A 55,000-nucleotide genomic window follows, 5' to 3' on the forward strand; every position below is an offset into this window, starting at 1 on the left:
GGTCGCTGAGCTGGGCTGAGGACACGACCGCTGCAACCTAAATCCTTTATCCACACATCCTCCCCCATACTGAGAGAAATCAGAGGAGTAGTACTGTGACGGCTATTGTAGTCCTTCGCCTGTTTCAACTTCGCCGCAGTATCCTGTGCTTGAAATTCCTCGTGATTGGGTAAGGCCGGAAGAAGTCGTTCAGGCAGAACCGGAAGACGAGTTTGTAGTCTCCTTCCCATGAGTAACTGAGCTGGAGAGACGCCCGAAACTCCAGGTGTGTCTCGGTATGCGAGTAGAGCGAGGTACGGATCCGGGCTTTTCTTCAGCAAATCTTTCACGGTACGCACCATGCGCTCTACCTCTCCGTTACTCTGAGGGTATCGAGGGCTGCTGGTCTCGTGGCAGAATCGATACGCCGTTGCAAAGTCGGCGAACTCCTTGGACGAGAATTGAGGTCCATTGTCCGTCCGCACAACGTCTGGTATCCCAAAACGGGCAAAACAACTCTTGACCGCAGCAACAACCGCTTTTGCTGATGAAGTTCCCAGTGTGACTATTTCTGGAAATCGGGAGTAGTAGTCGACAATGAGGACGTAGTCGCGTCCTTCCAGGTGGAACAAGTCGATTCCCAGGCGTTGCCATGGTCGTTCCGGTGTTGGCGTTGGTGACAGTGGCTCAGAACGCAAGGTTCGCGTCTCAGCACACTTAGCACATTGAGCCACAAGGTCCTCAATATGCTGGCTGCAATGGGGCCACCAAACGCACTCGCGGGCGCGCACTTGACAGCGGCGGACACCTTGATGTCCTTCGTGCAGTAGTGCGAGAATGTCCTTGCGTTGGGCTGACGGGATGACAATGCGGCGATCCAGTAAGAGTAACCCATCGTACACACTCAGTCTTTCTCGCTCCTTCCAGTATGGTGCTAAATGGGTCGGAACTCTCTTCTTGGACGGCCAGCCTTTCTCACAATAAGTCATAATAGAAGAACACTCGCTATCTTGAGCTTGAAGACGACGGATCTCGTCTAGCTGATTTTCCAGTTGTAAAGGTAGCTCCTTGAGAACTTCCCCTATATAGACTTCCAAGCTGCTGACTGCTTTAGAAGTTGGCAAGTCGCAGGGTGCTCTTGATAGTGTGTCCGCTGTGGCTAGCAGTTTTCCAGGAACATACTTGACGGCGAACTGATAGCGCATCAGTTTTATTCGCATACGTTGAATTCGAGGTGGCAAGATGTCCAGATCTTTACTTGACAGGAGAGCTACAAGCGGAAGGTGATCGGATTCGACCTCAAAGCTTAGTCCACGTAGGTATTGATCGAACCTGGTGACAGCCCATGTGACAGCCAGAGACTCCTTTTCCGTTTGACTGTAGCGTCCTTCTGTAGTAGTGAGAGATCTGGAAGCATAGGCAACTGCTCGTCGAATTCCTGACGGTTGATCTTGGAGTAAAACGGCACCAAGGCCATGAGAGCTTGCGTCAGCCGATACTATAGTTGGGTAATGGGGATTGTACATAGCCATACATGTGTCGGAGCTGAGCAAAGACTTTATCTTCTTGAACGCTTCCTCTTGGTTGTAACTCCAGCTCCACGCGTTATTCTTGTTGAGGAGTGCACGAATAGGTGCGGAGATCTCAGACAGTTTTGGAATGAATCGAGCCACATGGTTTACCATTCCAAGTAATCGGCGAACACCACTAACATCGATTGGTGGTGGGAGATCCATGATAGCCTTGACTTTGTCCGGGTCTGGACTAATTCCTTGCTGGCTGACGACAACTCCTAAGAACTTGACAGAAGAGACCCTGAACTGACACTTCTTTTCATTAAGAGTGACACCCGCTTGAGTCAACCGTGCCAAGACGTCAGCTAGACGCTGGTCGTGCTCTTGATGGTTCCTACCAAAGACGAGTATGTCGTCTATCATGTTGACGACTCCGGTGATGCCTTCGAGCAGTCTCGACATGAAGCGTTGGAAATACTCGGGTGCTGTCGCAATGCCAAAGGGAAGACGCTTGTAGCAATATCGGCCAAAAGGTGTGATGAATGTCGTCAGTTCTTCACTCTCACGAGTTAGTTTTATTTGGTGGAAGCTGGATCTTGCATCGAGCTTGGAAAAAATTTGTGCCCCACCAAGCTGACCTAAGATGTCTTCAACTGTCGGCAGAATGTAGCGTTCCCGCTGGATAACCTTGTTAAGCTTCGTCAAGTCGACACAGAGCCTGTACCCGCCCGACGACTTCGGCACGACGACGAGGCCTGAACACCATGCGGTAGGCGTGTCAACCTTGCGAATGACTCCTTGGGTTTCCATTTCATCCAATTCCTTCTTCACATGCTCTAGCAGAGGCAGAGGTATTCGTCGAGGAACACTTAATGAAAAGGGACGAGCATCTTGAGCGACGCGGATGTGGTATTCTTCCTGTACTTCGCCAAGCCCACGAAAAATTTTTGATTGAGATGACGGAATACCATCCACAGAGTCCAAAAACTGAACGATGCCCAAGTCTTCAATTGCTGGTAATCCCAGGAGGTGTGTCGTCTGGTTCTTGATAACATACAGTCTTTGCACAGACACTTTGTTGCGCCACTGCAAGGTAGCAGTGAAAGATCCCAGAACGTGCAGCCTTTGATTTCCAGGACCGGATACCTCGGCGTCCACTTTATCCAAAACAGTAGGTAATGCCGGAAAAGAAGGTGAAACCACCGTTATTTCGGCCCCTGAGTCTATCTTGAAGTGTGCGAGGTGACCATTCACGTGAATGTCGGCATATCGTGCCCGACGCGTACTGAGCGCGTGAAGTTCCACTGAGCCTAACAGCTCTTTCCGATGCTTGGCCCGGCAAACAGCAATAAAATGACCTTGCTTCTTGCAGAAATTGCATGTGGCTTTGCGAGCTGGGCATTCTTTTCGAGAGTGGTGACCACGGCCGCAGTAATCGCAAGTAGACTGAGTTGGCTGCACAGATTTGCTGCGACGCGATGAAGCGTTCTTCGCGCGTTGCGCCGCGTCCACGTTTAAGCTGTCAAAGGCCCCGTTCTCGCTGGGAGTTTCACGGGATAGACGCTCTTTTTCGGCTTCTTCATGAACACGCGCTTGGCACAACGCTTCCTCAGCTGTAAGTTTCGTACATCGGCACAACTGATCCGATAGCTTCTCATTCCGCAATCCAACGACAAACTTGTCTCGCACAAGGCGGTCTTCGATCTCGGCGTTGTTGTACCCACAACGCTTGACAAGATTCCTGAGCGCGGTGAAAAATTCATCAACCGGCTCCCCAAGTTGTTGCACTCGGCGGTGAAATCGGCGGCTCTCGTAAATCTCATTGATAGGGTGGACAAAATGCGAAGTGAGCTTAGCCTTGACTTCCGCAAACGGGCGGTTTTCCGGAGCAGACAGTCCTAGCGACGACAAGACGCTACGTGCTTGGGAACCCATGCAATATAAAAGAGTTCGCACCTGCACCTCGTCGGTGGCTGTGTTGATACCGGCCGCGAAGGCGTAATCTTCGTACCTCGTTATCCATGTTGTCCATTCCCCAGGGCTGGTGAAGTTGAAAGGCGACGGAGGCTGAAGTCCCGGTGTACCGACGTGAATGAAGTTGAGCTGAGAAGGTCCGGCGTCTGTCTCCTCCATAACTCCGCGTTAGACGCCCACTTCTGACACCATGTTCAGAGACGCCGAGTAAGACACGAGCATGGCTCATAGCAACAACAAGAAGACCCCCTTTATTCCCAACTGCCCCCCTGCTATATACCCCACATGAGGTGGCGCGCGCATGCCGACAGCGCCATCCATTAGAGGATTAACATAGCACTCAGCGTCCACTACAGTGGATATTGTGGTGTTGTGGCGCCATCCTTGAGAAGGATGCGCAATGTTTGTCGTGTTGTTGTGTGCTTTACATGCAGATGTCATTGCAGACAGGTACACGTGATTGTCAGCAGCCAATTACGTGTGAACGCGTCGCTTCGTGGTGTGGTTTTGATGAACGGCTGCTGGTCAGTCGAGTCGTTGTTGGGCTTCCGTGGAGTATACGTTTGACTCACTCGTGTGGGTGGGTCGATTGCCGGCGCGCGCCAAGCTCCGCGTCCAATCGTCGGGCTCTTTGCCGTCTTTCGGACGCCGCCCGCCCGCCGACACAACAGATATGGTGCTCAACTGCTAAGGCCGTGGAATCAAATCCCGTTCAAGGCAGTCGCATTTCAATATAGAGGTGAAATGCTACAAGCTACTGCACTTGAACATACAGATGCACGTTAAAGAAGGGAACCCCAGCTGGTCGAAATTTCTGGAAACCATTACTACGGGGTCCTTCACAATAATTTTGTGGTTGTGGGGTGTAAAACCCACGAAGTTATAAATGCTCCGAGGAATCTGAGAGGTGTCGCGTAATGAGTTCATGTCGCGCACAATATATTTTAAATGCCACATGAAGCTGGCGATAATGAACTAGCAAAATGAGACCATTGGAGGGCACCTTAGGATATAATAAAGTGGGCGGTGCAGTATCTCGAGGGAATGAACGTTTCTGTACGCCATTCAGTCATGTAAATATGGGGAAGTGGCAAATTGATTTTCCAACTGGATTAATCCATTTCAAGAGATAGCAAGGGAGACAAGCGCAAGCGTTGATGACTCTCTTACAAGGCATCGATTTGCAGAACTTTACTTGACAAGACAAATCGTCATCCTTGCTATTACTTCCGCCGGTTTTCAAGCCGCATTCCGAAATCGTCCCTCAGGCCACCGTATCTTAAGCATCGCCTTGAAGCACGGTGGTAGCGTGATGACACCAACATTGCCACTATTCCCGTTGTTTTCGCGCCTACGCGGTGGATGATAAAAAGGTGATGACATAATAAGAATTGTTAGCGTTTAACGTCCCATAACTACAATATAATTATGAGAGACGCCATGTAGTGGAGGGCTCCGGAAATTTTGACCACATGGGGTCGCTTGCCGTGCGCCTAAATAAAAGCACGCGGGCATCAAGGATTTTCGCCTTTATCGCAAATACGGCCGCCACGGCTGGGATTCGATCCAGTGACATATGGGTGAACAGGCGAGGGCTTTAACCGTTGGACCACCATGGCGGGTAATAGGTGATGACATCCAAGACGAAAGCCTAAAATATCATGAGGGTCAGCGCAATGATAGGCACGAAAAACAAGAGTGTGCACGACGCAGACACTGCCTATCATCTGAAAATTTAATTAAAAACCGTAGCAAGACTCGTGCAATTTGTGTGTTTGCGAAAGCCGTGATGAGTACATTTCGGCTTGCCCAATTGGCGAAATGGCGTTAGATGCCTCATCATGACATCATATGTCACAAGCCTTCTGACGTTATCGTGACGTTTTTTAAACGACGTTCTTGCTCTGTCAAAAGTGGGCTGATCCTAGAGGTACTGCGATAACGTGTGAGGTGTAGTAAGCTTCCAACGCCTCATATCTCAGAGGCAGCGCTTTAACACCCTGGGTGCGCGAGGCTTTCAGCCGGGGAAGCGAAGCACGGGTCGATACAGTCGACCGGGAAAAAGAAGCTGAAGAAGAAGAAAAAAGAGATAGTTTTTACCTTCCCTTCGTCTTACGACAATGCGTAAGGGGCCGTTGATATTTGACTGGGAAAAGAATTAAAGTTTGGATACGCGGGTACAAGAGAAAAAAACATACAATGCAGAAGCCAGAACCAAACGTCGCAAAGCTGTTCCACCAAGTTTAGTTGTATTTCCTGCTTTCCAATGACAATACTCCAGTCCTTTTTGATTATTCTACAAAGCAAAACAATTTACTTTTATATACTGCAGGTCCCAAAATAACGTCGCTTCTGACATTCACGCATGGGTGGCACGTCCTCATTGACCTATTGACGAATGTTGCGAAATGATAACAAGATGTGCTCTATATAATTTCCGCGCTTCCCGGTCATGCTACACAAGTATTGCCATTGATTGGGAGAAATTGACCTACAACCTTTGTTCTGTTTCTCCTAACAGAACCTTTTGGAGTGTGGCGGCAACCAACATGCCAGAGGAAGAAGAGGAAGACGGCAAAAAGGGCGCGAAAGGTGGCAAGAAGGCCGACAAAGTAAAAAAGGGTGACAAGAAAGGCGGCAAAGACAAAGGGGGCAAAGGCAAAGGGGGCAAGGACAAAGGAGGCAAAGGCGGCAAAGATAAGGGAAGCAAAGGCAAAGGAGGCAAGGGCGAAAAGGGCAAAGGGGGCAAAGGCAAGAGTGGGAGCAAGAGTGGAAGCAAGGGTGGAAGCAAGGGCGGAAGCAAGAGCGGAAGCAAGCCAAGCAGCACCGAAGGGAGCGTCGGCAAGAACGACGAGAAAAAAGATGCAGACCTCAAGCCCAGCAAGGAGTCCATTGAGAGTCCTCTAATCGGTTCGGCAACGGAACATCAGCATGAAACCGAGGACAAGCACGAGGGAGGAGCCAAAGACCAGATGCACGAAGAAAAACCAGGCGAAGGGACGCCACATGGGCACGGGCCTCTCAAGCCGGAAGAAGCGAAGGAAGGCGGCGAGCACAAAAACGGGAAACACGATGCCGACCACAAAGAAGGCGGTGTTCTGTTGTCTTTGGGCTCAAAGGAGAAACACGACAAACACGATGGTCATCATAAAGTAGGTGAGATGTTTCCTCCTTCGGACTCCAAGGAGAAACATGACAAACATGATGCCCACCATAAGGAGGGTGGTGGGCTGTCTCCGTCGCACTCGAAGGAGAAACATGGCAAACACGACGCCCACCATAAGGAGGGCGGCAGCATGTCTCCGTCACACTCAAAGGAAAAACACGGCAAACGCAACGTCTCTGAGAAGTCGTCAGGAAGCGAGAAGTCTTCCACCAAGAGTGGTAGCTCCACAGAAAAGACCGATACTTCCAAGTCCGAGACCAGCGAAAAGTCGTCCGAACAGTCCGGCAGCAAGACTGAAAGTGGGCCCGGGCACAAGAAGCCGTCCATCTTGAGCCACCACAAGAGAGGCGAACACTCGAAGGGCGCGCCTCGGTCGCTGACGGCCCATGGTCCGGTGTACGCCGAGCATTACTTCGGCGACGAATCGGACGATGACGGCCAGAGCTACATCGAGATTCAGATGTTCGGCCGCCGGCACTCGGATGGACTCGCCGACCAAGCGTCGTATGGGGCATGGAACCAGCACTACTACGACGCGCCACCGCCTCCCACAGCACAAGGGGCCACAGCTTCGTTCACCTGTTACAGCCCCGACGGTGCACAACTGCAAGCCGCCGGCCAATGGTCGTCCAACCAGCAGCTCGTCTCGAGTCCCGAACCCGGAGGCTATAGCGAGCAATACGACGACCTCACAGTGTCTGTGTGGCGGGGCCCTCAGCAACAGGGTATTACCATGGACGCCGGGAGGAGTACGATGATCGCGGAGAAGCTCAAAGAAATGCAGCAGGGTTTGGCGCAGCCCCTGCCGGATGATACGGTGACCACGGAGCGCGTCATTTACGAAGTGACACGCGGCAGACCTTGTAGCCAGGCCGTAGATTTGTCTGGAGCGCCTCCGCTTCGAGCTTCCAGTGGGCCCCTAGTTGCGCGAAGAAGCCAAGGTGCAAGCCAGTTCTACGGTCCTCCAGGAATCAGCCAAGCTGTTGTTCGAGTAAGGTATGTTTCTGTCCTTCAGTACCTTCGATAGATGCGATTTCTGAACACGGCTGATGCCGGCATAAAATAATGAGGACAGGAAACATCTGGAGGTCCTCAGGTGGGCTAGTTTGTTCATCAACATTGTGACATGTCAGCGCAACAACAACAAAAAGCAAACAAAACGGGACAGTGAACACATTTCACGTGGTGTCCTGTGCTGCGCCCTATGGGCTCACTGTCCCGTTTTAAGCTCTGCTCTGTCACATTGAGCAATTGCGTAATTATGCATGTAACGTATGTTTCAAATCATGCCTAATCTTTCATAAATGTTTCTGCTCCAGTACCATTATGATCTGCATAGCAAAGTATTTTTATGGGACAATAATCTCACGTAGTTTTAAATGCTCACCTCGTGACACAGCAATCCGGAGAAGCCGTGGGTCCTCCGAGCCTACATTACATTTCCAATCATTGTACGACTGTTGTTCGAGATGAACTTAGTTAGGCTTGCTGCAGCTTTTTTGCTTCCGAAAGGCGACGTACAATGAAAAATATTAACTCTAGATAGTGTAGGTCACTTTGACTACTACTTACAAACTGTGGAAAGCTAAAGTGAAAGGCATCTTATCAGTGACTTCCGATTCAAACGCTTCTGAGGGCAGGCGACAAAAACAAAAACAAACAAACAAGAAGAATGGCTGATCCTTCCGTCATAGGAATCGGTATAACACTAAAGCGAATCGTGTCTACACAGAAGTGATTATTTATTGTGCATTGATATATGAGAGCTTGCTCAATGTCTATTGGTGTTTGGCAGACAGCATCATTTGACTTTGACTTGGATGCACCCCCTTGACGCCTCGTGCCACATCCCTAGCCTAAAGACTAACGCCCATGACCAAGATTTAACCATTATTGGAAATGAAGTAGTTAAAGAAGCCTTGAAACACTTTTAGAAGTACCCCTGGAATGAATTCAGTAAAGGACTTTATTGCCTCACGAATTGACGCTGCGAAAAGTTTTTAGAATTCGTCCTGTACGAGCAGAGTTACGAAGATATGTCTCACGCTGCCATTGCTATCTCTCTTCTCTCGTCCCAATGAAAGCACAGGAAGCTAAGCAGCGAAGGTTCACACGGGGGAAGAAAATACGTCACGCGTGCTTCTTGACCTTGAGGACTTTCTCTCTCTTTTTTTTCGAACGCCCGGCTTTTTAGTGCGATCGCACGTGCCCTCACGGACAGGTCATGGTCTCTCGCGGCGGCCCTATATATATGTATACTCCCGAGCGCGCCCTACTCAACCCAGCCGACGGCGTGATAGTTGGACCCGTGACACAGCTATTTTCAGTATGTAGCATGAGTTAACGAGAAAAGAGAGAGCAACTTTTAGTCGACTCCGAGAATTTATTCCAGATTTCAGGTCGCGTGCTGCGCTGTAATATTTAGCTGGCGTGCTCTCTTAAGCCTCGACTACTGATGGGCAGAGTTGTTTCGGCAATGCTCAAAAAGTTCTGGAGGGTGGCCCCTTCAACATACACCTGATGGAGTCAGCATATTGTGAATCCCGCGCAAACACGACATCAACGAGCATGTAAGAAACACTGGTTCTCAAAATGCCCTTCTTCAAAGCGTTGTCACTTGAGAGAAACAGTAGGCTGTGCGCTCCCGAGTAATAGGGTAACTTACACCGGCGCTCATGCAGTAAGTACCACACTTCACATAGGCAACACAGGAGGCAAAGGTCCGTAAACTGAGCAGCGAACATGCGAAATCGCAACTTCCCGCTAGCGTGTTTCTCGCTACAACAGGGAGCAACGTTCACCCGTCGACATTATTGCCTTTCTGCAGAGTTTTTTTTTTAAATAGCCGGTGCATGCTATTGCATTGTCAGCAGTACGTGGATGAGAAACACCTTTGGTGTGTGTAAAAGCCACACTACCCTGACAACGTGCCGTTAGTCGCTAACAAGAAGCAAAAGGCAAGGAATGTAGTTCTGTCTGGGGTGACTCATAGAAGCGTTTCTCGCTGACATAGAGGTGTCCCTGCTGTCTTATTGCTGAATAACTTCCTATGGGCGAGTAATTGTCATGGCACAGTACTTAAGAGACAGCGGCACTGAGAAATAATATGTGTGAGATATGTGGTCCGTCAGTGGAATCGCGTGCATCTGCGTTGGTAGCTTAACGGGTAGAGCGTCGGGCACCTATCGTCGTGAACCGGGAAGTCAAGGACATGATCCCGGGTGATGAAACGTTTTTCTATTTCTTTATTCTTAGCCGTTAGTGTAGATTTCACCAAAGTCATTTTCTGCGACATGAATACTACAGTGAAGTCTTGGAAGACCCCGGCATAAAACAAATAATAGAATTTGATGCCATGTTCAAAAAATAGTAGCGCGAACTAATGCAGTCTGTTCAGGTTCGAATGTTGAAATACGCTCCAGCGCTAACTCAATTTTCAATTAACGACCAATAGGAAGTGCTGCCATAATCAAGAATATGACTGAAAGCTGAAACCCACAGTAGAGAAAGCTTGACTTCGCAGGTTGACTGCCGTTCTGTGAGCCTACGCAGCTTCACTTCTACTTTCTTTTTTTTTCTGTAAAGGTGTAGCAAAATTAAGTTGATAGCGTCAGTGATCTTTTAGGTAACTTGCGTTTCCGTATACAGGGTTGCCCTTGAGTGCCACTAATCTGCTATGTTTCAGGTTTTCTTGTTGGCTGGACCCCGTAGGTAATGTTGTTTGTAAAACGTTTTCATGCTTGGTGTCGGACAAAAGTGATGCGAATGCATTTGGTCAACTTTGTTAGACTTACTAAACTAATTTTTCACCAAACGATGTTCTGAGAGAGAGAGAGAGAGAGAGAGAGAACGAGATGTGGGTTGCACAGAGCAAATGTTGGCCGTTTGAAGTGCACTCCGGCTGGTAGTGAAGTGTGTGACCTGGTAGGTATATGTGGCTGGTAGGTATATGTGTGTTGACGTAGGTATGACGTAGGTATGACGTAGGTATGACGTGTGACGTAGGTATATGTGTGTTGACGTATATGTGTGTACCCTGTTAAACCACGGTAAAGAGGCCGAGCATGTATGAAAATGCACTGTCTACCTACAAGACCGTATGTGGTGCCCTTTCAGCATCTGTAAAACGTCTTCTGGGCCAGGTTGACCCAAATCAAGAAATAGACGACACACACAAGCGCTGTGTGCGTGTCTCGTCTTTGTTTGTGGTGTGTCTAAAAGTACCTCCATGGTTTCAGCATCTGTACAGGCGATTGACCCAACTTGGCCTAACCACTATTAACGAAACGCAGCACGAGATGCGGCAGTCGAGCGCCACGCGGCTCCACAGCGCGGGTCCCGGAGGCATGCGTGCAAACAGCAACCACGGGATGACCCGCCACGCTGCTCCTCCAGCTCCGAGCTTCGCGAGACCCCCGAGCGCTCACAGCTTCGGCGGACACGGCGGGACCCGTCCCTCCGTGTCTCCGAGAGCGAGCAAGAGCGGTGGCGGCGTCCAGCCCCAGCGGGCGGCGGAGATCATCAAACAGCAGGCGGACATCATCGACCGCCAGTCGAACATCATCAACCAGCAGTCCGGCATCATCGACCAGCAGCTGGGTCTGGTGGACGCGGCGCTCAGAGGGGGTACGTCCGCCGTGTGCGGCCGCCAGTCCGTTGCTCCAGTCGCGCCGCAGGATTTCGCCGTTGCCGTGCTGCCGGCCGCGCAGTCGGACGGCGCGTACGACAGCGAGATGTTCGTCAGCGCCGAGATCGTCGAGACGAATCGCAGTCAGTAAATATATAGCTGGAGAAAGCGGGCACTTGTTTAGAAGGGTGGTTTAACAGCGCCTCCTCATACCCCCAGAACAGCCCGTGGTCGAATGTAAGACGGCAGTTTGTCTCTTCTTTCCCGGCAGGGGGTACCACCTTCTCTTAATTCAATTATTAACGAGGTACCTAGACAAAAAGCCTCAGTTTTCTTTATGCATTCCCCTTACATAGACGACTAGAAAGAGAAAGAAATCATTTTGTTGATTAGTATACCCTACGTTCATTGGCAAATAACAAAACACACTGAAACTTTTGCGCACAGAACACGAAGACAAAAATGAAAGATTCATTTTGTGTTCCGGGCGCATTAGTTTCAGTATGCAGCCAAACTAACTGAACTCCCTTTCCTAGTATTACGGCAAATAATGACATGTACACATGTCTGACTATTGAAAGACGGCCGTGAAAGTAACCGACACGCTCTTTACTGGTGATCTTACAGTGGCCCTGTTGCTACGCTCAGGCGATAGCCACCAATCCGCATAGCGAAGGTGCCGGCAAAATTTATTTATTTTATTTATTTATAGAATACTGCAGACAAAAAGTCCAAGCAGGGTGGGCATACATGAAACACACTAAATAACAGAGTGAAACAATGTTGCAAAGCGTTCTTACACAAGTCCTTTGCTATAAGACAGAGGGGTTATGGTTTAAAAAAAAAGTAACAGTTGAACAACAAGGTGCTAATACCATTCAAGAAAGTCATGGAAGAAGAGTATATACAAAATGGTCAAGGGCGTTGAGGAAATGTTGAGGAAAATAACCGATACAGTATGCCAGGTCAGCGCCACGATTAGTTTAGAAATGGTGGTTTACGATTTAGAGTACTTCGTACTCTACTATGGGAGAGCGTAAAGCCGTCCCTTGAACAGGAGTACCGTGAGAGGTGTACAACAAAACGTCGTCGGATCGTAATGTCAATAATCAATAACCTATCCAAAATTGGCCATGTTGGAAGGCTCTCATGGTCCAATATCTCACACAGGAAAGCCTTGATTTGCCTGATACCCTAACTGTAAGTAGTTTTATCAGATACACTTGGTCACTACTTTTGTAATGTTTTCTTCTCTCTCTACTGAGATCTTTTAGTACCCTTCCCAATATTTATACAGAGTAGCATGCCAGCGATAAATAGACGCCGGCGAAAATTGCCGTTTTTCTAATGAAGAGTGTCTCTCTCTCTCTCAAATACTTCAGACAAGGGTGATCCTTACTGTACGCTATTTAATTGCAAAATTAATGATGAGAACACCAGAGAATTTCAGCCATCGTCTTAATGCTAATTATGAAGTCGAAATTGGTAACATCATCCCGCGCGTCACGTATTCAATGTGCGAGCCACAAGTTGCGAAGGCTTCAGACGGGCGCGGCTCAAGCATAGATGAAGCACGTCGGCCGGTTTCGTACGGGCAAATGAGCGTGAAGGGGCGCCGGAGGGGAGGCTGCGTTGCCTAGGGCAGCAACGGTGAGCTTTGACGTGAAGAGCACGGTCACGCGCGCTGTCTCGAGAGACATCAGTAGATGGCTCCCGCCGCCCTTGTACGTGTCTCACTCTCACCGCTTTCTTCTTTGAGATGACAGGTGGCACTTAGCTCACTGGGCTGTCTGTATTCCGTTAAGACCGTTTAACATGCCACAATTGCAGTGAAAAAAAAAATCGTTCTGTTCGCTCCATTCGCTCTGTTCGCAACCGCTTGTAACGACAGTTTCGTTTCACATGGACCACGAACGGTCCGTGATTTTCGCTCTGCGACTGGAGTGGTGAGTTCTTGCCATCCTTCTGTCTGGCAGACACCGCAGAATTTTTCGAACGTAATGTAATGATTTGTGCACTATTATATCACTAAGTTTCTATAATCGGTAACGAAGGGCCCGCGTGTTTTGACGTTTAAGAACACTTCTTAATCTAAATTAATTTTAAAATGCACAGCATCGGCCGGTACTAAAACAAACACGTCGACGCTATTTTGACGGCTTTGTCGGTCTGGCCCTATTTCGACGGGTCTCGACCAAAAATCGCTCCCGCCGTTGCGAGCAGAGCGAAAATTTCCAACATGTCGGAAGCTCGCCGCGGACCGCTGCGGCGGGAGCGAACTGGCCTTTTTTTTTTTTAGCTGCGAGTGAATTCGTGCGCTGAAAATCGCTACTTTTTGTGTCATGTGGAACGGCATTTACGTGAGCGCTTATGCAGAGTGGCGCGAGATCACCTACAAAAGGAGTCAGCTGCAAGGGCGTAGCCAGGGTAAGGTCAGGATGATTCAAACCACTCAGAAATTTTCATTTTTTTGCGTACAGACACAAGCACACATGCAAATGCACGCACAAACATACACGAAGTACGGTTGAATCCCCCTAAAGTAATTTACGGCTATACACCTGGTCAGCTCCTAGCCTTACTTTTTATCACACGGATCATCAAGCTACGGGCTGCATATGGCCCACGTTGAAGTAGCGTGGGGCCCTCAGCATGACGTCAGAACCCTCCCCGCTCCCGTAGTCATTTCCTGTGGAAAGGGCGGCATGGGAGTTTAACTCTCAAATGGGGTTTTTGCTTGTAAGCTGTGTTTGTGAACTGTAGCTTTGTGGCACTCACGCTGAAAATCCGCATGGTTTCTATCGCCCTTATTTACATTATCGTCAATTACTATTCGCCGAATTTCTTCTATCTCATTCACGTCACCCGCCCCCCCCCCCCTTCCCTCCTCAATTGGCTGTGCGGCCACCGCAATGTTCAAATTCATTACTGTCGCAATAATTGCTCCTCCCTTCCGGTAAGAATGATTAAAATGTTTCGCTTGATTAAAAAAATAGCTATTGCAAAGCTCGATCTGTCATGTTGGCTGTAATTGATTAGTAGAAGCCGTGAGACCACTAGATCGATTGCTACAAAAGAACACAGTAGAGCGGAGTAAGTAGGGGTTAAGCTCTCGCGTTGGATGTAAAAGAAGAAACTTTATCATAACCGAAATATGAAAGAAAGTATAAAATATACTGAAACTGACTGGATGGGTCCAAATGGCAAGAACTCATTGTTCTGAATGGACCAAACCGCAAGCGCCCACATAATGGTCTAGTTCCCGTCTATGGTCTATATTAATGGTCTATATTAATAGAGGCGAAATGCTAGGGGCGCGTGTAGATTTAGGTGCACATTAACGAGCCCCAGGCGATCGAAATCGCCAGAGCCTTCCACTACGACAACTCTCATAATCACATCGTTGTTTTGGGACGTGGAACGTCAACAATTATTAATTTGTCCCAGTAAATTACAGCACTGTTACCCACGACGAAGACAGTGAGAGGCACTAAAAAAAATCCACAGCATATGCACGGAGTGAATGATGATGAGTGCGGTGAAGCGTAAGTCCATCCGTCCATCTGTCCATCCATCCGTCCGTCCGTTCATCTGTCTGTCTGTCTGTCTGTCTGTCTGTCTGTCTGTCTGTCTGTCTGTCTGTCTGTCTGTCTGTCTGTCTGTCTGTCTGTCTGTCTGTCTGTCTGTCTGTCTGTCTGTCTGTCTGTCTGTCAACAATACGAAATCGTCAACTATACGAAAACCATTAATGCCATCTAGTGATATTTACATAAACATATACATACAACGCCATCTATTGAGCAATTCATAAATAATTGATGGCTACATAATATTATTACTGCAGAGTATGGAACGTAGTAAGGATCGAACTACTACTAAGAGGGAGCTTGTAGAAAACTAAGGTTCCCTACTACAATTAGGAAACCTTAGGAGCTTCGCCCCTAAAACCACACGTTGGGCTGTTTCATGTTTTTCTTTGTGTGCATTGCCTGTTGTATTTCGTCGCCTTGTCCTGGCAGCCAAAGTTAGACGAACTAGCTGACAAGTCCACCTTTAGTGTGAAATCTCAGAGGTCTAAGATCTTAAACCTGACCTACGTGCTTTTCGACCACGATTTTGCAGCTATGTAACGTAATAATACTCGGGGTACAACGTCCCAAGATTCACGGTATGTTTATGAGGGACACCGTAGTGGAGGGCTCCGAAAATTTCGACTATCTTGTGCTCTGACTTCGCACAGTACACAGGCCTCCAGGATTTCGCCCCCATCAAAATGCGACCGAGGTGGCTGGGATCGAATTTGCGACCTTCGGCTGAGCAGCGAAGCTGCGTAACCCCAACACCACTGAGGTGGATGTTGCACTTTTCCGCCATAGGCGTTAATTTTGCGCATTTCACTCTCGTTACAGTGTCCAGGAACCCATGGAACCGTCGGTACTGATGAAAGGCCGAGCCTTAGAGTGTCCGGCGTACTCGTTCCCCACGTCTTCTCTGGCTTTGGAGCATTTGGAACGGACGAAGCAGCCTGTTCGGATGGCCAGCCATGAGCACGCAGCAGAATTGATTTATCTCCAATAAAATTTGTTTCGTACAATGTCGCAACTATGTACTTCTTATGTGCACACTGGGCACCAGAAACAGAGAGAAGATGGCGAGTGTGACAATGGAGCGCGAGTTTTGTGAGAGTGACGGGGATTGATTCACGTAAAAGACAAGACACGAGAAAAGGAACACAGATTGCGTTTCGTCTGTCTGTCTGTGTGTCCCGTCTTTTGTGCGCAGCACTTCCCTTCGAGGTGATTCACCAACGAGCCCAAGGTGAAACCCTCCTGAAGTTCATGAGACTGCGCTTGCATATCTTCCGAACGAACGAATAACTTTCACTGTTGGTAACGAGCAACTCATGCTTATTCCTTTATTTACAGCAAAAGCTGTTGTGAGATTCCAACAAGGGTCACGTGTTTACATAGTTTTCCGCCACCGCTGCCGCCGGCGGTGTCCGTAACCACTATCGCACAAAATTAAGAAAAAAAAAACAACCCACCAGCTCGTCCTGCGCGGAACGCGCAACAGTCGCAGCGAAAGCTAGAAGAGCCGCCTTCCAGGGCCTTTTCTAAGTACCCTTTGGGTAACTGCTACAAGCACACTTTCTGGGTACCCAATATACCATAAATAACCATATTTTTGTGTAGTCCTCAGCCCAGAAGGCTTTGAAAGCTTTGCTACGCTTTTTGCGGACAACTGGCCTCAGAGACAGACTTTAGTGTCTTATACTCTTTGATGTTGCTTTTCCTCTGTCGCAATTTTTTTTTGTAATTTCTCTCTCTCTTCGCAACATTTCTTTTTAACATCTTTGATTCCCCTCACCCCTTTCCCCAGCACAGGGTAGCCAGCCGGTCTAAGAACTGGCTAACCTCCCTGTCTTTCCGCTTAAACTTTCCTCCTTCTTCTTTTTGTGTAGTAGGCGGGTATTCACAATGTTATCCTTCGTCATTCTTCGGAGACTTGAAGCGTGGCGTCTACAGTACACTTGAAGGAAATTTTTTGCAAATTTTTTATGTGGTGGCTGACGGCGATGACGAATTACGCCTGACGTGGGTATGCGGCGGAGTTAATAGGTGATCAAGAACAAGCTTTTGTAATGGACTGGAGCTTTGGACGACCCACTCGTTACGCAATTCGCATCGTGTGACGCCTGGCTTTTGCTTTGCTGTTCTGAAACGCTTTATTATTCACATTAACGCGATTCCTTTCCCGACATTATGTTTGCCTAAAGCAAGTTTGCGACGGAGTTTCAAGCACCGGCGTTGCTCTGTGATAGAATACTGGGCTGGCACGCAGGGTACCCGGGTTCGAATCCCGCTAAGTCCCTGACGTGGAACGCGCCACGCCTGCGCAGGACTGGTGGTCTTTTTTTCATAAAATGAAGATCCCCCCCCCCCCCCCCTATTTAAAATAAGACACCTCTCAACCGGCGCTAGGTGTACGCCGTACCGTAATGCTAGAGGAACTTCACGACTTTATAAGACAATTCTGGCAAGATTTCGCCTATTACACAAGTAGTCGAGCTTATTGTAGCGCTAACACACACCGGTGATTACAAATTGTGCTGTTGAAATCGCGATGCCACATTGCCGGGGTTCTGAAGACCACCGCGCTGCGCGATGCTTTGTACTTCTTGGCAACCATGCAGCTTTCAAATACCGGTGAAAATAGAAGTCACATGCATGGTGTGCTAGACAGTCCTTTAACAAGACGATAATGACGGTGATTATTTTCTTTTTAATGGCACTCACCGACTTGGGGGATGGGCCTAGACAGGGCGATAGTGTGGTCAAGATAAGGATCTATGATTTTACAGCAAACACGAAACTTAGATGGTAATCAAAACATCGAGTGTGATGTTGAAACTGCCTGAACAGTTAAAAGATATCGAGAATTTAAATCACACCATTTACGTGGATGATTTAACAATATGGATGAACAAAGGTAGTGACGGCCAAATTGAAGGCTCTCTGCAGATCGCCATTGACAAAATCGTGGAGTACCTGAAACCCAAAAGACTTAGATGCTCGGCCGAAAAGTCGGAAGCACTCTTCGTCATGCCCACCGGGAAACGGCGGCTCCACAAAAAGCCTAAAGTGGACATTCACTTGTATGTTAACGGCGCAGACATCCCCACGGTCGACAGTATCCGTGTCTTTGGACTGGGGATTCAGGCAAACGATAAGAATTCTGAAACGCTTGCCAGGTTAGAAGCCAGTTCTAATCATACCTGTTGTCTCATCAGACGAATAGCGAACAGACATGCTGGGATAAAGGAGGTGAACCTTCTTTGATTAGTGCAAACCTTCATAATAAATAGGATAGTGTACGTGGCACCTTATTTAAAAATAAACCAAGTGGAACGGGGCAAGCTCGACACCATTATCAGAAAAAAGTGTGAAAGTCACACTCGGACTTCACCCGAACACGTCCACTGGCAGAGTTATAAAGTTAGGGATATCTAACACACTCGATGAGCTGATTGAGGCTACCTTGACTGCTCAACATCAAAGGCTCCTCGGATCTAAAACGGGGAGAGCAATATTAAAGAGATTGGGCGACGAGCCCTCGCTGAGCAAGCGCGTTCAAAAGACACACCGGTACAGATGAGGGAGAGGATAAAGATACCTCCGCTACCCAGAATCATGAACCCTAACTTTCACGAAGGCAGGCGTAAAGCCAGGGAAGATGCATTACAATCCAGGTACACCGGTCGAAAGGACGTCGCCTGTATACAGACGCTGCGGAATATGAAAGCAAAGCGGCACACACGGCAGTGACGGTCAGGGAAGACGGTGGCTTGATGGCGTGCTGCACAGTCCGTGGTGTCGAGACAGTAAAGGCCGAGGAAGTGGCCATAACTTTGGCAATCAGCCAAAAGAAGGTCAGGGTGATCATCAGCAATTCCAAGAACGCCGTGAGAAATTATGAATCGAGAAGGGTGACGGAGACTGCCGTGCGTATATTAAACATGGTTGGAGTACCCAAAGAGCTGGTTCTGCTCGTTTGCGCTCCAGCTGACCAGGAACTTAGAGGAAATGAGGAGGCTCATTCGGTCGCCCGAGGTCTCACCTACTGGTCGATCCCTGAAACCTCCCACGTTACCGAACAAAAAAAAATTGAGGATATGCGCACATACCATGAAAACGTCGCACACTACAGGTTGAATCGGCAAGTATACCCGAGAGCGGACAACTCACTGAGTAAGAAAAACGAGGTTTTGTGGCGAAAGTTACAAATCGGAGTTTTCCCAAACCCCGCACTTTACGGCAAGTGGCACCCCGCTGTTTTCCGGTCCCAGTCTAAGTTTTGTGATTAGGTAGCGAGTTAGGTCCACACGGTGTGGACATGTCGAAGTCAAAACGATGGTTCCCACACTGTAGAATCCTGGGAGGCCCTGCTCCGCAGCCCAGACCCCAACATCCAGCGCGACATCATCAGTCAAGCCCTTGCTGCTGCCGTATCCCAAGGGATTCCGGCCGACAGTTAGGGGCGACTTGCCATGCCTGAAGTAATTGACTGACTTTTTAATAAAGTTCTCTCTCTCTCTTTCTCGAAGTCAAAAGCTCTCTTCTTCTTCTGTTACGTTTTTTTATTATTCATCAACATTGATCTTTTCCCAAAGCTTTGTATAAATCACGTGGTTTCGCAGTTGCTCCGGGATCGGTCCACCCTTCACCAAGCACCGATGTCATGTAATGACGTTAAAATTTGACATCATCGTGACGACACAAACTTGGTTGATCTGTGATGGTACAGATGACGTAGATACTTTTCTGGATGGTCCATGCTGATGTCGATGCCACAGACGGTCAGCTTTCAGGTTTCATGAGGTGCCTATACTTTCGTCTCAGAACAAGACACCGACACCCCAATTGCAGAACACAGATAACCGCGCATTGTCTATGCATTTTCTTATCTTTTCCTGTATTGTAGCGCTGGTTTGCGTGATCGCAAATCGAGTATCATTCACATTGGCTGATTGCGGCCAGCGTGCGAAAATATACATGAAAGAGATGTAAAAAACAAACAAACACTGGGACTGTACAGACAGGTATAGTGGAACACGGTAAAGGGCTCCCAGAGCTAGAAAGAAAAGTTTGAATGAAGAATTTCTTCGTTTTGCACGTGTTCGCGTGGTCACCGTCTTTTAACATACACACTAACAAAGCATTCTATCCTTCCAAGTAACACGCTAGCCCATTCCTGCGAACTTTCTCGCAATCTCTTTGCTGTTCGCCATGTGATGCCACAGTATGGATATCCATCATCATTACCAATGTGGATGCATAAAGCTGGACTTGGTGCGTCCCCGTTACGTTAGTTTTGCGATGAAATTGAGACAATAGAGCATTTCGTTTTATATTGTAACCGGCAATCTAGCCAGAGAAAAAAAGATATGTCGTTGCTCCCTTTCTAAAGTTAGGATTACTAATAAATGTTACGCAAATTTTGTGATTTCGTGGAACTTCATTTGGTTGTAGCCACAGGGAGGTCTACTCGGCTGTGTTTGATTACTTACAGGAAACAAAACATTACCATGCCAGTGCATATTTGCCCATTTACATAATTAGTTACAACTCGTTGTTAAATACGTCAAACATGCCAATGAACAGCCCGACTGTTTGCTCTATAAAATAATTTGTTAGCTATATCTTCCATTAGTCTGAATTAACTGTGTTTTTACCTTCATTGGTATTTACCTCAAAGATCCTGCCGCCTGGTCCTTGGCCCATCTTTCTTTGTGCGTGACTGCCATCAGCAAGAGGATATCATCATCCTCATCAAGTGCACGTTGGGGAAGGAGCCTGCGACGACGAGGTCGAAGTGGAGGTGTGCGCGCGCTTCTTTCTGCGCGTGTCCGAGCCACGCAGGGCGCGCCCGGCCCGTGCCGTATTCCGAGGAACGCGAGCGCCGTCGGCACGCAGGTCAGCGGGGCCGCCACGGCGACCGACAGGACGGCCTTCGAGGTTCCCCAGCCCCCGCCGTTGACCACAGCCACAGGGTGCCCCCTGGCTCGCACGAGGTAAGACGCCGCCGGCCATATGCATGGCTCTCATGGCCCCTTCTCGGTAATAGGCGTAACCGACACTGGGCCTAAGCAATGCTCCAGGAACAGATTTGCCCTGGACAAGGGAGAGCGCACGACGACACTTACAGCTACTCTTATGCGCGTTTCGGTTTGTTACTTTATACCTCGGAAGGGGCGCTGCTCGAGGTTGCTGGAGAATTGCTCATTGCTCGCTGCAGCTGAAGTGGAGCGAACGTAGCCCTACTCTGGTCCGACTACCCCTAAGCCTAAGAGACCTTGCAGAAGTAAGCAATAAATTACGGCCACAGGCTTTTGTTTACTCTCCTTTTCGTTGTCGTGCGTTTCGGTCGGAAAATGATATCGCACCACTGCCAGCCAGACTTAACAAGCCGCCGCGTTTCCAGACGCTGCGCTCAGAGGGAGAATGGAACTTCCGGTTTGACAAACAGCGGCCACGTATCCGGCGCGCCGAGTGCGCTTGGTTTTAATACTGCCATTACTATTTCATGACGAATATCTCGAGTGATTATGAGCTAATTAACGAGTTTTTGTTTAGCTGTGGCAATCTTTTTCACGCTACAAAGCAGAATTCGTGCGCGAGGATGGCAGGAACTCAAGCGAAGATGTCATGTGATGGCTTTACGATGTGACGTCATGCATAGTAAAACACTATGTTACGCCTGGTGAGGTCATAGAGTGACGTCATCGTGTTTTTTTCATCAATCGTGTTAACGCCGACACCAAAGGTCACTTTTCGAGTTTCACGAGGCATTTCACCTCAAAAAAAAGAAAAACATTCGGCAGATCCCGCGTAATGTACGAATAAATGATATACAATGCACGCATCAAGATGTTTGCTAGCGCCGCCGCGGTGGTCTAGTGGATAAGGTACTCGGCTGCCGACCCGCAGGTCACGGGATCGAATCCCGGCTGCGGCGGCTGCATTTACAGTGGAGGTGGAAATGTTGTAGGCCCGTGTGCTCAGATTCGGGTGCACGTTAAGAACCCCAGATGACCTAAATTTCCGGAGCCCTCCATTATGGCGTCTCTCATAATCATATGGTGATTTTGGGACGTTAAACCCCACATATCAATCAAAGATGTTTGCTACGTGGCACGCTTAAAATGAGCGTAACGCTACGAGGCAGATGCTTTTCGTGCTCCATAAACATATGTGGAAATCTTGTGCGCGTTAACGTGTCTTGGAAACATGAAAACGCGAGAGCTGGTTTTCCTAGTTGCGTGACGACGCCGCAGCCAAAACATGCAATACCAGTAATGGCACTCATAGCCTCAAAAAGTGTGTTAGTGACGTTTGCTACTCAAGGCGTAGTGCTGACACGCATGCAGAACTTTTGGTTTCAAGGCAAGCGTTACGAGGTGGATCGATGTTGAGTGCAGATGTATGCACAACATGGGCTTGCCAGAGGCGTCCACTACGCTGGCGTGTATCGATGACCGCATCAGACTGAGAAAATGTGGGAACGCTGACGTTACAGCACAGGCGTCAATGTTATCGAAAGAAGCGCGCTTTAAGGTGTGGCGATGGGAGTATCAGACGTAACTTTCGTTAACGTGTTTACGTTAACCTCGAGGTAAAGCAACGCTTGACTATAGGTGGCTGAATCGTAGGAATACAAATGTAATATTTGTTAGAGTGATACCAAGGTGATGGGCTGGGCTAGTTAGTGCATGTTGGACTGAGCTAGTTAGTACAGTTGAACAATCAACATAGCGACAAAAGCTCGGTACAGAAGTTCATATATCTTAAGGTACGTGACATCCATAATACGCCATTAATACAGCTGCGTAAAATCAATGCTACCATTGCTATAGATTTCGAAGTGGCGAAGCGTCATGCAAGTCTTTACATTGACCCTCGATCTCATTTCCCAGGCATACGTGTCTCGGCGGCTGACAAAGTCAGACTGTGATTATGCCCGAGGAGGAAGACGACGACGACCACAAAGGAAAGGGCAAGAAAGACGACAAGAAGGAGGAGAAGAAGGACGAGAAGAAGGACAAGAAAGGAGGCAAGGACGAGAAAAAGGACAAGGGAGGAAAAGATAAGGACGTCAAGAGTCCGGGTTCGCACAAGGGTTCACGCAAGGGTTCGTACAAAGGTTCACACAAGGGATCCGCAAAGGGCTCGCCAAAGGCCGAGAAAGCGTCCGAAGAGGCTTTAGACAAAAAGGCCGAGAAATCTGAAAAGTCTGAGAAGTCGGATAAGTCTGAAAAGTCTGAGAAATCCGAGAGACCGGAGAGACACGAGAGACGCGAGAGGAGAGAGAGGGAGAGGCCAGAAAGGGTGAGAGATACAATGAAAAAGCAAACGCTAGGACCGTACAAGGCACCGCCTCCTTCGGAGACGATGCTTCGGGCCATGGCAGAGCCGGGGCCCGTTTACGCCGAGAGGTTCTACAACGACGAGTACGAGGACGAGTCGGAAGGACGAAACTACGTAGAGCTGCAGATGTACCAGAGACGATCGGGCACCAACATCAGCGAGGGCGGAGGAGAAGTGGGCGGCGGACGCGGCCAGACCTACTACGTAGACCTGCCACCTCCTCGGCCGCCGAGGCCTCCAGTGTATGACTACTATCCAGAGGAGCGGCTGCCACCCAGACGCGAGCTGTCCGAGCGGATGGAGCAGAAAAGCATGACACAGCAGTGCGTCTACTTCGACGATGGCAGCATGCAGCAGCGCCAGCGTCAGGACTCCTACTACGACTACGAACCCGTCGGCCCCGCGGGACCGGTTCAACGCGCCCCGTCACCGGTTCCGGTTGCACCGGTTCCGGCTGCACCAGTTCCAGCTGCACCGATTCCACGCCAGGAGCCCCGCCGCGCCATCATGCTCCCGCCGACGACAGTGGTTGTTAATCTGAGTGAGTCCGCTGCACCACCGCCTCCGGGAGGAGGGAGCGGAGTCGGTCCCCCGGCGCGAATCAGCGCTTACGACGATGGGCAGCAGTTAGGCCCGAGGGCCTCTATGAGGTCCTATGAAGATTTCCGGACGGAGCAGCGCCGCCAGCAGTCCGACATGCAAGTACGCAGCAGGCCGCCCATGTCATCAATGGCCCTGACGCAGCAGCTACGCGAGATCGCCCTCAGTAATCAGAGGCCCTTGGACGAAAACGTAGTATCTTCCACCGAGCGCGTCATATACGAGGTCATCCGCAAGATGGAGTCCTCGTCATCGGAGAGCACCGAAGAGCAACCGCCGGGCACGACAGTTAAGGTGAGGAAGGCGGCGCTTGAGACACAGCTGCACTAAGAACCGTGTCCTCGCCAAGAGAGAAAGAGAAAAGCAAAGAAAAGGCAGGGATGTTAACCAAGTTGCACCTTGTTTGCTTTACGATAGCGTGCAAAGCAGCACGTTTACCGGGAATGGATCATGACGGAACATCCTTACATATTTGAAGTCTGACTTTGAGGCATGGTTAAGTATAGGCATGAATGTAAAGATATTTTCGTGAACCACTATTACCGGGTTTTAACTGCAAAATCTTTATTGTAGCACCAAGCTTATCATAGTCTGCAGCGGAAGACACTTAATGTCGAACAGTGTAGTCGCGCACACATAATTCACAATCCACCGAGGTAGATTTCTAATGATGTACTTGATCCTGAGCAAGAACTGTCCAATATCACTGAGATAGGTGGTTCAGTCGATCACAAGTGCTTACGAATTCTTACACGAAACAAGTCGCCGTGCACTTCGCGAACCACTTCATTTGAAAAGCTATTTTGCAATCTTTTCGTTCGAAATATATTGTCAATCCGGTGCCCTTAGTTTGCTTCGTTCGGAGCACTTCGTTCAAAGCAATTCATTTAAAGCCCTTTGTTTGAAACATTTCATTCGGAGTACATTGTTCGAAGAGCTTCGCCAAGCACCTCGAATAGGCCATTACTTCCAGTCCACCACGGGTTTGTTTTTTGACTAGTGCGTGATGCAACCGAATCCACATAAACTCACCGAACTCTGCTATGAAACGAATTGTTTTTGCGTTAAAGGACAATAACAACCAAACGACTTTTCACGTACATTAGTAAAGTACAACTTTAAAATCCCCAAAACATCACTCTCATTGTGACACGACGCTTGGTAAGCGAGAAAACGCGTGAAAAGATTACGCAGGTGAAGACGCCACCTTTATTTCTGCACAAAACACCATGACGTCGTAAAATACTCATGTATACGCATGCATACGGAGAGTCGGTGAGGAAGGTACGTACGTCATAGATTTTCAAGGCGCCTACTGGGCCTTACGTAACTTCTAATCGATAAAAATTAAGTACATTGTCATCTGTGGGTACCATTGAATCGAGCCAGTTTTGCGAAAATACGAAATTTTGAAATTTTTAACGTTACATCTGGAGATTGTGCCGCGAAATTTATGACCCGCAGGTCAAGGGTTCGTATCCCGGCTGCGCTGGCTGCATTTCCGATGGAGGCGGAAATGTTGTAAGGCCCGTGTGCTCAGATTTGGGTGCACATTAAAGAACCCCAGTTGGTCGAAATTTCCAGAGCCCTCCACTACGGTGTCTCTCATAATCATATGGTGGTTTTGGAACGTTAAACCCCACATATAAATGCCGCGAAATTTATAACTAAAACTTCAACCCTGATTTCCTGCGCTAATAATGAAGTTTTGACAGTGAAAAATATGGCATTAGAGTGCAGTATGTCAATCTAGACAATGTCATTGCTTCTCTTTAGTGTCCTTTTAACACTAAACTGCATCCCTTTGGCGTCTTTTCCCACGCACAGGCAAGCGGCATGTTGGGACCCAACCAACCCGGCGCCATGTCACCGATGTCCCCGCCGCGGCCAGCCATGTCACCGCCGGGTGCCATGTCTCCTCCCGGAATCGTGCGCGCACAGACGGCGGGTATGATGGTACAGGCGCCGGCAGGGATGGTTCGGACGCCGGTAGGAATGGTCAGGACACCCGGAGGGATCGTCAGGACGCCAGGAGGGCTGGTCAGGACACCCGGAGGGCTGGTCCGGACACCGGGAGGGATGGTCATGACGCCGGGAATGATTCGCTCGCCCATATCGGCGGGAAGCCGCGCCTACCTACCGCGCGTGCCCTCGGGCCCCATGCGCGTGGTCACGCCCAGGATGCCCGTCCAGTACCCACAGCGATGGCCGCCCTCGGCTCGAGCGACGCCGCTGACACCGGCCAGCAGGGGTGGTCGGTAAGTGCTGCCCCCTATTTTTTCGCACTTTTTCTTCGTCACCAAGGCCATGTTACGAGTTTCTGCTGCCTCGGAAATTTTGGGCTGCTATAACGGTTTTGTTCGATTAGCTAACCCTAACGCTCCAGCGATCAGTTGGCTCTCGCCCCGTTTGTGGGCAGCCATGCATGATCTTGTCTCGTCTTGTCGCCTAGGAGAGCTTGGCTCATACCCACAAGGGGGATTGGCCACTGGTTTTCTTGCTTCTAGTTGTATTCTTCTTCTTTACTGACTCGAAGTTTCTGCTGCGAGGACGGTAATTTTTTGCGGATGTTAACCCTAACGCTTAACCTGACTGATGACGTGTGGTGGCATGCGCTCGTCGTTTTTGTCGACGCGGCAGTTTTGCTATCATGGACTCTGTTGGTAACCCTAACGCATCACCAGTCCGATGCGGTGGTCGTGGCACGCGTTTGTGGGCGGCCGTGAATTACCACTCGGTGCCACTTCCGTTTTGTAAACTTTTAGTTTACCTTCTTTGCCAACAATTTCGCTTGCACGGATGTTGTTTCGGAGGTTAACCCTACCGATTTCACAGTTCGAAGAGATCGTCAAGGCACACGTTTGTGGGTGATCATCAATTAAAAATTGGTGCACGAAATGGTGCCGCTTTTGTTTTTTTTTACTTGTAGTTTGCCTTTTTTTGCCAACATGGCAATTTGCCTAGCACTAACTTGGTTCGGAGATTAACATTAACGATTTTCCAGTTCGATGAGATGGTCGTGATACACGTTTGTGAGTGGCCGTTAATTATCAATAAGTGCCATTTCCGTTTTCTTTACGTATAGTTTTTATTTTTTGCCACTATGGTAATTTTCTTAGTGACATGTCGCCTTAGAAGACGACATTAACGAAGTGCGCGCGGGGCACTGGCGCTGTGGCACGAGCGCGAGCCTGGCGTCGAACGCTGGCCAGGAGTGACTCCAACGCCTGGGCTACGCTTTTGAACTTGTTCACGTTTCCTGTCCTTTAATAAATCGTCTACAGTCACAAGCGGCTGTACAGACGTAACAGTTGGCGACGAGGAAGACTGGATCGACTCATCGGCACTCCACCGACGTCAAGGAAATAACATGGCGACGCCCGACTTCGGTCGGCTACCCGAATTCAGCGGCAGCCCCAGCTCCTGGAGATCCTGGTATGGGAGGCTACAGTTCTTCTTCGAGGCTAACGAGATTACGGACGCATCGAAGAAACGTGCTCATCTGCTAACGCTGTGCGGGGAACAGACTTATGACATCGTCTGCGCCCTCGTTCAACCCAAGCAGCCCAACCAAGTGAGCTACGAGGACATAGTCAAGATGCTCAAGGCTCACTTCGATCCACAACCGTCTGAGGTCTTCTGCAGGGCACGATTCCAGCGACGTGACCAAAAGCACGACGAAACGGTCAGTGATTACGTCACGGCGCTCAAGAAGCTAGCAGCAGATTGCAATTTCGGGACAAGCGCAGACACTGCAGCGAATCCGACAATGCTGCCTATGGACGTCATGCTGCGTGATCGTTTCGTTTGCGGTCTTCGGAACGAGCAGGTCCAGCAACGGCTCTTCGCAGAAAAGGACTTGACGTTCAAGAAAGCTTTCGACCTTGCACTGCGAGCTGAAAACGCCATCGAAGACCAGAAACGCGTGAAAACCGAATTTAAAGAGTTTCACGAATCCTGCATAAGCACATGCAAGATAGACAACCAAGGTCACTCTAGTGCCTCTGCCCAAAAGAAGAAACAACGCTGTTGGCGTTGTAACGCGCTACATAATCCGGACACTTGCAAGTTCCAGACAGTCTCCTGCAACTACTGCAAGAAACGCGGACACATTGAAAAAGCCTGTCTGAAAAAGCGGAAAGAAGCAAAAACGAGCAACAGCATCGAATATCCCCAACAAGGAACTTCGACAGCTGCCTCAGCACCAGTGTCGACTCAGCAGGACTCATCAGACGTGGCCCTTTACGAGCTCAACACCGTAACCAACGCGTTCAGCACACAGAAGGTCATGACTCGGCTACGCGTACATGGCAAGTTCTTGGATTTTGAAGTCGACTCGGGTGCAGCCTGCACACTCATCAGTGAGGTCACGTTCAAAGCTACGTGGACAGATGATCGACCACGGCTTCAGACCGACAACATGCTCCTACGCACATGGTCAGGACAGTCTCTTCGAGTTCTCGGATGTGCAACGGTGATTGTTACGCACGGAAACAAAACCATGACACTACCACTTGTTGTCATCAAGGGAGCAGGTTGTAACCTCCTTGGACGAAACTGGTTTCCTCACCTGGGTATACAGATCACGGGCATCAATGATGTATCCGGCGATGAACTTGTTTCGAAGCTTCTCGACAAGTACCAATCTGTATTCGACGAGGACATATCAGGACACATCGGTCCAGCGGTACAACTAGACCTCGTGGAAGGAGCGAAACCAAAGTTCCTAAAAGCACGGCCGGTTCCTTTCGCGCTCCGGTCAGCTGTAGAAGCAGAATTGGATCGACTGCAAAGTCAAGGCATAATCGAGCCAGCACAGCATTCGGATTGGGCAACGCCTCTCGTACTGGTTCGAAAGAAGAATGGCTCGTTGCGAATATGCGGCGACTACCGTTGCACAGTGAACCAGGTATCAAAGAAGGCAGACTACCCACTTCCCTCAACTGATGAAGTGCTCAGCCACTTGAGGGGAGGCAAGGTCTTCAGCACCCTGGACTTAGCACAAGCGTACCAGCAACTTCACGTGACGCCAGAGACAGCAGAGATATTGACCCTGAACACGCTGAAGGGACTATACAGGGTCAAGAGATTGCCTTTCGGAATTTCTGCAGCCCCAGCCATTTTTCAACGTTTTATGGAGACAATGCTGTCAGGCATCACAGGCGTGTGCGCATACCTAGATGACGTGATCATCAGTGGGAAAGACGCCACGGAACACGCCGAGAGACTGGAAGAAGTGCTGAAGAGGCTACGAAACTACAATCTGCGCCTCGGAAAAAACAAGTGCTGCTTTGCGGTGCGACAAGTTTTCTTTCTGGGACACCGAATCGACGAGACAGGCGTCCACACAAACGAAGAGAAAGTTCGAGCCATAACGGACGCTCCAGCACCAAACTGCAAACAAGCGCTTCAATCATTTCTCGGAATGCTGGCTTTCTACGACAGATTCTTGAAGAACAGGGCAACAGTTGCCAGCTGCCTATACCAGCTTCTTCAGAAGGACGCCACGTGGAGATGGGAGACAAAGCATCAAGAAGCCTTTGACAAGCTTAAGGCATTGCTGCTCAGTCAGACCGTACTGGCACACTACGACGAACAGAAGGAGCTTCTTGTCTCTTGTGATGCTTCACCATATGGCATAGGAGCTGTTCTGTCTCAACGTGATGACCAGAATAGAGAGGCGCCAATCGCTTTTGCATCTCGGACGCTAGGGCCGGCAGAACGCAAATATGCTCAATTGGACAGAGAAGGCCTTGCTGTGGTGTTTGCAGCCCACAAGTTCCACAAGTATATTGCGGGAAGAAAGGTGACTTTCGTCACTGACCACCAACCACTGCTCGGCATACTGGGTCCACAAAAGCCAACGGCTCAAGTCCTTTCTCCACGGATGACCAGATGGTGCATCAAGTTATCGGCGTATGACTACAGCATAATCTACAGGCGTGGCAAGAACCATCAAAACGCGGATGCGTTGAGCCGTTTGCCATTACAAGAACGTCTCGATGAACCCTGGCCTCCAGGTGACGTACTATTGTTCGAAGCGTTATCGAGACCTCCGTTGACTGCTGCCGAGATAGCACGCCTGACACAACAAGACAGCATCATGCAGAGGTTGTACAAGGCAGTGCAGGAGGGTACAGTGGAGAAACTCACTGGAGATGAGTTTGCTCCTTACCGACGACGAGCGACCGCACTAGCACTACAGCGCGAGTGCATCACACTTGGATCCCGAGTGATCATACCGAGCTCAGCACGATCCCGTGTTCTGGCACTTCTGCATGCGGGTCACAGAGGCATGGTAGCCATGAAGAAGTGCGCAAGGAGCTACGTATGGTGGCCCGGAATGGACAAGGTGATCGAGGAAACGGTGCGACAGTGCCGTGAATGCCAAGCAACGCAAAAGAGCCCACCCAAAGCTCCTATTCCTACGTGGGACCGTCCCCAGACAGCATGGAACACGGTGCACGTTGACTTCGCGGGGCCACTACTCGGACGCACCTACTTAGTTGTTGTGGACGCATACACAAAGTGGGTGGAAGTCCGGCACGTGACACAAGCAACATCCGCGGCTGTAATCGACGTGCTCCGAAGCCTCTTTGCAACGTTCGGCATTCCCCGAAAGGTCATCTCCGACAACGGAAAAGCATTCATCTCCAACGAGATCAAGCAGTTCTATGCGTCGAACGGCATACAGGCTGCAACCTCACCAGCATATCATCCGGCAACAAACGGCCAGGCAGAACGCTATGTGGCGGAGCTGAAAAGAGCGCTGTTGAAAGATGCAGACAAGTCCATACAGTGCCGACTTGCAAGATTTCTGTATCGGCAGCACACGACAATACACACTACCACAGGTATGACACCGGCGAGAGCGATGTTCGGACGAGAATTGCTCTGCCCTCTCGATCTTCTTAAGCGGGAGACGGATAAGCGAAGTCCTGAGAGCCAGGAGGCATTGCAAAAATCACGCCGCTTCGCTATAGGGGATAGAGTGCTTATCCGGCAGTTTTTGAAAAAGCCAGATTGGATTGAAGGCGAAATACTGCGCCGCGTCGGACCACGATCCTGGCTTGTAAAAAGCGACCAAGGAAAGGTTCGGCGTCACCTCAATCACATGAGGAAAACGAGTCAGACCAGACAAACAACCCAATCGCGGACAGATTGGAGCACAGCTGACGATCTCTTGGACGCAACGCCAGAAGAGACGCCATCGAGCTCAGCTGCTCAACCGCCTGAATCGCCCGAGATGCAAGATCACACTCCCTCGCAACCGTCGACGTCACAGGCAGTGGCCACTCGGCAACTGCGACCACCAGAGGTTAGGCGACCTCCAGACCGCTATGGAGACTTCGTCTAAGGGAGGAAGAGTGACATGTCGCCTTAGAAGACGACATTAACGAAGTGCGCGCGGGGCACTGGCGCTGTGGCACGAGCGCGAGCCTGGCGTCGAACGCTGGCCAGGAGTGACTCCAACGCCTGGGCTACGCTTTTGAACTTGTTCACGTTTCCTGTCCTTTAATAAATCGTCTACAGTCACAAGCGGCTGTACAGACGTAACACTTAGCACGGACTTTGGTTAACGTCGTACTTCGCTTGTTCGGAGGCTGACCCTAACGGTTTATCAGTCCTCCGAGATAGTCGTGGCACACTTTAGTGGGTGGCCATGAATTACCACTGTCGCTTTTACTTGTAGTTTACATTTTTTGCTTGCCTAGCCGTTTCCCTAGCATGAACTTAGTTTGGAGATTAACCCTAACCCTTTTCCAGTTCGATGAGATGGCTGTGGCACACATAAATTGCCAATAAGTGCCGCTTTAGTTGTGTTTACTTGTGGTTTTTCTTCTTTGCCCACATGTTAATTTCCTATCACGGGCTTTGGTTAATGTCGTTTGTTCGGAGGCTGACCCAAACGCTTTACCAGTCCTCTGAGATAGTCGTGGCACGCTTTAGTGGATGGCCGCCGCTTTCGATTTGTTTACTTGTAGTTCACTTTCATTGCCAACATGGTCATTTCCGTAGCACAGACTTTGGTTAACGCCGTTTGTTCGGAGGCTGACCCTAACGCTTTACCAGTCCTCTGAGATGGTCGTGGCACGCTTTAGTGGATGGCCGCCACTTTCGATTTGTTTACTTGTAGTTCACTTTCTTTGTCAACATGGTGATTTCCGTAGCACAGACTTTGGTTAACGCCGTTTGTTCGGAGGCTGACCCTAACGCTTTACCAGTCCTCTGAGATGGTCGTGGCACGCTTTAGTGGATGGCCGCCACTTTCGGTTTGTTTACTTGTAGTTCACTTTCTTTGCCAACATGGTAATTTCCGTAGCACAGACTTTGGTTAACGCCGTTTGTTCGGAGGCTGACCCTAACGCTTTACCAGTCCTCTGAGATGGTCGTGGCACGCTTTAGTGGATGGCCGCCACTTTCGATTTGTTTACTTGTAGTTCACTTTCTTTGCCAACATGGTGATTTCCGTAGCACAGACTTTGGTTAACGCCGTTTGTTCGGAGGCTGACGCTAACGCTTTACCAGTCCTCTGAGATGGTCCTGGCACGCTTTAGTGGATGGCCGCCGCTTTTGATTTGTTTACTTGTAGTTCACTTTCTTTGTCAACATGGTGATTTCCGTAGCACAGACTTTGGTTAACGCCGTTTGTTCGGAGGCTGACCCTAACGCTTTACCAGTCCTCTGAGATGGTCGTGGCACGCTTTGGTGGATGGCCGCCGCTCTCGATTTGTTTACTTGTAGTTCACTTTCTTTGCCAACATGGTGATTTTCGTACCACAGACTTTGGTTAACGCCGTTTGTTCGCAGGCTGAGCCTAACAATTTACCACTCATCCCAGATGGCCATGACACCGCTTTGTGAGTGGCCATAAATTAACAATTAGTGCAGCTTTCACTTTGATTACTTGTAGTTTTCCTTCTTTGCCTAGCACGGACTTGCAGTTTTTCTTCTTTCCCTAGCACGGACTTTGTTCGGAGATTATCCCTAACGCTTTACCATTCCTCTGAGATGGTCGTGGCACACGTTTGTGGGTGGCCTTGAACTGCCAATAAGTGCCGCTTTGGTTTTGTTTACTTGTTTTCCTTCTTTGTCAACATGGTTATTTTCCTAGCACGGACTTTGGTTATTTCCCTTTGTTTGGATGCTAACCCTAACACTTTACCAGTCTGAGGTAGCCATGGTACACGCTAGTAGGCTGCCATATTTTACCACGCTGCTTTTTGTATACTGCTTTTTGTGAGTTCTGCATTAGATTTTTCGGGTTTTTGTTCGGAAGCACTGAGATATAATAATGCTCTTGGCTCGAAGGTTCACCTAAAGGCTTCATCAATATGACGACCTCACCTGTCGACGACCTCAGCCATCCAACCTGCGCTAACTCATTTTTCTCTACTTGAGGATAATCACGGGCAACGACAAGCTTGTATAGTAGATGACGTCTTCTTATACTCTACGAACCATTTTGTGTGACTGGAAACCACCAGAAAAGACCAGGGGAACGTGCAGAAACCCCGTGTTTGCCTGTTTCAGGCTAGATTAGGTACCACAAAGCACTAAAAATGAAGCCAAAGTGAAATTAGAACTTCAACACAACGTACCATTCATAACTAATGAACATTCTACATAAATGTACACCGCTTGGCACTCATTTACATGCGTGAGTGGCTAATGTCATGGCTGATTTATGAACGATCTCACTGCTTTGTCCACTCATTATCATTCACTTTGTGGATACGCCGGGATTTTTTTTTGAAATCTTACAATGATAGGTAGGCTTAACTGCCATGTCACATCATTCGTTTTTCTGTTTAAGATATGTGCTCAGCTAGCACAGCCAGGTGGACATAGATAAGCAGACCGTGCACTGGTCTTATACTGAAGCAATTCATCTACACAAGTTAGGAATTTTCTTTCCATCTCACTTAACAGTTTATCCCAAGAGTCAGCAGTGCTTTTCTGTGGCTTGGCGATTTCTTTTCTTCACTGGAGGCAGTCATTTCAATCTATTAATGAATCTTAAGAATCTGTACACGCTGAACCATCACTACACTGTTATGCTGCCACATATAGCCACGAAGGCGTTAGATATTTTGACACTTATGGCCACGAAGGCGTGTTACTTTGATACCTTAAGTAACGATATTTTGTTGGGCTAGTTGGTGCATAGAATTTACGAAGGAAGTCGCGCAATCTTAAAGGGCCAGTGAACAACCCCGAGGTACAAAAAATATTATAGAGAGAAGTATGTGCACTTTTGCTTTGTGAACATGCCGCCGCAAGGATTTTGCGAATAGGTGCTGTATTACGGAAGTTACAGGGGTTAAAATATCGGTTGCATCTGGTTTCAAGGTTGTGCGGCCTCACTATTCTTTTCCCTAACAGGAAGGGGGAGGCATAGGCCATCATCGTGACTGTATGATTTAGACCAATCGACGAGCTGCGTGCTGCGTCAAGTCGCTGATCGGCGACTTTGCGTCACTGCACGTGAAAGGATTGATCAGGCGTGGGAAAGGAGCGCGGGAACTGTTAAAAAGAATGGAGGTTCTGTGCGGCGCGCAGCGCTGTAATATTCAGAAAACGCGATAACCGTGGTCGACTATACGAATTGCCGAGCTTCTTTGAGGGGTGTAAACAAAAAAGTTGAAGCCTGTTGATTGACCCTTTAAAATCGTGAGAAAAAAAAAAAGAACTAAAGTTTCGTCTAGGCGAGTCGTAAGGTTGGCGCCAGTTCTGTTTTTTTTTTCTTTTTCTTTATTCAATACTGCAGACCTTGTACAGATCCAAGCAGGGTGGGGGAAGAATAAAACAACAACAAAACGGAGCAAACAAGTATAATTAGCAATGAGCAATGATCCCAATGCGCTTAAATGCTACAATGAATCATTCCAGTCTGTTACGGTGCGGGGAAAAAAAGAAAATTTGAATAAATCTGTTCTCGAAAAATAAGGTGTCAAAGAATTAGGATGATGGTGGCGAGTAAGTCTTGATGTAGAAGATGAAAGATATGGTGAGGGGTTAATCGCTAGTTTATGATTCCAAAGGAGGTAAAGAAATTCCAAACGTGCAGCTTTCCGTCTCAGTGCAAGGTATGGAATGTTGTTAGCCTGCATCAGTTCAGTGGGTGAGTCATACGGTGAAAATTTGGAATAAATAAACCTGACTGCTTTTCTTTGCACATTTTCTAGGTGATTAATGTTGGTTTTAGTAAAGGGGTCCCATACTACACATGCATATTCGAGTTTTGGCCTAATTAGTGTGTTATAAGCAAGTAATTTAACAGCTGGAGGAGACTGTTTGAGCTTATGTCTTAAAAAATATAACTTGCGGTATGCAGAAGAACAAATGCTATTTATATGTGTATTCCACGACAAAGTATTAGTAAGAGTTACACCTAAGTACTTGTATGCCGTTTCCTCATGCAATGGTAATGAGCCTAGCCTATATTCAAAGGAAAGTGGAGCTTTTCTGCGAGAGAAACGAAGATATACTGTCTTACCAATATTAAGTTTCATGTCCCATGTGTTACACCATTCGGAAATGTTAGCAAGAGCAGTGTTAAGGAGGTGCTGATCGTTAGGTGAAGTGATTTCATGGAACAACACGCAGTCATCTGCAAACAATCTAATTTCAATGCTAGGATCAATGACTGTAACGATATCATTAATGTATATCAAGAACAACAATGGCCCTAATACACTCCCTTGAGGAACCCCGGAACCAACCGGAAGATAGCCAGACCGCCGCCCATTAACTTCCACACACTGGGATCGATTAGTCAAATAACTCCTAATCCATGTAATTAAAATTTCCGGAAGTTTGATTTTTCTGAGTTTTAAGATCAGTTTGTCATGCGGAACCCTATCAAAGGCTTTGCTGAAATCTAGAAATATTGCATCGATTTGACCATTTTTATCAAAACATGAAGCGAGTGAATGAATAACGGTAACTAATTGTGTAACTGTCGAGTAGCCTTTTCTAAACCCATGTTGATGATTAGAGAGAACTGAATGTTCATCTAAGAATTCATTAATTTGATTGGCGATAATGTGCTCAAGAAGTTTACAACAGGATGATGTAAGTGATATCGGTCGATAATTTTCTAATAAAGATCGATCACCTTTCTTGTGTATGGGAACGACTCTGGCTACCCTCCAGTCATCCGGTAGTTTACCATGAAGTAAAGAATTACGGTAAATTATAACAAGAAACTTTGCAATAGACTCAGCATATCGCTTCAGAAACATGTTAGGAAGGTTGTCAGGACCACATGAAGATTTCGTTTTCAAGTTCAATAGCATAGAAACCACGCCAGGGTAAGAGATGAAACTGACATCAGAGGGATGAAATGTTGTGTGATTGGCTGGACAAACACCAGACTTACTAAAAACACTCTGGAAGTACTCATTCAAATGACATGCGATGTCACCAGGATCATTAACAATTGAGCCATTAATAGAAATTTGAGACACTGGCTTCTTTTTTTCGCTTATATAATTCCAAAACTTTTTAGGATCTTCTGAAATAAAGTTTGGTAGCACCGTCTTAAAATAGTGATCCTTCGAAGAGCTTACCGCACGTGCAAGGTTATCTTTTAGTTCTTTTAGATTGCCGATAGATATGCATTGTTTTTTTAATCTCTTTATTTTTCGCTTCAGGTGGATGATTTCACGCGTCATCCATGGTGTCTGCCTATTAACTAGTTTATGTTTGGTTGGTACAAACGTATCTGTACAGAAATTACATATATCTTTGAAACGGCACCAAAGTGAGATGACATCAGTGTCGGTGAAATCAGTTAGACATGTTTCCAAATGTTCTATTATGGATGCATCGTCTGCACGTGAGTAGTCTTTGAAAGAACGCTTCACAGAATTATTTGATTTCATAGGAGCAACAATGTGTAAGCAAACACTGACAAGAAGATGATCAGAAATACCTTCCACAACTTGAACTGTGCACTCTGATAATTGTCTGGGTAAAAAAACCAAATCCAGTACTGATTTCGAAGTACCTTGAACACGTGTTGGTTCCCGCACTATCTGCACTAGGTCGTGAGTTAACATTATACTCAGTATACTATTGAAATGATTGTTGTTTTCAGAAAGTGATTGAAAGCGTTCCCAATTAACGCCTGGTAAGTTAAGGTCCCCTATTAATAGTATTTTATGTTTGTGGAATTGAGACAGGTGTTTTTCTAGTTTATCCAGATACTCAGGGGTGGCATCAGGAGGCCTATAAATGGCACACAGCAAAAAGTTATGGCCCCAGCATGTGATTTTTACGCATAAACATTCTAGGCCGGGGATGTCTTGCAAAAGAACAGCATCTAACGGGTTTTTAATGAGGACAGCCACGCCGCCTCCTCTAGAAGCCCTATCCTTACGAAATATTTGATAACAAGGTGGGAAAACGTCCTCGTCACATATTTCAGTCCGTAGCCACGTTTCAGTTATGACGGCAATGTGGGGGTCTTGTTCTAGTAAGGAGACTTCCAAAGGTACTGTTTTATTTATTACACTACGAGCGTTTAGGTTGATTAAACGTAAACTCTTGTCATACTCATTGAAAACGGGTCATATGTCAGACTGCTGAGATCGCTGGTTCGTTATTTTGACACGCATGTTTTTTGTCTCATCCCAAAAGTATAGCTCTTTATCGACCTTTAGCTTGTCATGAAGCAAGTGCACTTTTTTACCTTGTAGTTTTTCTGCTTTCGCGCTTTCCCACAGAAACTTCCGTTTCTTCAAAGTCGCTTGCGAATAGTCATTTTGAATAGATATGCCTGATCCTCTAAGTTTGCGACAGCTATCGAGTATCAGTTTCTTTTCATTGAAATTTTGGAGATAGACAATGACCGGGCGTTTGCTGCCAAGGCGTCCAAGCCTGTGGATGCGGCCGATAGATTCACATTGTACGTTCATCTTATCCCGCATTATCGTCGTTAGAACTTTTTCTTTAAGAAGCGCTTCCGTTTCCTCGGGGCATTCAGAAACGCCATGAATTATTATGTTTGACCGCCTGTTTCTGTCCTCAAGATCAGTTAGTTTCTTTGACTGGAATGTGATAACGTGTTCTATGGATTTAAGCGTATTTTGAACTCCGTCTTCCGGTGATGAAGGTAGTTCAGACAGCCTTTTTTCAATATGACTGACCATCTGCTGAAGGCTACTGATCTGCCCTTCGACATTAAGTAATTGCGCTTTCATTTCTGCAATGTCATTGCGGATTACAGTTTGACCTTCAAGCAACTGCTCAAACAATTCTTTCTGCGTGGGACCTGGGTTAGTTTCAATGTCCCCGCATAGAAGCAACTTGCAGACGAAAAGACATTCATAGGCAAGGTTAAGGCACTTCCGTGGGCACGGCAGGACAATAATACCACGACAATCACTACGAAGAGAATAATTGTTATAACTGACCTGCAGAACGCAGAACAGAGATCTGGTTAGCGTCATGGCCAAGCCGCGTCCTTCGTGCCCACAAAAGGCAAATCGGTGAGGCGTTTCTTTTATAGCATTTTCTTCGAATGACGTCACGCAGCAACTGCCGATTGGTGTCGCCAGCGGAGTCAAATTGCCAGGGTGGAACCACAGCGGAATTTGTCCGGCGGCGATATCTGGAGGAAGTTGATACTTGTCGATGATGCCGTCGTTTTCCCAGCACGTGTGGCCTCTCACAGCTGAAGATGCGCTAAACTGGAAAATGCCCTGCAGAACGCAGAACAGAGATCTGGTTAGCGTCATGGCCAAGCCGCGTCCTTCGTGCCCACAAAAGGCAAATCGGTGAGGCGTTTCTTTTATAGCATTTTCTTCGAATGACGTCACGCAGCAACTGCCGATTGGTGTCGCCAGCGGAGTCAAATTGCCAGGGTGGAACCACAGCGGAATTTGTCCGGCGGCGATATCTGGAGGAAGTTGATACTTGTCGATGATGCCGTCGTTTTCCCAGCACGTGTGGCCTCTCACAGCTGAAGATGCGCTAAACTGGAAAATGCCCTGCAGAACGCAGAACAGAGATCTGGTTAGCGTCATGGCCAAGCCGCGTCCTTCGTGCCTTGTTAAATGTTTTTTTTTTGTTACGACTTTCAGTTGGGCCATTTTTTTTTCGTAAAAACGGACGCTGCCTGCATTGATGACACTGTACTTTCCATCCTTACGTTAATCATCTGAAAAACGCATAACGTGTGGACAACGCAAGTTATCCAGGTGTTGCGGCTTCTTTTTGCCATAGTCAGCAAGGTGTTTCACTTGTCCTCTTTATTTACCTTGTTTGTCAAGTTGTACACTTCAATCGAAAGGGTGAAATACCTTAACGCATACTTTGCCTAACTTTCTTATCAATAAAACAAACTCATTTCCTGCATTTTATGTGGAGACAGCATCACAAACAGCAAGAACGAGTGGTTAGTCGAATGAAGTGGCTACGCGTCGACTACAAAACGTCATAATCAGTATGTACTAGGTCGGGCACCTCTAATAGGAACAGATTAGTAATAAAACTGCATAAACTAGAATGTTTATTGTATTTCCCGATTTAAATGTCTATTTAATTACTTTTAAGCATGACGTCGTTGAAAACAGTGATAGTTTTCTCAATCAAATACTACAAATCTGCTTCAACGAGGTCTTGAATTTTAATAAGGTGTTACCTCGGGAACTGTCCTGTACCCGACGCGGTTGGAATGACGAACGACTGACGTAAAGCGTGTGCATATGCAATCCAACAGGGCTAGCAGTTTACTCAATGACGAGGTTCAACAAAGATTCAGTACCAGTGATGCTGGAATGTCGCAACGTTCTTGTTATAGTATGGGTAGCTTTATTTCAAGCGGGGAAGTCCGCTTCACATTAGGTGAATTCGACTAGAATTCGAAATAGGCGTTGTAATTTCAGTTTTCGTACTTAGCGGGCTGAGTGGCATGACGTATATTTAATGGCGAACATTTATTGAGTACAAACTGGCCCACAAAGCATTTGTTGGCTCGTGTTGGCTGTCATAATAGCCATTCCGATATCGCCCACATGTTAGCTATTGTACGCTGTATCGCCTTATACCTTAATTTTCTCCAATTTTCCTAGAATCCATTCGAACAGGGCTTTCAGTGAGAGACCTTAGTATTCAAGCTTAGCGTGGCCCTCGTCTAAAAGAAAGCTATTAAATGGCAGCGCCCTAAATGATTCAGTCTGGCTTTCACATACTTTCCTGATAAAATGGACACATCTATATTATTCCTGATAGCTTTTCAAAAGACTATAGAGGCTCCCCTTCTCTTACTCAGAGGTAAGCATATATGCAATTGTTGTTTTCTTGCATACGGTTCAAACTTGAAGCCACTGCTATTCAGACACAAAACTAACTATCCTGACTTTGTGCATACAGCATTACGCATTACGCACCCAGCAGCACCAATTCATCTATTCCTTCTTTATTTATCTGTGCGCTGAGACTGCATCCCTGATGTTATTTACTGTGTGCACAACTCGGCGTTATACCAGTGTTATACTAGCACCAGGCTTCAGAACCTCGAAAACTCCATGGCACGTGTGTCATGATAAGTTCTCGAATAAAGTTTTGCTTTATCTTCTCAATTGTCGTATTGAACGGTGATTTGCTATATGTTAGGTCAAGTCGATCACTAAACAAGTAGGTTATAGTTTGCAGTTTCGAAACGAATGTTCCGTGTGGCCAACAATAGAGTGCTTGTGCTAGTGCTTAACTCAAACTTCATTATAACGAAGTTGCATCTTGCAACTCGAGTGCTTAATTTCGCTATATAAAATTTGTTATAAAAGTTTATTTTTAACACTATATAACAAACATATATTTATTTATTTCGTTATAACCGATATTTAGTTATATTTGGGTTCGTTATGTCAAGGTTTGAGTGTAGTTACAATTAACGCTCACCCTCCTTATGCAGGAGGGACGACGATGGAATGACCCTGTTCCCGGAGCGGTCCCTCATCATGCTCCTCGTCTTCCTCTTCCTGTTCGTCCTCGTCGTCGTCATACTGGCCATTTCCGGCATGAACTTCCCCGGTAAGGGGGTCGCCCACAATTAGACAACCTACACGTTACTATTTCCAGACAGAACAATCGGACCGTGAAGCAGCTAAAGCAGACGCTGTGACCCGTTGTCGCCATCCCTCTCCTATTAGCTAACCAACACTTAAGAGTGTCTTAGCATTCACTAGTTATCTTTCTTCTCTAGTGACGACTTCATCACTACTTCACGCACAGTCTCATTAATGCACTCATATTCATTAGCAATGTTATACTCTCGCAGGCAGAGCAAGTTGCACTCACTTTCAAGGTATTTTACGGCATCTCCACACACTTCACATGTACGGTCCCTCATTCGCTATCTCGGGCACCTTTCCTCACTTGCTGTCAAAGAATCTCACTTACTCTAATGCTCACTAACTCTTATTTAGAGGGAACTTGAGAAGCATGAACAAAATAGACAAAACAAATTCAACGAAACGTGCAGTTTATTTGCAATTGACGTTTATTTCAAGTAACGTAAAATATAACAGCGCGTAAAGAACATCTGCAAAAGCACAAGAAATGCGCAGGTGAATCTTCAGACGTGAATTTTGAAATTGAAGATATGGTTTGTGAGTGTACGTTGAAATAAATGTAGTTCCTTTGAACACTAAAGATGGGCTGATGGCGCACTTATCTGCATTCTTTAGGTAAGTCTCGACAATTTTACGTTCTGTTTTTGATCTGCCTATTATTTCAGAAAAGTGGTGTAATGTAATAACGGAGTACATGCATTTTTATTTCAGTATTCTGCTAAGTGGTTACCGAATTCTTTCCTGTCATCATTATTGCGCTGTGTAGGTATGTCATTGACGCACTGGCTGGTCTGTCCAATGTGGACATGTTCTCAACCTAAAAGTGTTTGATACGCATTTTCGATGCACAGTAGCCCATTGATTAGTGTGACAAGTAATAATACGCAGTACTCGGCAGGGGTGTCAGCCATCTTCTTTATTTCTAACCTCTTCATCCTCCTCGTCTCCCTCCGACCCTGCCTCACGTCCACGTACACTCCCCCTCTTTGAAGACTCATCCCTCCTGGGGTGATACATGAAAACGTTTCCAATGGTCGTAAACTCCAGCACACCATCATCGTTGGTGTAACCGACCCTTTTGAGAACGCCATGTTGCACTAAGATCTGCACCATGCGATGAGGTTCCATGTACACCTGCTTTGTGCCGGGAAGGCCTTTTCTGACAAGCACCAGATCGTTCAGTTGTATCTGAGGTATCCGCGTGTTGTGGCGACGGTCAAAGTTCCTCTTCATACTTTCCCGGGATCGCTGGTGGGCTTCCGAAGTTTTTCGTTTTTCGCTCAATTGAAGGCGGTCTGCAATGCAAAGTTCTTGAGCAACTGGAAGCACTGGTAACTTTCCGAAAGCTGCAAAAGAAGGGCTACAGCCGATGCTTCCAGTGTGCGACCGATTGTGTGAGTGACAGCTGCCTCCAAGCAGCACTTCCATACACCCTGAAAACCTGGATACATTGAAATGAACTGCTTCAAATCCCGAATGATTCTTTCAGCCATGCCATTTCCTGCAGGATGATACGGAGCGCAGCGTCGCAATAAAACTCCTCGTTTCTTCGCCCAATCTTGCAAACGCTGACTGAGAAACGCTGGCCCATTGTCTGATATTACTATTTTTGTATTCTTGAACATCTCTCGACTCAAAATAGCGATCACACTATTTGCGTCTTCACTTCCAGGCCGTGCAGCCACTATTCTTGTGCACTGGTCTATTGCCACTAGGAAAGACTGCGTTCTTTTTACTCCTGCAGCCTTCTTCTTGAGCTCTGCGAAATCGAGATGAATGACTTCAAATGGTACGTCGGAATGTTGAGGCAAAACTATCTCGTCTGTTCTCTGAAGGTACTTGGCTTTGTGAACTTGACATTGATGACAAGACTGAGCATACCTTTGAACGTCCTCTTTCATGTGTTTCCACTGGAAACGCTGACGAATCTTGTGATATGTCCTCCAAAAGCCGTCATGTCCACCTGAGTGCGGGGAGTCGTGATAGAGCTCCAAAATTCGAGGCACCATTGTTTTTGGGAATGTGAACTTTCCGTTATGAAACTTAAGTTCTTCAGTTCCCTCCCACAACAATGTTGCGTTGACATTTTTATGATCAGGAATCACCGCAAGTCTTGAAAGCGCATCTGCGTCCTTAAAGTGTTCTCCAGGCCCATGGTGGACCATGAAAGTAAACTGCTGGAGTTCACTCACCCACCTAGCATTTTTTTCTCGAAGCTCGGCGAGGTTAAAGATATACGTTAAGGCTTGGTGATCCGTAAAGAGCTTGAAGCTCCTGCCATCCAGGTAAGGTCTAAAATAGCGTACGGCCATTAAGACTGCCAAGGCTTCCTTCTCTGTAGTCGTGTAGTTCAGTTGAGTTTTCGAAAAGGTGTAAGAATAGTACCCGACGACCCTCTGTTGACGGCTGCATGGAGAGTCGGCATCTCTCTGGTAAAGCACTGCGCCTGTACCATAATAAGAGGCATCTGTGTTCAGTTCAAAGGGCAGCTTGAAGTCTGGAAGAGTCATGACCGGATCCGATGAAATAATGGTCACAAGGCTGTGATAAACAAATTCACACTCTGCTGTCCACTGAAATGGCACATTCTTCTTAGTCATTTGTGTGAGGCATTTGGTTTTGGTCGCATAATCTCTAATGAATGGCCGGAAATGCCCTGCAAGACCCAGAAATACCCGCAAAGAGTGCCAGTTATATGGCTTCTGCATTTTTGTGATTTGTTCGACTGATTCCTGTTTTGTTGTCTGGGTTTGGCCGTCAAATACTCTTCCAAAAAACACCACTTTACTTTGGAAAAACTCACTCTTTTTCTCATTAATTTTGAGCTCGTCGTCACAAAGTGCTTGAAATACACGAGCCAGATGGTTTGAGTGCTCTTTCTCGCTGCGGGAGTAAACTATTATATCGTCTATGTAGACGTTACAAAACTTCCCGATAAACGGTCGCAAGACGTCGTTCATCATTTTCTGGAACCAAGTTGGTGAGTTCTTCCATCCAAATGGAAGTCGGTTATACTCATAGATGTCAAAGGGCGTGATCAAGGCAGAATATTTCTTACACTTTTCAGAAACCGGAACGTGCCAAAATTCTTTACATTGGTCAATGCGCGAGAAAACTCTGCAGCCACCCGTGTCATCTATGATAGAGTCTATACGTGGCATAGGAAACGAAAAAAGCTCAGTCTGCTTATTAATTTGTCTGTAGTCGTGCAGAGTCGAAGACTTCCATCTTCCTTTGGTGCAATGGTAATGGGTGAAGCGAACGTAGACGTGGATAGACGGATAATCTGCGCATCCAACATCATTTGAATCTCGTTCTGAAGCCACACTTTCTTCTCTCATGACATATTATAGGGATTTTTTCTCACCACCGTCGTATCACTGAGCAGGAATGGAACCTCAAACTTCGTAGTTGCTGTAGGATATCCTTTCAGGTACAGCAATTCCGGGTAAAGCGTCCTAACATCTTCACCTGTCGATGGTTTCCGCGGAGTCCTTGAAGGCGAAACTGCAGCGTTGATAGCGTGGCGCTTTTATTCTGTGGTAATTTCGCCTGTCCAGTAGATATTAAGGCGAAGTGCACTGATGACTGGACGTGAAAGCAGTAGTTCATACGGAACTCCATCGAGTACCAGTGCTTGCGCAGTGACAGTGTTGCCGAGACACGATATAGTTATACAAGTCCATTTATCGTGGACATCTCGTCTTCCATCATATCCGTGTACTTCTACTGGTCTTCCCTCTTTTACTTTCGCCCTCTCAACAATATTTGCGATAATAACCATGACGCTTGCTCTGCTGTCAACTAACGCACTCCGTTTTTTTCCATTCACAAAAAACAGATATGTACAATACACTTGTATGAGACAAATAAACAGCTTCTCTTGATGTCGTCGGGTGGAAGCCGAGATCCTCTCTATTTAGTTTTTTGTTACATCATCTAGCTCTTCGCCATGGTCTGAGTCTCCCTGGGCGGTCAAAAAGGATACGGGTGTTGCAGTAGGTCTCCAGCTTGCAAGTGGGCGTTGTTCTTCAGCTCGTGTGGCCCTGGTATTCCTTGCAGCTGGTGTCATGGGTTGACGCTGGGTTCCCAGGTTCTGGAGGTAGAGGTCTCGCATTCCCTGCAGAAGTGCTTCGACCGTCTTGGGCCCTCGCATTTGTATTTGCTTCTGGAGGTCCGGACTTAAACCATGAATGATAAGCGGAACCACAGACGTCTCAGGCAAAGATGAGTCCGCCAGCTGTAGCAAGCGCCTTTTCTCATAAAAATAGCTGAGTGCAAATCCAGACCTGTATTTGAACGTGATTGCTTTGTCCCATAGCAACACCTTGTTCTCGCTGAAGGAGCTCAGAAAGCTTCCTTTTCACTCTATCCATGGTTTGTTGGTGTGAGCGTTGAGACGCAATTCATACCAACTTTTTGCTATGTCCGATAGAAATAGTCGCATGTTTTTCACTTTATCTTCGTCGCGGTGCCAGTAGTTTTCATTGCATGCATACTCGTAAAACGTGAGCCCGGACTCGGGACTACTAGACTCTGCGTCAAACATGTCTGGCTTCACGTGTTCGCGACTCGGTCTGCTTAATCTTTCCGTCGCGTTTACAAGCAAGCGCATTAAATCATTTTGCTGCCTATTCTGTTCTTGGTGCAGTTCAAGAAACTTGTTGATCAGCTCGACGGAACTGTCAGGCGAAGCAGCGGCAGCAGGCTTCGTGTAGTTTCTTACTGGAGTCAGCACGAAATTCTCATAATCCTGAAGTTTCGTGTCGATCCTCACCATTCTTTTAGCAAGTAAATGGTCTGGAGTGAGCTTCATTTTAGTGCTTATATAGGAAACAAATGCGTCAGTGCTCACTGATTCCGGAAGAGCTAGTTCTTCATCTTGAGGCGTTGCGGTCAAGATCATGTCACCGCGTTGATTTGCTCCAATGGCTAAGTCCACCCACAACTTGAATGTCCGCACAGAAATTATACGCGGCTGCGCCAATTTGTAATAATACACAGTACTAGGCTGGGGTGTCAGCCATCTTCTTTATTTCTAACCTCTTCTTCCTCTTCGTCTCCCTCCAATCCTGCCTGACGTCCACGTACATGACATTGTGCGCCTTTTATCATCTTCCGAAGTTTAGAAGCTAAAAATGCAATACAAGCCCATAATGAGCTAATAACAAGTTGACGCTCATAAAAAGAGCCACAGATCCTGTCTTCTTAATGCTACGCGCAAATCATGCGTCAAACAGATGACCTGTCCAAGCAAGTTGATAGCACTAAATAACAATAAGTAATAGACTAAAGCAAGCAGGCCAGTGCATTTAATTTCACACCTGCATAAAGGCTTGAAATTATTTTAAGCTAACCGACGTTAAGTTTGGTTTTATGAGCTTGTTGTAAAATTATATGCTTGTTGTAATTAAAATTATGAGCTTGTTGTAAACAAAGGAAAAAAATGCGTGCAATGTCACGCCGCGTGTACAGCGAATTCAGTGTAGCAAATACGTCTAAGTTGTGAACAGCTGTGGACAGACAAGGCAGTGGTTCAATGATAGGGCCAGCAATAAAGATGTCAGGAAAGGAATCCGTAGTCATTCGGCCGAACACTGCAAAAAAATGTGCACGTATTTTTTTTTAATACCACCCTTCCTAAAAAAGGGAGTTTAAAAAGGTAATACGGAGTTGTTGAGGCTTAATTGATAAAGAAAGCAGGTGATGTGTGGGTCAGCTGCCGATCTATAATGCAAAAAGAACATGAGGTGACTTTTCGTTCAAAGCACAGTGATACACCGTTTGATTTCAAATTTCATGTCGGAAGATTTTTGCACGCTATCTCTTGTGTGATGTGGAAATACGTGCATTATGTGCGGGTGATGTATTGTTTGTTTCAAATAAACGCCGGTCGCAAGTAAAGCACCAGGTGTTTCGGCTTGGCTGCTAGCGCTTTTCAAGAGTCCTGCAGTTATGGGCTAGTTCACCCAAATCAAGGCACCGATGTTTATCTATTTTTTATTTAACAATACTCTAGGCCATTGTACTCGTAATTCATGGCATCTTCCCTCACGTACCTTCGGGCTTTCTGTGACACTTGTTTGCTTGTTCATTCATTTTTACTAACAAGCTTTTTAACTAACTAACTAACTAACTAACTAACTAACTAACTAACTAACTAACTAACTAACTAACTAACTAACTAACTAACTAACTAACTAACTAACTAACTAACTAACTAACTAACTAACTAACTAACTAACTAACTAACTAACTAACCAACTAACCAACCAACTAACTAACTAACTAACTAACTAACCAACTAACTAACTAACTAACTAACTCGCCAGCTCACTCACTCACTCACTCACTCACTCACTCACTCACTCACTCACTCAAGGAAATGAATGTTGGATTCCAATGGCGAAGTCAGTACAAGCTTTTCTGCTTTTTTTTGGGGGGGGGGGAGCCAGTGTGTTCCAATGGCAGAGTACGGGTGGGAGTTCATCGTTCGAATGAGAGAGTCGGAGTGGATTCAGAGCGGGAGTCACTCCGTGGAGCAAAAAAGTTGCTCCGCCGGTATCGGTGGAGTGGTTCGGATATCTGCGAGACGGCCCTCTTTTAAAACGTTTGTCTGTATGGGGGCGCCACCGGTGTGACGTGTTTCGACATTAGTGATATAGGCGAGTGGGCAGATCGGGGGACATTGCTTCCGTTGCTCCGACCAACAGCTACAGAGTCCAGAAAACTCCAGTTCCCGCATAAGGAATTCGTCTATCATTGCCAATAAACCTGCTACGTATGAGCGGTAATTTGGCAGGATTTGACAGCGGAATTAAATGAAATAATCACACGAGAGACGTTCGAAACAGTAATAGTACTTCCGCGTCCTCCTTACTCCGGATTGCCAGGGTGGCGTGTATTGTGTTAGAATCACGAATTTGGGGGCTTCCTTTACGCCAGTGTCGAGTGAGTGAGTCTATCGGCTGCTTCGACCCTTTCATTTGAATTATAAGAGCGGGATGACTATTCTCGATTGTAATTGTTGGTAATTAGCGAACAAAAGATCACGCCTTTGAGTATACCATATTAGCTTGCAGCCCAAACATTAATCGAGCTAAAAACGTTTGTACAGCTGGCTTCGTTACATTGCAACACACAGTGTGGCGGAGACCTCTTGCCTTGCAAAGACTGCACTCTCACACCAACTGTATCAGCAGTACAACTTTCAATTATTGGTTCAACTCTTTCATGTCAACATTACTTTGTAACGCTATAAATTAACTGGTGATAGGACCTCCCGCTCCACGCTACGTCATGCGTGCATAACCAACATTGTTAATGTCTACAGTGATTACACGTGATCTGATTACCAGACACTACACGCATACTCAACAAATGCTCTGTTGTATAATTTTCTCCAGGACGGTAAATTATTTATTTATTTTTTATTTATAAAATATTAACTTCGGGCTGCGTAGACAACCAATAATTTTGTGACTCAAAGGGTCTATACACTACTTCGATCAATCAATCAAACAAATCAATCAATCAATCAATCAATCAATCAATCAATCAATCAATCAATCAATCAATCAATCAATCAATCAATCAGTTTATTATCATGTCATAAAAGGATGTTACAGGGAGTAAAATATACATACGAGGGTCCCAAAGTACTTAAAGGTGTGAGATGTCGTTATTGTACTCAATCTAACCATGTACGTACTTCACGCGTGCAATTGCTTCCCTACTTCTTACCGTTCTGTGAGATTCACAGAGATCTCGGTCACTAACAAGTGTTCATGCCACATCGATTTTGTAGTCGCATTGGGTTTCTACGCTTCAGTCATTACGTATTATGCCTAGCTGATGATATATTCATGCAATACATAGCCAACCGTATACTATAGCCAATAATATCCGCTGTTGTTGGTTTTGTAAAAGTCAAACCTTGCCGTGTAGGTTGACGTTTGGTAAAGTTAGGTTAAATATTACAACAGGTAATTAAATGTACTGTCTACGTACAACGTTATGCTAGGCTGATCTCTTAGAGAATCGTGGTTTCCGTGTTTTCTTTAGCGTCCGGTTGAACCTTCTAAAGAAAGTTTGACCCTACTATTTTCTTTAAACAGGCCTATCGAGGGGCAGGAACCGCACCTAGCAAGGGGCACATGGCCATGAAGCGGCGACTGAGGACTTCCATTGTGAACAACACACGCCATCACAGCGAGCAGGCAGCTCCACAACCATCGGAGGCGAATAAAGAGGAAGAACTAAGCCTGATTGGTCATTTTTTTTAGCAGCTTGGCTTTTCGTGACAGTAGATCTGAACTGTTTCCAAGCAGTTAATATGTAGGCAGACGATGGCACACGGCATCGTGTTTAGTTGGTTAGTGTCGGAGCAAGCATTTAGGCAGCGGAGTTCCGATACATATTGTTTGCCACAAGGACGAGGAGGGAGCAAGATCAGGCATTCATAACGAGCTCCATCTTGCTAGAACAATAGGAAGTCAAACTAGTTGACAAAAGTGAGAACAGCATGCAAAAACAAAACAGTGAACATTGCATAAAGCCGCGGAAGACTTGAAGAGAGCAAAACTAGACGACTCTCAAGATTATACCTGGATGCTGCGAGTATGTTTCGAGGCCTTAGCTAGGGAATTCAGCTTCTAGGTTGTTTCGACGTTAGGCTAATTCTCGGCGCAGAGGGTTCAGCCACTGCTAGCATCCACTGATGAGACTCCTTTACCGTCTAACGTCATTATGGGTGTCCAATAAAAGAAAGCAACGCGGCAAGCTCGCTGAGCTAACAGTGAAGGATCCAAGAAACAAGTTTGCGTTAATAAATAGGCTAAGTGGTGCGTTGAATGTGTTTAATCGATTGCGTACGAAATACCTTTTACTTGCGGGCGCTGTAACCTATCGGCCATGTAGGCCGATAGGTTACAGTTAGGTTATAGTTAGGTTATCGGCCATGTAGGCCGATCACTTACCTATCGGCCATGTAGGCCAATAGGTAAGTGATTGGCTGAGGAAGAATGCTTACTCTAAAAGGCTCTGTCACAAGGCACTGGTTGACCGCTATGAAAAATCTGGTTGTCAGGAAATTCTTTATAAATTCGTGGTCACAGGGTGCTGTGAAGAGCAGCGTGAACGCGAGATTAGCGAAGCCTTACATATTCGACAGCATGGTGTTTCTTGTGTTATAGTACCCTCTATATCGCTTCATGGCGGTGAAATATGGTATTTGTGGTTTACTGACATGTCAGTTTCTTGATAATGTTTGCTGTGCGGCCTTTATCCCACGTTTGTGCTTTTAGGAGCGAAGCTCCTTAAGGCGTGGGCTGTGCGTCCCCTGTATGTAGCCACCTCTCGTTCAGTTCTAAGTATTACGCTAGCCACCGCCCGATCTAAAGGGTACAGCCATATCCATCCGTCCATCCATCCATCCATCCATCCATCCATCCATCCATCCATCCATCCATCCATCCATCCATCCATCCATCCGTCCATCCGTCTGTCCGTCCGTCTGTCCGTCCGTCCATCCATCCGTCCGTCCGTCCGTCCGTCCGTCTGTCTGTCCGTCCGTCCGTCCATCCGTCCGTCCGTCCGTCCGTCCGTCCATCCGTCCATCCATCCGTCCGTCCAAAAGATGCAAGATGTTATAAACTAGACGGCGGTACGTGTAGTTGATTATGAAAGATGCAAGGTGTTATAAAATAGGAATGATGCCACATATGGCGCGTGTCATCATTCGATATAGTGCGGCGACGTACGCTAGGGGGAGCGTTGCAATAAAATTGAGTGGGCAAAATGTACGGAGGATTCATGGTTTGCCAGGTTTACCTCCGGAGCTTCGCCCACTCATCATCATTCACTTCGTGGATATGGCGGCATTTTTTCTGCTTATATTTTCGTGGTTCTGTGAATATACACTTTTTATGTATATTGCAGTTGTTTTGGAATAAACCTTGGTTTTTAGTTCAGCGCTGTGCATCCGTTATCTTCGGGTCACGTCTTTAGTGTTGTTATGTTCTTTGTCTACCATGCAGCACTTACTTGCCCAATCAAAAACACTGTTACAGCTTACAATAACAAAATACTGGTATGGTTGCTACATATTCATGTTAAGAAACCAGGTGTGTAAACACGGGCACTTTGCGTTTGTGTCGTCTTTCCTTTTTTCTCCGTTCTGTCTGTGCTTTCACGCCCAGTCTTTATCATTAGTCGAGCATTTGAGTCTTGTGGTGACCGTCTCTACCAGTCATATTCAAGTACGACCGGCGTTGAAGCCCGCTTTTAAGAGCCACAACACTGGTATCGTTAATTCACCAGAAGGTAGCGATTATATCGTGAGTGATCTGCGGCACAACTACAGCGATAGCAAGCGCTGCAAATCAACCATATACGAACTTTCAATAAGGCATGGTAATTGGCAAACCCAACAAAACGTTCATGGCACTGACATCAGTATACTTCTAATTTAATTGAAACATGCTGCTTTGAGTAATGTGCTTCGTAAACCTGTCTTCCTGGTATAGTTGCAAATAATGCAGGCCAGGGTGCAGGACCTCTGTGAACGAATACGAATCACAGCCGATATGCTCTGTAAATCTTGCTTCTCTACGCGTTGGGTATTATTGTGGTGAAGACAGCTTCTTAAAAGAATCAGACAGCGTGAGATAGAAAGGAGGAGGTAAGTTTATTTACAAAAAGGCAGAGAGGTCGGCCTGAGTGATAGCTTGCTCTAGCCTGCTACTCTACACTGGGGGAAGAGAAAGGGGAAAAGAAAGATTAATGGAGACGATGGTGAGATAGAGAGGTGAGTATGTAGTGTTCTTTCTAGCTGAGACACATTTTATAGCCGCGCACATAGTCCAGTTGTTTCTAAAAAGGTAATAACTGCTCTTGTGACCGCAGTTGCACTGTTGGTGTCTGGCCAAGGGCCCAACATGGTCTCATCAGTTAATGACCTACTGCGATATAGTTCAGTAGAAGAAATCAGTGTTTGTCGTTCACGTGCGTATGCTGGGCAGACACAAAATATGTGCTCAAGTGTTTCTGGCACATCACAGTGTTCACAATTAGGACCAGTGTCACTGCGACCGATGATATGTGCGTAACGTCTGGTGTACGCTACACCAAGACGAATGCGGTGGATCTACTTGTGAGTTGCCGTTTCAATTTAGGAGGCTAGAAAAATTTCTGAAGACAATGGGGAGTTTCAGTTAGGCGTTTTTTACGCTCCGATGAGCAGCTAAGAAGAGCGAAACATGAGTGCGCCCTCCTCTACAGTCGTAAGCGGGTTAGCGGAGTGAGGCGCACGCTCAGCTTACGGGCTGGCTAAGGGCCGTTCCACGCGCTTCCCGCACAGCCGCAACGCACGTGCCGGGACCCCTACCGCGCCCAAGCGGGGGACAAATAAGCCAATTGGCGACGCTGAGGAAGGTGAAAGAGTGTCGCAAATTGGCTTATTTGTCCCCGCTTGCGTGCGGTAGGGGACTCGGCAAGTGCGTTGCGGCTGTGCGGGAAGCGCATGGAACGGCCCTTAGCGGAGCGTCGCTGCCGTTTTTGCAAGTGGCAGGGGGACGGCAGCGCGCGTCCTTTCACTTGCTCTGGAATGCGACCTCGCTGACTATTGCGTCGCTCTCTTCAAGTCGACGCTCGAATTTTCTGCGATAAAATAGCCTGGTAATGCATCGTGAGAGCAAGTCTGAATAATTGTCTGAGTAATTCGTTAACAATGACGTTATGTACAGTCGTTTTACTTCGTAAAGAAATGTGTCATTTTATTTAACGAAGCTGAACTTGGCCAGAGGGAGCTGCAACTGTGAAAATTCCTCTACGGAACGAAAAACGCCTAACTAAAACGAGAAAATTGTCCGCCACTCCGCTGCAGCTTAGCGGGCCAATTTGGAGCACAGTGGGCCGTAAAAACTTCAAACTAAAACTTTGTAATGTATCTAATGACAGTGCCACTCCTAAGTACCTGCTAGTGCATTGAGCAGCGTCACCGTTGTTAACGAGGATGGAAGAGGGTGAAAGAAAGACTGCTCTCGGGATTTTCTATCAAGAGATCCCGCAAGTCACTGGTTTAGCGTTTGCAATTCCTCCTGCCTGCTCGAGCTTCTTGTGACATTACAACGTATGCTTCTTAGGCACGGGCACGAGAAAGTGGGTTGACCTGCGTGAATTTGGAGAAGAATAGGTGCGTTAGTTGAAGAGACACTTTGAGCGTGAAACGCTCTAGCGAACTCTTAGGGGCTTTTTGTGGTCCGGCTCAGCATTCACGTCAGCCGGCGTCGGTGGAAGTTGGCAACGCCAGGCTCATGACGTTACGTTGATGCGAAAACCGAACGTTCTATACTGCCTCTCGCACCACGCTGTGTCGCCTGGACGTATGCACATTCGCTCAACGTATCGCGAAATCAAAACACCTTAAACAGCAGCGCATTGGACCGTATCCTAATTGTTTGTGAATTAGTTTGGACCTCTGTCATCTACCGTTTCTAAGCTAATGTCATGGTGTCCTCGAATATTTTTGAATAGCAGCTATAGCATTACTCGCATGCTGCCCGCACCGGCGGCCTTTTGACTCTCCACTGTTAACATGATGTCATTCCAGTACCTGGGTTTTACGGCAATTGGACGATCAACCACTTTCTATGCAGATGCTACTGGAACACCGTCCTCGCCTTTCGTCGGCTAAGAAGGCAGTCTAAGCCGTCTTGTTCTTTTAGAGGACTACAGACCTATGTGAACACCTTTAACGTTTGTGTAGTGCCACCGCTGCATACGCGTAAGCCCATTGACTGACAATCCTTTCTCTCTCTCTCTCTCTTCTCTTCCCCCCTCTCTCATCTTTATACTCTCTTCCCATTCCTCCAGCGTAGGGTAGCAAATCGGACATGTGCCTGGTTAACCTGCCTGCATTCTCTCTTGTTGTTCTAGTCCTTCCCCTCACCCTCCTCCTATGCGAATCATTTGCTTTTAAAACACATTTTCAGTGAAGCTGACTTGTTTTTGTCGATACAAATAATGTGGTGGAGGCCGTATACTTGACAGGAAGTGCAAGATAACATACACATCTGTTAGACCCATTCTCGGGAAATGCGAGGTTATATGCAAAAAATGCAGCCTTCCCAGATAAAACTGCGGCGAGGTAAATGGTTTTGCTGCTCAGGTCAAGCCTCCAAGATCAACTGTGGGTCATCCAGCACGCGCGTCAGGCAGTGACAAGACAGGCTCTCCGGGCCTCCCCGGGGGTGGGTGGACCAGGCCCAGGGCACCAATTTTCCGGGGTTCCCAACAAAGTTGTTGCCACTACTACACCAGCTACTGCACGTATGAGCACGCTATCGATGGTTACTATCGAACGGTCATGATCTTACGACATTGGAGGCCCATTGATCGCTGCTCAAGAAAAAGGGGAATCGGCATTCGTCCCAAGGCGACTCCGTCTTTCATAGCCCGAGTTGCTTTGGGACGTGAAACCCTGACAAACAAATTACAGGTGAACACTTAACCACTTGGGTTCCCTCAAAGTGCAGCAGCCATGACCAGAATCGAACAGGTAATGAAATATGAAACTAATGAAATATGAAAATATGAAATATGAAATATGAAATACGAAAATAAAAATATGAAATATGAAATATGAAATACGAACAGGTAATGAAATATGAAAAATATGGTAATGAAATATGAAACTCGATAACGGTATGAAACCAAAGGAGCTGACATAAAATAATATGCAGTAACCAAATGAGCGGTACGCCGTTACACAGGGATGATCCAGAGGTCGGTTACGCTTCTTAGAGGAGGTAGGTGGGACGTGGATTGGTTCCTTTTGTACAGAAAAAGTTTTTGATCATCATCATCATCATATCATCATCATATCATCATCATATCATCATCATCATCGCCATCATAATCATCATCCTGAGAATGATATTCGTACTACGAGCGCACTTTTTGCGGGTACTATATCTTCAAAACGCATGCGAACACAGTTTCAATCAAACGCGTATACAGAATACGCAAGGGCGTGCATTACTGGACACACATCGGCTCAAGGCAACTTAGAAGTGAGCGCCTGGGCTTGCCTAGGAGAATATCTCTATAAGAGTATGCACCACAAGAATGCA

General features: G+C 47.1%; 2 protein-coding genes across 4 annotated transcripts; both read left to right on the top strand.

Moving 5' to 3' along the window:
• The first annotated feature begins 5,457 nt into the window (after nt 1-5,457).
• LOC142774677 (uncharacterized) lies at nt 5,458-15,767 on the top strand. 3 transcript variants are annotated; one of them, XM_075875366.1, is made up of 3 exons: nt 5,458-7,624; nt 10,926-11,403; nt 15,670-15,767. In XM_075875366.1, the coding sequence occupies exons 1-3, from the start codon at nt 5,876-5,878 to the stop codon at nt 15,699-15,701; spliced, it is 2,259 nt and encodes a 752-aa protein (XP_075731481.1). In that variant the 5' UTR covers nt 5,458-5,875; the 3' UTR covers nt 15,702-15,767. The 3 variants fall into 3 exon arrangements, with proteins under 3 accessions (XP_075731481.1, XP_075731482.1, XP_075731483.1); XM_075875367.1 differs by having other exon boundaries at nt 5,459-7,624; nt 10,926-11,259; nt 15,670-15,740; XM_075875368.1 differs by lacking the exon at nt 15,670-15,767 and having other exon boundaries at nt 5,459-7,629; nt 10,926-11,149.
• A 4,853-nt stretch (nt 15,768-20,620) lies between these two features.
• LOC142774678 (uncharacterized) lies at nt 20,621-49,130 on the top strand. Its single transcript, XM_075875370.1, has 5 exons — nt 20,621-20,831; nt 22,734-24,078; nt 25,612-26,042; nt 40,709-40,827; nt 48,986-49,130. Exons 2-5 carry the CDS (start codon nt 22,774-22,776, stop codon nt 49,012-49,014), a joined length of 1,884 nt encoding a protein of 627 aa, XP_075731485.1. The 5' UTR covers nt 20,621-20,831; nt 22,734-22,773; the 3' UTR covers nt 49,015-49,130.
• Nucleotides 49,131-55,000: the final 5,870 nt, after the last annotated feature.

This window comes from Rhipicephalus microplus, chromosome 10 (assembly GCF_043290135.1).
Source record: "Rhipicephalus microplus isolate Deutch F79 chromosome 10, USDA_Rmic, whole genome shotgun sequence".
NCBI classification, from domain to species: domain Eukaryota; kingdom Metazoa; phylum Arthropoda; class Arachnida; order Ixodida; family Ixodidae; genus Rhipicephalus; species Rhipicephalus microplus.

What these genes read in the sequence shown, in the direction of transcription:
- LOC142774677 (XM_075875366.1), top strand. Translation starts at nt 5,876, where the DNA reads ATGATAACAAGATGTGCTCTATATAATTTCCGCGCTTCCCGGTCATGC. An exon ending in TCAGCCAAGCTGTTGTTCGA is followed by an intron (nt 7,625 to 10,925) that starts GTAAGGTATGTT and finishes AACGAAACGCAG; the next exon opens with CACGAGATGCGGCAGTCGAG. An exon ending in GATCGTCGAGACGAATCGCA is followed by an intron (nt 11,404 to 15,669) that starts GTCAGTAAATAT and finishes CTCTCGTTACAG; the next exon opens with TGTCCAGGAACCCATGGAAC.
- LOC142774678 (XM_075875370.1), top strand. Translation starts at nt 22,774, where the DNA reads ATGCCCGAGGAGGAAGACGACGACGACCACAAAGGAAAGGGCAAGAAA. An exon ending in CGCCGGGCACGACAGTTAAG is followed by an intron (nt 24,079 to 25,611) that starts GTGAGGAAGGCG and finishes TCCCACGCACAG; the next exon opens with GCAAGCGGCATGTTGGGACC. An exon ending in TTCCGGCATGAACTTCCCCG is followed by an intron (nt 40,828 to 48,985) that starts GTAAGGGGGTCG and finishes TTCTTTAAACAG; the next exon opens with GCCTATCGAGGGGCAGGAAC.